The following is a 72,089-nucleotide window of genomic DNA, read 5'->3' on the forward strand; positions in this document are numbered from 1 at the left end:
AGGAAAAAATTATTTGTGGACTTTATGTAGGATCACATTCTTTTACGGTGAAAGAGGGTAGATAAAGTTTGTGCCTGAATAGAATTCAGGTGTAATCAGTACATGCAGTTGTATGTAGAGTGCACTTGACAGTCTCATGGTGTAAAAACTCAAGGCACTCAGAGCTGTTAGATTTTCAATGGCATAATCAAGAAAGTGTTGAGAGACACTGATATTGCTGTTAGCATTAAAGGAATCCCTCAGCATCCCCATTAAATTTAATATACCTGTGTAAAAGAAATAATAATAACACTTCACATGTATATTGCATTACTTCTTTGATCAAAGATCTCCAAGCCTGTTAGGGGCATTCGTGAATGGAGCATCACTGTCCACCTCTGTGAGGTGAGCCTCTTCCTGCTGCAGACGGTACCTTCGCCTGGGAGACCCTTGGGAAAGGGTCCTGCAGGAGCACACATGGCTCTATGCAGATGCTTGTGTGTCCCTGCTGCCTGCAGCTCTGCTGGAAATTGTAGTAGGCTCTACTTATTTGCTCTTATTTCTTGAGACGTTTTATGCAGTAATTTCCTTAGGTCTTAGTGCTACGGATTAGTCCTCTTTTTTACCATTCCATTTTTATTTTTTAAAAATTAACACAATATCTGTCTACACCTTGTAAGTCTGCACTCCTCTAGGTTTTAGCAGTACCTTTATCCTGATTTTTATTCCATATTTTTAACTGTATTACAGTCAGATTTATGCTGTTCGAGCTCTGATTTGCTTCATTGGGACAGTTTGTTGAAGAAGCTATGCAGCCTACAGTCCTGGAATGCTCATTTCAGAAGAAGATTGCTATCCTTATTTTTGCTGGATTTTCAGCAACACAGAGACTTTGTTGACCTGTGACCTGTCCCATCAGATCAACTGATTAGAAGCTGCTCAGAGTTTTTGAAAGTTTCTTCAGTTTTTCTGCAGCAATAGCATTGCTATTCTTGCATAAAACCAGAATCATCCACAGCTATAGGATTTTACTTTATCTGGTGAAAACTGACCACTTCTTTTTCACACGAACTTCAGTTTCTCAACTATTATGCTACTCTAAAAGTCCCTCCTCATTTATTAAGAGTCCAGCTCTCTTCTGCTGTATTCACTTTTGCCTAAAATGTGGAAGGTGTTAAGCTGTTCCCTTTTCTGCTCAGGAGAATGACTGGGCACTTCTTTACAACAGAAGGCTTTGCACGACCAGGGAACTGCAGATCTGCTGGGAGCTAATTAATCTATCATTTTGCTCTCTGCACACTGTGTATGGTCCTTTGCTTGATGCTGAAAAAGTTGTAGAAAATGAATAGTAGGGAGAGGACTTGAGGATTTTCACTTTTCTTCCCAGAGCTGTAGATTTTGTACTTTGCATTGTCTGCTGAGGACTAGTTAGAGTTACGTCCAAACTCTTATTTAGAAGAAAGAAAGACAAACCATGTTTACTATTACATTAAAGAGGAAAGGATTTTTTTCTGAGGTGCTGTGGACAAAGAATGTTACAAAACCCACTTTGACGTGCAACACTCTTCTCAGCATCTTTTCAAGGCTGCCACATTTCCCCTTAGTTCTTTTATGAACATAAACCTGTTCCGCTCCTTTTCTGCCTCTAGCTTTCATTTTTGCTGACCTGATTCTTTATTCTTGCTTGACACCTTCTGTCTTTCAGACTGCCACTCAAATGCACGTTCCTGCTCTTTTTGCCTCACACAAACAAGTTTTTACTATTAATTAACTTTGTCTCTAAGCTCTGCTATTCGCAATTCAGTAAATAGAGATGCATCTAACAAAGACAACAGTTAGGGGAAGGAAGCTGGAAGGTCCCTCTCCAGGTTTTGCTCCCAGGTCAAATATCTTCCCTTATTTAATTATGCTCTGTAAAATTCTTTGAAATCATTGGATTAAAGAAGCTGTGCAAGTATATGGTGCAGTTAATTATATTGCATTTGTAATCAGGCCATAAAAGAGAAACCCTTGAACCACAGCTATATTGTTCCAGGCACTGCAGTCTGTGGACGTTTTCCTTTGAATTTTGTTCCATGCCAACCAGTGGTAATAGGTTCTCACTGTATCCAAAACTCCTGCAGTCTTTTTCAGCCTGCCCTGGCCAGCAGCCCATCAGCCATTCCACAAACAAACATATATTTCTCTCTCTATTTATTTCTTCCTTCTTTTCATTCCACTGTGCAAGCAATTAGCTATTGAATCCTTAATAAGCCCATCTAGTCCAGCCCACATGACTATTTTGCTCCTAATCAATTTATTCAGCTCACATAGAGGGATTTATCATATTTACAATATCACAGCTATTTGTGTAGGAGTTCTAAAAGGTAAGGAGTAATTTTAGGGAAAGAAAATCTAGTTGTAGATTTTTGCTGCTTTTGTTGAGCCCCAGTATGTGGGGGTTCATTTCATCACTTGGGAGGGGAAATTTTGGATTTCAGTGGGCAGAATTGAGATCCATCAAGGGAGGACAGAACAGAAATTAAAGAAAAAGCAAATAATTTGGAAAAAATGTGGCCAGGCTTTTGCAAACTGTCTTTTTCCAGAAGTATTTTCTTCTGGTTTGCCACTCTTTGCTAAACCTTGTAGATGAACTTCACCCTGCTCTGTTATCACTTCAAAGTTAGTTTATTGTCACAAGGGAGAAAAACATGAAAGACTCCGTGACTCAGGTCAGACAGGTGCCTGTGCAGACTGGGTATTTGTGGAAGGTGACTTTTAAACATCTCCACTGCTATAGCCTGATGTCCCCACTGGGTAAGCACACAGTTGGGTCTCAACATTTCCTGGGCCCCATGTCCCTTGCTGTATGTGCTTGGCGAATGCTTTTGAGTCCAGGCAACCATCCAGCTCTACTTTATATTTAACTGCAAATCAAACTAATAACTTCCTTGGCCTGCAGTGAAAAAGAATAAAGATGCTTTCCCAAGTGGTTAATTTTTGCTATTATTAGGATTTATTGATGTAACAGTAGTATTAAGAGGCCCAGCTAGGACTCCTGGATTGAATCCCTCCTCCAGTTCCCCCAAAACCCTCACCCTTGTCCCTGATATTTCTGTTTCATAAATGATATGGCTCAGTTGGGCACATTGTACATGGTATTATGCCAATACATGACTGTTGCATTGTCACCCTGCCTTAAAAATAATACATAGGCTATGCAGAAATGGCACAGGGGTCACAGGAGAAAATAATGCATATGATTCTGTTCTATAAGACATTATGAACTATCTTTTTTGTATGAAAGGGTTAATTTGAGATTGGCTCATGAGAAAGGTATGAGCTTCTAAGACTTGTACATTAAGAAGCCTGATTTCTGCCATAGCTGCCACATGCAAGCTGCAGCACATGCTTTATTTAATCTCTGAGAGAAAAACTCTCCTCTTAGAGATTCAAGAGCAAAATGCTTTCCTCACAGACACTTTCCCTCTAATTCAAGTCTTCTTCCTCCAGAGATACAAGCATATTTCAAGTTTCCATAAAGACAGTCTGCACTAGTGACAGCGTTAATGCACACATACCTGAAAGTTTTCAGTTCTTATACCAATTTCAGTGCTTTTTATTCTTCATCAAAATACTGGGCTCTCCAGAGTGGTAGAATGGATCAGTTCCAGCAAAACAACACAGATGAAAGCTGTTATCCAGTATTTGCAAGGGTTGAAATAAAATATGAATACAGCCATAATACACTAAACCCAATCTTGCAAATGCAAAAATGACTGAATTTGTGTCTTTCAGAGTGAATACTGAAAAACTGCATGGCCTGTCATTACAAAGTTCTTCATTGTCACATTATGTATTTATCTCACAGTAGTTGCATTGGACAATGCTTATTGTTAGTTCCTCTCTTAGGAATAAAGCTCATTCAATCAAGTTTAGTTCCTTCTGGTACTGTGAGTGAAATCCTATTGGTCTTGCCATATTTGATGATTCGTTTTCATCTGGAGATGCAGACTAATGCCCACACTGCCCAGACTGAGCTTCTGAGTAGTGGCCGAGGTTGCGCTTCTTCTTCTGCTGGGAGAAATAGGCAGAAGTTCCAGAGGACTGGCCATCTATCTCCTCTTGTGTTTCCTAACTATTTCAGTATGCAACATTACAGCTTCTCAGTGCTGTCACTCATAAGACACATTCTTCTGTAATTTAGTAGTTCACAATCACAGCAGATTTCTGAGCTTTATTTTTAAAGAAGTCAGGTTCAAAGCGAGATCCATGTTGTGTGAAGAGATACCCGTAAATGGCATCTGTTTCTCTGTGTCTGTATGTATCCCCTGTATCAATTTGGAAAAAATATTCTGTATGATAAAGTTTTCTTTCAACCTTTTTTACACACTCATCCTCATACAGCTTGAGGCCACAGCTCTACTTAATACAGAGAGCTTTGGAAACATAGGACAAAATCTGAGAATAAAAGAGGTGAGCATGAAGCCAAGGAAGAGAGACTTGCAAACAAAAAAAAAAAACCAAGAAAACAGAAGAGAGAGAGAAGCATAGTGTTAAAGTGATGGAGAAAGAAAGGAGCGTTGGGAAGGACACAGCTTCCAATAAGCCAAGTTTTCTTGGCTGAGGAGGCGCTGTTCTTCACCTTAAACTGTGCTCAGCTTGTATTTAATGACCTAATTCTTCTTGTTTAGCAGTTACAGTGCTCTTGCCCAGCCCTGAGCCGCGTGCTGACTGCAGTTTGCCACTCGCTCTCCAGGCTCCTTTGCTGCAGCCCTAGGCTTTCCATTTTGTTGATGTGCCAATGAGCCCCTTGACCTTCCCAGCCTCATCACAGATGCTCAGACAAGGGCTGTTCCGTGCAAAAGAGAACTGGGAGATGTAAGGAGGTGAGAGGTATATATGCTGGGGACTCTCCAAAAAGGTCTGGGTAAATTGAGCCCTGCAGGGTGCAGGTACCTACCACCGTGAGGCTGAGTCACCAACGGAGGCTTCTGAAATCCATAGTTTTAGCTTGAAGAGCCAAGTATATTGAAAAGAAATTATAAGTCTTAATGAATGGCTGCTTTGAGTATGGATTATACATTGCTAGCAATATGCCACTGTTTATAGCACATCATTAGCCTGTAAGAGCTGTAGTGATTGAACTTTTGTGTTTGTTTCAAAAGTGCCACAGTACAACATTTTAGTTTTTCTGCTGCAGTAACCACTGGTTGTTACAAATCCCTTCATGAATGCATTATGGAAAACTGGGGCAGAGTTCTTCACTAGCTAGCCAAAGTGCATGCCTGCTGGGGCTTTGTACTAGGAAACAGTGAATAATGTTTCTAAAGTCAAAGTACAGTAGAAACCCATTTTACACACATAAGCATGTTGCACAAGACTAATATTCATTGAAGTTCCTTGCGGGTATGTGAAATTTATATCGGTTTGTAATGTAGAATTTATTTTCCAGTTGCTTCTTTAAGTGAGTTCATTCTTGTATCATTTCACTTGCTAGTATCCTCAAAATAACTTAAACATTGGTAAGTCTATTATTTTATTGAGTATTCATGTAAAAAGGCCTGTTGTACTTCCCTCTGTGGTCTGGTGCATAGAAAATGTAGTCTCTAAGGAGATACAGCACGTGTTTAGTCCTGCTCTGCTTTACTTAGTGATGTTATTGCAGGCAGAAAATCATCTTGTCTGACATACTGTGACACCCTCCATGGCAATTAGTTGCACCATCTTCCACAACATTGTGACCTCTCTAAAGGGATTATGATCTATGCATGTGAAGCAAAAATAGTGAAACTTGATAGGTTTGGGCTGCATTCCTGTAAGTGGGACCAAATCTATCCACTGACTCCAGAAACTTCTGCAGAGAGACAGTGGATATGCTTGTGCCTCTACCTTTTGCTTCATTAAGGAGACAGCAGGTATTAATGATAGCAATTACATATTCCCAGTTAATTTAACATATGACAATAAGACGCCATAAGTAATTCTCAGAGAAGTCTGGTGATTTTACTCAGTACTTATGAATGTAAGGTACAGTTTAGAAAACTGATCATATAATGAGCAGCAGAATGTTCTGTTATTGAAGCAGTAGCTCAGTGAAAACCCTTAGAAAATTAGTTGACAAAGTTGTATGTTTGGTCATTTAAGAACAAGGATAAAACAGCAATATTTTAACACTATTTTCTATAAAACGTGTAGGTAGCTGAATAATAGAAAAGTGAGGAATTTGGCGCTTTCTGACTTCTTTGCATTTTTGGACCAGCCTAAAATTGAGTTGAATGAGGATTCCTTGCTAGCAACTTTCTCAGGGGATGTTGTTGCTCTCCCTTTTCACCACTCCATGTGCCTTTTCTCCTGCTGTCTATCTAAAAAGAAAAAGACAATGGCAAAACAATTTTTTTTTTAAGAGGGAAAGGAATAAATAAATAAAGGTAAGGCATTGTCTTTCAGAAAAGTAAAGGCAGCAAAGCAAAGGGAATGAAAAACCAGGAAAAAGAGTAAGAAAAAAGGATACATATTTAATGAAGAAAAGGGGAGCAAATCCAAGAAGACTGAAACCAAGTAACCCTATAATCTAGCTATTAGTATTTAAATAAATAACCTAATTCTTTTATCATCTCAGTGTATGAATCTTACAAACAGCTACCCATTTACATTACATATACTTATCCTCTTCCTTTTATAGGAAACTATGTATTTAAGCCCTGATGACTGATGCAAGTCTCATATTTTAAGCCAATGTTCTTGGCCACTAAATTAAAAAAAAAATAAAGCAACTATGGAGGGCTACACGTGAGGGAGGAGCTAAGTATCACTCCATTATCTTTTAAATCATTACACAGAATTTAGCTATTTCCTCTTTTTTGTTTATAAACCACCCCTCCATACCCACAATAAGAAGCAAAATGAGTAACACAAAATTTAAAAATTTTGCTACCCACCTAGGATAGACAGTTAGGATCAGTAATGTGTAATATTAATGGAAATTGTTTTCTAGGTAACGGTGTGAGTTGGAGAAACACTATTTAAGGCAATGCACCCCAAAAGAAATGTAGTCTAAAAAGCAGCGTAAGTTTTCTAGCCACTGGAGCAGCATTCCTGTGCCAGATTCTAGACCATGACCCCGACAGCTGCAGTTAGGGCAGGAAGCCGTTCCAGCTTTGAGATGGAGCTGGTATTTGAGAGTATGGTTGCCCAAGACAGTAGGCTGGACTTGATGATCAGGAGACGCCTCTGAGCTCTAATCCATTTAAGCACCTTAAACATTTGTCTGTTTTGCATCAAGCTGAAATCATCTCACTGTGCACCTAGCTGAGGTCGCCATGACAGCAACTACAGTGCAGCAAAGAACTATATGCTTTATTTGTTTAGACAAAAGCAACTGGGTATAAAAAAAATTGTATTGCCATCGGTAATTAGGTCTGGAGCTGCAAACTGCATTTCAACAACAAGAAAAAATAATATATACCAAGTCAGTAAGTGATTTAGCATAACCAAACAAACTTCCTGATTGTAAAGAGGGCAGTTATAAATGAGAGAATGAAATGCGTATACACTATTCTCTAGTAATCTTTTACATTTCTGTAGATAGTTCGTAAGATATGTTTAGTTATACTTATTGGTTTGGGGTTGGTTGGTTGTTTTCATAAAAAGATATTTTGAGTTAGTTGCTTTTGGAAGGTGCCATTTTTTACATTTTCTTGACAAGCTCTGGATTAGTTGAAATATCTTTTTCAAGCCAAACTGCTGAGTTGCAAAATTCTCATTACTTTTTCAATACGGGTATCATGGATATATGAATATCATATTTTACACTTTAAAATGTGGATCTTTACTTTTTTCATTACAATAATTGCTTTACAATTACTATGATTGCAGGAAATGAGGAGGAATTGGAAAACCACATTTTTCACTGTGAAAGAGGGGAGATAGAGAAATACAGACATTGCCTTGAGCACAGACAAGAACAACTCGCTTTTGACTGAAAACTCTGGATTCTAAAAGATGCTTTAACACACTGTTTGGCCTGAGACATTTCAAACTTCTGAGCTGAAAAGCCAGATGTGTTCATTTAGGGGCACACAGTGCAGTTCTCTGCTGTGTAAAATCTGTGTTCTACAGGTGCAATAAGATGCATTAGTAGCAAAGCAGGGGTAGATGCCTATAACTTTTGCAGTTTCCCAGAATTACCCCATCTTTGCCACTGACCAGAAGTGGGCATTTGGGACTCTTCTTCTATCATGCCTGTTAAAGGCAGATCTGAGTCAGGATTGCAAAGAAAACTGGTTGCTGATTAACCTATTTGACCTGTCACATAAGAGATTTGTGATATAAAATATTACATGAATTTTTAAACAAATAACTGTAATTTCCATTTAATTGATTTTTCACCTTGCACTGCAATTATTCGATGGTAATTTATCTCAAAATAAAAGGACAGCAACTGCATATAAACTGGTAAGATGCTGTAAAAAGCTATGTGCACAGGAGAAAGACTACATTTATTACGATAGCTTACATTTGCACAGTAGCCAGATGAAATACTGCTTCCTTTTCCTGCAATGTAATTACCAAATGCAGCTAAATTCACAAGGAATACTTTGAGAAACACATGGAAGTCAGTGCTATGCAAAGCATAAAAATCCTTGTTTGAAAGCAGTTCTCTTGCTCTAGTTTTAGGACTGTTTTATATTATCTGTTACAGGACCCAGAAGCATGCTTGGGATTTTACAGAGCAAAGAGAAATAGCAGGTCCCTGCCCTGAGCAGTACACAGCCCAGGAGGAGGAAGAAAAAAATAATGTACAGGAGGCCAAATTTTGTTCTTTGCCTAAAACAACAACAGTTTAAGAACAAGGTAGTTCAAATTCTGTCCTGGATATTCAATCCATTATTTTGGAATTGAGAAACACTTCCTATTGATCATTTATCATTATTATCATTATCATTGAGATTGTCTCGTTGATCTGAATATGTCTCTCTTATGTTTATGTATATTAATCAGAACTACTACAACAGTTACTTTTATCCAGGATATGACCATCTATATTGCAGTGTTGCACAGGGACTCACATAGGAGAGATTTTTTTTTTACCGTTGAATCCAAACTATTGTAAAATGTAGGGAACGACCATTTTCTTAATTAAGGTGCAGAGCTTGGTTTCTGCATAATAAACAAGAAAATAAAGAGAAGATGGGCAGTGAAAGTCTTGCATTTTTGTCCTCCAAGTGCAGACGAGCAGTCAGTGCTACTTAAGAAAAATATTATTTACCTATTGGATAAATTGTAAATCACCCCTTCAGAGTTTGTACCGTCCTGACTTTATTATTACATGGAATGTCATACTTCAGGACTATCCCTTTTTTTTTTTGATAATTTCTTCTTTGGGATCCTAAAAAGCAAATAGAAGCTTTGTTGCAAAAGGGTGAAACCTAAATTCAACTATATAAAATGTGATTCTGATTTGAAATAACCTTTTAAATTAACTGACAAAGGATTCAGTGCTACCCTTGAAATCAGCTGTCTGTCACAACTTCATAATCTCTTTACAGAGGGATAGAATTCGGAGAATGAGAATTACAGGAGTAGTTGAGAATTGACCTTGATATTCAGGCACTGCCAATGTCCTGGTTTTAGATTTACTATCATGATGACAACTACTGTGACGTGTGTACTAGTGAGTAGAAGGGCTGTATGCGAGGTTCTTTACTCATCTTGCCCTTTCAACTCCCCTCAGGGGACTGGCAACATGGAAGGTGCCCATATCTTATAGTGCCACTGACTGTGGTAGCAGAATACAGCAAGAGTCCTTGCAATTTGCCTCCAACATTTAATCAAGAGGCCAGGGTCAGTTTTACCCACATTGGCCAATAGTACACTGTTTCACTGCAGTTTTTCTGCCTGTTTGTGGATGCGATTCCCTGAATTAATGATCATGACATTCACATTTGAGGTATCTTGGTTTAGTTTAGGAAGTTACTGGCACCATATGAAGCATGAACTGCCGAAGTAAAGGCAGCAAATAAAGGCAGGAGCATTCTAATAGTGTAAGGAGAAACATGAGCTTGTGAGAAATATTATTGCTACCTACATTGTCTACAGCCTGCCTGAAAGAAGTTTCCCATTAGGGGTTCATAAGCATGACAATGGTCAAGCACTTGACATTTACAGCTCCTGCTACATTTATATCCAAAGAGAAAATGATGGGAGGTTCATGTTTGTGGTAAGGGAACTGCTGCCAGGAAATCAAAGTCTACGCTTGAAGCAAACATGGAGAATATAGGTACATTCATTGGAAATTCTGGGTTCTGTAGAATAAGAAACTCTGGCAAAACCAGAATACAGTGTAATACAGGTGTTCAGAGCACAAGTCCTGTGAAAAAGGGAATCAGAGAACAAGGCTGGGTTGTAGCATCTCATAAATTTTGTAACTTTCTGAAGAATCGGCTCATTTATTTCTTCAAGTATTTAAAAAATGCATTCTGCTAACAATGATGTGTAGTGCAGAAATAAAAACTCTTTACAGAATGTGGTTTTTTTTAGCACAGAGAAGTATTTAAGGTGTTGAATATTTCAGGGCAAGTCAGTAAGATCAATGAATGAGTTTATAACAAACATCCATCTAGGAAATTATTAATCAGTGATACATGGAGATGTAATTGCAACTAAGTAGGGCAGCTAACTCAAAAACAGGACATGCAGTGGACAAAATTAAGTCACAAAACAGCAGTCGTGTATGTGGAAGAGAAATGAAGGTTGCCAAGAGATGGCAAATGGATGTGATCACAGCATTTACGCGGATGAGACAGATGAGCAAAGTACAAGGCAGAGAAAAATGGCATTAGCTCTCTTACTCTCAGTCACCTTGTATCAGCAGCTGCTACTGCTAATAAGATGCTATCTGTGTTATCCATAATCAAAAGTTTGTATTTTCAGCTGATTTGCAATATCAGATAGAGCTCCTGTGTAAAAGAGGAATGTGCACTCATTAGTGCTGCTGAGATTAGGTCGTGGCAGAGCTTTGCAAAGAGAATTGCTGCTGGGATTCTAGTGTGGCTGCTACTAATGAATTAATTCCTGTTTTGAAATATTCTCCATGGGATCACTCATAAAACACAGACCTTGTTTGCACAAGGAAAAGAAATAGGTATCAGTTGTCTGCTTTGAATCTCTACATACTTCACAGAACTGCATATACACTGTTCTTTCTGTGCCATTGTTCACTAGATGAATAATCACATTTGGTTGGTATAAACACAGGTATGATTCCTGAGAAATTTACAGAGAAAAGCACAGGAAGAAGTGTCAACTTGGGGAAACATTGAATGAGCTTCAGTGACTCAAGAAGTGTCAGTTTTCTGACTATATCAGCTGATCAAATAAGGTGTATTATCTCCCTGGACAAAACTTGGTCATCTTGCCTATCTATGAGGAATAAAGGAAAGAATGAGAGTTCTTATTCAGACACAATTATGTAGATGTACATATGCATGTGCATATGTGCATACAGTCATAGTATATTCCATCCCCAGAGTCTCAATCAGTCTGGTCCCAGGTGTGCTGGCTAGGAAGCTAATGCAGATTTAGATACTGCCACTAAAAGAGAAATCATCTGGTCACATTAATATGCTCAAGTTAGGAGCACAGGAGGCATTCACAAAACATGACCCCTTTGTTAGTTTCCTTCAAAGAGATAAAAATAAAGCAACTTGTAGTTTATGAATATTAGAGAAATATAACTGCAAAAGAGAGTTTAAAGGAGTCATTCTTTATGAATCAAATTTCTCTTGAGATAACACTGCTGCTGCTGCTTCAGGTTAGCAGTAACGAATGAGTGCAAGTGAACAGGTCAGGAAATATGACTGGAAGTAAGTGTGGAAGTAAATACGCCTGGCTGCCCACCTAGACATGATGTGAGGTGACTGAGTGACTGATTCAATATGGCTGAGCATGAGGAAAAGGGTATACTGATTAAATATGACTGCAAGGAGAAAAGATCATGTGTGTAAATTATTATCTCACTGGCTGTAGAAGTAGAAGATGAGGTGAAATGACAGGAATAAATGAAGGAAAATTGGAACATCTGAAGTGGCGAAAAAGCAGTGACAATGAACAGTCCCAGATGGTCCATTTCTGATAATCAATGGAAAATCCATGTTAACAACTAACAGGTAGGATGGAAGTGCACTAGTGAGTGCATGAATTTAACAACCCCTGCAGCTGACTTATCCTCAAAATCTAACATGTTAAATTGTGACTTGAAGAGTAATTGCAAAGAGTTCTTACTATTAATTTAATTTTGAGAGGACTTTCTTAAATGGAGACTCTTCTGACTTCTCTAGAGTGATTTTATAAACAGTCATGCAGGGCATATGTAAAGGGACAACTCTGCCAGGCATCTTTGCAATATGTCTTGTTAGTATAACAGGAACACTTTTTGAAGGGGAGTGGGGATAGGACACCTCTTTCTGGTAGAGAATGACTTAATTTACAAGGTCATTGATTCATTCATATATATTTAGTTTGAAATTATCTAGCTCATGTAAGTGACCTTATTATTTTTTGCTTGCTCTTGAACAGCTTCCTGTGCATGTGGGTGGAGAGCATTAAATATGGTTATAAAAAAACCACTTATTCATTTTCATCAACCATTTTGTTCTCTGTTGTGAAAAAGAGAATTACAACACAAGACATAGCAGTGGCAGATAAAATCCTCCAGCACAGATGTCTACCTGACGAAAAGTGCAAAGTATGGTTCACAAGATGACTTGTCTACCTGACAGATTTAACGAGACCAGAATAGCTGAAATACCACAATTCTTAGCATGCGGTTAGTCCAAATAAAAGTAGAATCATGCTCCATATGTGAATGTAATTGCCTTCAGACTGATCTGCCATTCCTCCATAGGTATTACAACACTAAAACTGCAATAAAATAAACACGCATATGCTTCTGTGTCTGTCCATCTTTCCACCTCAATATAACAACAGAATTAATAAACAAATAACTGAGATATTCCTGCTCTTTGCATTTTGTAACACTCTTAAAGAAACTTTATCCTCTGCAATTTCTTTAACATGGAAGTTGATGGTAACTTTTATCTTTCAAATTTAAATCCAGTTTATTTTAATCTACTTTTGTCTGGCAGCAACAATTTTTAATATTTTGTAAAATATTAACTGTTTCGGGATGTTAAAAATGCAATACTCCTATCTCAGTCCTGACAGACTGAAAATAAACTTCTTACATGATTGCATTTAGATGACATTAAGATGGTCAGAAATTACAGAGATTCATATGTATTTGGGAAACCATCTAGTTCTCTTCCACTGTCAGCCGAAAGGGCGGATGGAGGAGGCTGCACACATAGTTTGGTTGGTACTTCAGATGGTTTCTTTGCTGAGGAACTGAACTGAAAGAAGAAAATCTTGCCTAACATGGCATGATCTCAAAATAAAAAATAGCAAGAGCGGTAAAGTTATGCACAACAGACCTTCTGCTACTGTCAGAAATTGACAATCGTCATTTGAGATTGGAATACTATCCCTGTCTCTGGGGTATAAACTGTATGATGATGTGATTATGAAATTTGAAAAAGATAAGCAATAATATATTTAAAATTATAATATTGTTTGTGAAATTAAGCAACAGGCAGGTACTCTCTGAGTAGCTTTGCAGATCTGATGTTAGAAATAGCAACAATAACAATGACCCAGGAATAAATTTTAGAATCACTTTATGTAACTTTTTTTCCCTTGGACTAACTTCCATGCAACATACCAGCATAAAATAATAATACGAAAGGACCTACTTCTCTTGCCTTGAGACTGTAGGAAAAATAGAAATGAGTATTTCCAGCATTTTTGCAAGGTCATTGGCCGAGCTTTTCGTGGTTATATTGCATCATAATATGTACCTCTTTCTCTATTCTTCTTTCTTTTCAGGTTGAAAAATTTTTAGTGGATTGTAGTAATTTTCACCTTTGTCAAAACTGCAGCAGGAGAGATTTCTCCCCTCCCTGCCAGGCAGGGGAGTTTCCCACCTCTCTGACGGAAGCGTACAATGGCGCGTTCATTGCAGCCCAAGTGTCTGAGAAACCTTGGGCACAGCCCTGGATTGCTGCGTAATTAAATCCATGTGAAGAAGCAGTTTGAAAGCAGTTGGGCTGCAAGGCTCTGAGTTAAACTTGCACCATTTCCATCCCAAAGATGCAGGTGCGGTAGCCAGAAGCGCCTGCCACAATGAACAATCGAAATGTTATAATTCATAATTATGTCATCGGGTCTAGTTTGAAAACTTACATCAACTCCATTATCGATGAGGACTGCTTTAGGACTGAAAATTATTCAGTTGGATCAGTGAAGGAGACAGAAATACAGGAACAATAAAATATAAGGGGTCTTGTGATTTCATGATTAGGCTTTATATTATGATTGTGGCAAGTTACTGTTGAAAGGCCAGGTTTTCCTTCCACTTAAGTCAATGGGTCTTTTTTGCTGATTTCAGTGTTATAGATTCTCAACTTGTTCTTCACTTAATTGATGATTTTAGATTTTATATAATGTCTGTCAATTGGTGTTTCAGCAAGTTCTTGGTGATCCATCAAAAAGGCCAATAGGCTTTTACCATCTTGTCAGCTATTTTATTTGCTTCCTTTATTTTAGAATATTGAAGTTCACGAATAATATTTTTTCCTCTCCCCTTGTTGACAGTGGGGACTCTTGTAACAAATTTTAAATAATATCTGTGACTGCAGCTATATTAAAGCTTGGTCTGCAGAGAAAGCAATTATGTCACCTTATCTGGGAGTTTTCTCTCTGTCTCTTACTGTCTCTGATGATCTTACAGGGAAAATAATTTATGAAGCATTAAGAGTCAAAACAGATCCTCGGAGGTGCAAAGGAGGACTGGGACCAGCAATTAGACACTATATTATGTGAGTATAACTAATCACAGAGGTAGCTTTCCTTCACTGGCAGCAAGACATGACCAGAATTGTGGAGACTGTGGGTCTGTTTTCTTAAATCCTGACAAGATCAGTTCAGACTACCAGTACTAGCCCTGTGGATAGTCAGTGGCCTCTCCAATAGTTGCTAATTTAACAGCAAGCAGACTTTTATTCTATGACTACAGTGTGTGATGTCTCTTCTTTGGATGCTAGCAACATCTGCAAAGAGGCTGTGAAACCAGCTGTTGGACATCCATATATATGAGGACAGCAAGAGAAAAATCCAGAAAGCATTCCAACATTTCGAATTACGCTTTGTAAAAGTAGTTGAGTGCAAATGATGTTGAAATGCCATTCAGCTCCCTCTCTGCTGTGACTTACCATTGCTTTGACAAAATGAGACTTTTTGAAGGCTTCTTATTATTTGTGGAAGTCCTGTGACCGAGATGACACTTAGTGATGTTTTTATGAAAAAGCACAGTGAGGGCTAATGCTCTGCTCGTTTTGTTGTTAATAGCTATTTCTGGACTGTGAAGCTAGAAGGAGAGATAGAGTGAGGCATGTGTCCAGCCTGAAATCTACCTAAGTCTAGTGATGAGGAGACTTATTAGAGTGCAGAACTGGATAACTCAGTATGACCTATTTTTCTCATAATTTAATGAATTATGTAAAATAAGTTAATGAAACTTTTTGTTCTTTTCCATACTGGGATAAGAAAACAAATGTTAAATTGGGCTGTATCTTTATCCAATCTCTCTATGCATCTATTTATCCCCATATATCTATAGCCGATGCTTAAACAAATCATAGTGGAGATTGCAGAATCCATGCATATGAAATTGCACACTAGACAGACTAGACTTTCAGCTGAGAAAAGCTGCAGCAAAGGACTACACTTCCCAGGTGACCACAGACCTCCTGGGGGCTTTGCTGAAAGGTGCTGTGGGATGAGCTCTTCACAGACTTCCCTCAGTAAAGCCAGTCTGTTTTTCTCTGCTTTGTTTTCACTCTTCATAATAGTGTGTAGGTTAGTGAGGGGTTTCTCAAATTCTTTGAACCTTAAAAGAATGATTTGAGCTGAAACATGCAATTTGAATATTAATAAATACTTGTTAGTGTCATTTCTGAAGTAGGTTATTGGAGCTTTTCTCCAAGCCTTCTGGGTCTTGTGGAGTAGTCACTTAGAAACAGAGAAGATAAACAGTACGTGTAGCTGTCCTTCACTGGTGGAATAATTAGTAATGTTCAGCTTCAAAAAACGGAACTTGCTGCTTCCACCCCTGCCAAGAGCCAGAGGCTGGACAAGGAGTCTGAAGAAACTGCCTCCCAGGGAAAATATGAAAATATTGCTTGTGAGCAGGACACTTCATGAAAGGGGAAGATCTCTCTCAGGAATATCTGCGTTCTGCAGTTCTTGGTGTTTCTCAGGGTGACATTCAAACTTTCGTATGACGCAGGGAAATCCCACTGGTGATGAAAGATTTATTCAATCATTTTTCCAGACGGTACGAGTCTCTTCCTCAGTGAGGAGGAAGAGCCCTGTCATTTGCCTTGGCAGCTGGTGCCAAAGCGCTTTGGTAAATCTGGCAAAGCACAAACCAACCTGTGCAGCGAACAAGGCAGCTCCTGAGTTTTAGCGCTCCAATAATATAATACCCATTTTCTCTTTTTGGAGGTACAGCTATAGCAGGACCTTCCCCAGTGCTGCTGCAGCCCGAGACAGGTGCAGCCGCAGGGCTGCTGCCCCTGGCATCACCTGGCTTGGGAACTGCAACTTTCCACAGGAGAAAAATCCCCAAATTGCTCAGGAGGGTAGACAGCACCTTACATAACAGGCACTGCGGGGACGGGCCAGGTGACTCCCTCTGTGTCACATTATCACTGTGATACAGCCTAATCTGTGTCACATTATCACTGTGATACAGCCTAATGCCAACTGACACTGCTCTGCCAAGGTTAAAATGGTTCATGGGTCTCCATCAGGATTTATCTCAAATGTCTTTCCAAACTGTAACGTTTTTTTTCAAAAACCCCACACCTAACATTTCATCTACTGCCAATGTATATGGTGTTTCCTATCACAGGTGACTTATTTGCTGTGTAAATATATCTTCTGTGTGCTTATCTCAACCGTAATATTTTACCTTAAATAGGAGAGTCATAAAAATTTTTTCTAAATGTAACAATACTCTGAGACTGGGATGCATTTTGCAAAGAAGGTACTATTTATCTCAGCTGTAGATATATAGGATACCCTCTAGTCAGAGGCAGCGATGAGCCACCCCAGGATGGGATCCTGCCCTGATGGTGCTCCACTCTGCTTAGCGACATTTGCCCACTGTTCTGAGGCTGGAAGCAGCTTCCCAATCTATGTTGAGCGAATCTAACTGTAAAACTAGAAGTAAATCACATGTAGCATCTCTCCCTGGGGATGTGTGCTACATACATATAACAATACTTCCAGCTGAGAAAGCCATTCCCAGTGTGCCTCTTTAATGGGAGGAAACTAGTGCTTTATACAAATACTTTAGTAGCGTGCACATCCCCATTCTGCTTAATCTTAGTGAAGTTTGTTTTTCCTGTTTTAAATTCAAAGCTTCGGTTCCCTTGATCCATGAGGTTAAATACTTCAAATCACATCAGTGCCCTAAGATTGTGAAGGGCCAGCTCAATGATGATGACTGCAAGTCGAAACATTAAGAATGCAAATTATCAGCCAAGTGACAACTGTTAAGCCGTATAAAACGTTAAAAAAAAAAGCGCATGTATGTTGCTTCTTCTTAGCAGACAGATAGAATGATGCTACTGTGAAGTTTTTTGGGAGTAACAGAGTTCAAAGTGCAGGGAAAGCATTTGTTCTCTTGTCTGTTCCACTTGCTGTTTTGAAAACAAGCAACAGTATCACCTCAAGAAATCTGCAGCTGAGATCTGTCACCAGGCAATGTCCTCACTAATAAATACAGGATGTTGATGAATAAAGAAAAATATCAAAAGAACCTTTTAGTTCAACAGTCAATTAATTGCATAATATCCTATTAGACCAGTTTAATTAATTCTGTGAGTCATAGGTGGCATAAAACAGCATTTAAAGGCAAAAGCCTCTGGCTGCTGGCTGCTTGCTAATATCATATAAATTCCAAAAGCTGGTAGAGCTTGTCCAAATAGGCCTGTATATCACATTGATTTCATCTTTTCTTTCCATCAGGTTACAATCCTAAACTGTATAGAAATTCATTTGCTTTAAATTTGCAAAAGAGGTTTCTTTACGATGTCAACAGCCAGCATGCAAGGAACAGTACTTTGCACATGCCCTTTTACTTGTTTCTAAATGGATGCACATTCTGGTTTTAAGTCTTCTGCCACAAATATGGAAACAAGTTGATGACCTCAGATTGAAATGTACCAATTAAAATATGTCCATTTCCTCCTACCTCTGCAATTTATCACTGCTGGAGGTCAGAGATTTAAATACTATGCCTAGATTGAAAAAAAAAATAAAACAGCTGCATGATTTTATGACACTGCTGACATCCCACTCTGGCATCATGCAGTTCACAGGGTGAATTAGAGTTTGAGTCCAATAAAAGTAGAATCAAACCTCATCTTCTTGAAATCATGAGGGTGATACTGTGTCTCCACCAGAGTGCTCACCCTGCATTTGGTGAATCACTGAGTGTTAAGGAAGTTTATTTCGCCTAACACTGAGCTGGTCTGCTGTGGTAAATCCCACATTCCTACTGTATCGGTATGTTTTTTTGTAACAGTCTAAAAGCTGATGGAGGAGTTAGTGCCAGCCAGCATGACTGTATCATCTTACTGAAACCAGTGATGTTACTCTCATCATACAATTTCTGACACTTTAGTGGCCTTTATATTACTTACTGATGGACATTGTAACTGCATGCAGTCTTCAAAGAAGAAACCTAAATAAAGGTAAATAGAACTGTAAATATAGATGTAACTGAGTTTGTAGAAAAACTATTGGTTTGAAATGTGCAGATCTAAGTACCCACCTTACAGTAAGGAAATGAGACACAGCACACAGAAAGGTTTTGTTAATGCCCAGAACTTCTAAAATGATTGTTTCTGAACATCATGAGAAGATATTTTGCACATTGGTATAGAAATATAGTGATATGTAACCACTGCTTATATTGCATTACTATATATATATCAACTTATATTCATTCCTTGTGTAAAATCTGCATTCCTAATAAGATGATTCTTTGGTGAATTATTTTCTAATGCACAAATGACCTTCCAACATTGAACATTTTTTATTTGGTTATTATTGCTGCTGCTAATGACTACTCTTCCAGACAAAAATGGCTTGGAGGCCTGGTGCAGCCCATTACTTTTCAAGGAACTTCCTTTGAAATTGGTCTGTGTAGACTCCCAGTAGCCAACAAATACCTTTATCTGCTAGGCCCTTGGTGCTCAGAAGACATTTTTCTGTGGCATTTTGAACACCAGGTTCTGTGAGATAAAACACAATGTAGCTCTTTTGGAGAAGCATCTGGAATTTGTCTGTGTAGAGTGAGCATAGACTTGTAGAAGATAGTGTTTGTAAAATGATTACCTGCCTTCTTGATTTAATAAAGTTTTGTAGAACTCCAGATTCAAGTTAATGTAGCTCTGAAACAACCTGTTGTATTTATAACATAAAGTAACGGCTAATCACAGTCTCTTGTATTTGCTGCTTTTCATTTGCTGCACCTCAAAGTACTTTACAAAGGAGGTAAATATAATTATCCCTAATGTATGAATGGCACAACTGGCAGACAGAGAAGACCAACCACCTTAAAACTTTTTCATGAACCTTTTGTAGACTTTCCAAAACAGAGATGGCAAATACCAGCTAAGAACTAACATCAAAGACAGCTCAATGAGAGGATGACAGATAACTGTAATATGCAACCATCTCGGATTTCTAAAGCAGTTAATAAAGTACCATATGTGACATGGGTTTTCTGTACTGCATTACCCACAGGAGAATTCACCAGAAAGAGAGAGACCTCTGATATTGTGGAAAATATTTCCCTGTTTTTGTCTGGAGCAGGATGCTGAGGTGGGCAGGCTATTCTGCCATGAAAAATACATCTGAATATGTCTGCTGAGTGCTGTAAAAGTGCAGAATAGCTTTGCTTAAAGAGTTTGAAGTGACTGTGACCCTTTTGGAGCTGTAAGTAGTTTGTTCAGGTGATAATCAGCATGTTATTGGAAGTTCCTCTAAGGAGAGATCATCTTTGTGAATTGAAGCTCCACCTAACAGCTCAAGTGTTTATAGGAATGTGTTGTTAAGCAATTCCTGACATTCAGATAATGTGACTTCAACAGTATCGAACACAGCCATAATTTGGAGGAAGTCTGATAGGATTAAGGAAGTGTCTTTGCTACCCCTAGCCCGTGACTTAGCACAAAAACTATGCAATAACTGCATTTCCTGAAACAAAGTAATAGAGAAATTGGAATTACACCACCACTGTTTCCTACTGCAAAAACATTATGATGAGCTAGTCTTACATTTATTATACAGAAATCTTAACATTAAATATGCTTTTAAATTTCACTTGGCTAATACAGAAGTCTTTAACATTGCTGTGCAACAATTTCAATTTATGAGTATGAACAAGTATTTTTATCACATCCTCTGGGTATACATGTGCGATAAGCTGTTTAAACTGCCTGAAACTCTTTTGCTGATGCACCTTCACCCTGATTTGGAGTTTCCTTAGTATTCCAGTCTTAGGCTTTTCTTGATGAGAAATGACAAGTTGTGTCAAATTTGCATAGCAGCCTCTGCATCAGTAAGAACACTGTAAGAAAAAAGGCATCAGTAAGAGCACCATAAAAGTTTGGTTGCAGCAAATAATTAAAAAAAAAAATAAAAATGGAGGCTGTGTTTCATTTCCAGAATGAGTTTGGGCATGGTCACGACACAGCACCACTGTTTGGTGCAAGAAAGCTGCCAGGTTGAGTCAACATTTGAACCTGCATTCCTTCAACGTGGTTATGAATAGAAGTGCAGCCCTAGACTGGAAAAGAAGGCCGTGAAAAACACACATGTGAAAGAGTAATTGTTGTTATTGCTGTGAAGAACATAGGCCTGGAAAAGGCATCCTGAGTCATCGTGTCCAGTCCCCTGCTGTCTTAGGCAACCACAACATATAATCCTTTTCATAAATTTATCAAGTTCCATCTTAAACCCAAATAGGTTTCCTGCCCCCAATGGGAAGGCTGTTCCCAAGCCTCACTGTGCTGAGGGTTGGAAATATTCTTCTAATTTCCAGCTTACATTTGTTCATGGCCATTTCAGAACCATTTGTTCTTGTGCCAACATTGTTCTGTAGCGTAAATAGCTTCTCTCCCTCTCTTCTCTTGTGTTTACCACCCCGATGAACTTATAGAGAGCAGGCTGTCCCTTTGGCCTCTTACTGTCATGTCATCCTGTTTGTACATGAGCTGCAATCCCCCCAAACAATGCACGGGCTTTTGTTTTAGGAAGCATATAGCTGCAAATAAAAGCAGCACTCTGCCTTGCTGGCTGGGATGGGCAAAATCCATCGCTGGGTGTCAGGCGATCAGCAGAGCCCTCTGGAGCAAAAACTCATAGCTAAGAGAGTCTCAGAGAAAACAGAAGCATGAAGACATAATAGACCAGTCATAATAGTTCAACACATTTCCCCAATTATCCCTTACTATTTCTGAGTATGAAAGAACAACTGTTAATTACAAAACAGATATAGAGGTCCACAGTGGCTAGGCAGGGAAAATTTATCATCAGCAACTGGGCTAAACAAATATTTTCAGCAATGTCAGTGTGCCTGTGGGAGGAAGAAAATGCGTCCGCACTTTTAGGTATAATGGGAGTAACTGGCTAGAGAGCCTATCTGAGCCAGACATTTCTCTGGCTAAGGCTCATCTGTGCATTTAACTTAGCTGCTTTGCAGCTGTTGACTTCCAGAAGGCAGCTTCTGAGTTTTTGTTTTTTTTTTTTTTGACAGACCCTGATTTCAATATTGAAAGACTAACCATATTCCTTAACATATGCCAGAGCAACTGAAAAAGGTTCTGGACCCCTTGTGTTTCTAGTTTGTGTGTTTTTTCCCATTCTTCTGTGAGTAGGGTAGGAAGTCTCAGACTATCATAAATGTAATTTTCTCAAGGAGCAAAATTCAAATGGTGGTGTGCCTTTTAAAGGATGCAGTTTTATCCAAATTTATATTATATTATATTATATTATATTATATTATATTATATTATATTATATTATATTATATTATATTATATTATATTATATTATATTATATTATATTATATTATATTATATTATATTATATTATATTAGTGGTAGAATAGTTAGGAATGGTAGAATCTTCTGGAAGGGTTTCATGGCTTGAAGACTGATGACCTTATAATTTAATTCTTGCTAGTATGACTACAGTTGCCATTGTATTAATAGGTGTCTAGCTCTCTTTCAGATTCAGTAAAATATCAGTTTGTTAAGAGGGCTTTCTGCTTTCCAATATACTCATAAAGGTCAGAAAATTCATCCTTGTGTTTTTTCCAAAACTATCTTTGAGCTAGACACAGATACTTACATGCTGTTCAGGGTGGAGGGGTGTGGAAAAGGAAAGAAAGAAAATGAAAGAAGAAGAAGGAGGAAAGGAAAGGAAAGGAAAGGAAAGGAAAGGAAAGGAAAGGAAAGGAAAGGAAAGGAAAGGAAAGGAAAGGAAAGGAAAGGAAAGGAAAGGAAAGGAAAGGAAAGGAAAGGAAAGGAAAGGAAAGGAAAGGAAAGGAAAGGAAAGGAAAGGAAAGGAAAGGAAAGGAAGGAAAGGAAAGGAAAGGAAAGGAAAGGAAAGGAAAGGAAAGGAAAAGAAAGGAAAGGAAAGGAAAGGAAAGGAAAGGAAAGGAAAGGAAAGGAAAGGAAAGGAAAGGAAAGGAAAGGAAAGGAAAGGAAAGGAAAGGAAAGGAAAGGAAAGGAAAAGAAAGGAAAGGAAAGGAAAGGAAAGGAAAGGAAAGGAAAGGAAAGGAAAAGGAAAGGAAAGGAAAGGAAAGGAAAGGAAAGGAAAGGAAAGGAAAGGAAAAGGAAAGGAAAGGAAAGGAAAGCTTAGTTTCCAAAAATCCTAAAGACCCAGACCCAAACGCAAGATAAAAGGAATGGGTCAAACACAATCTGACAAAAAATGCAATGAATTCATTAAAAGGAAGAGAATTACAGCACAAGGCACTTCCTGCCCTACTACCTGAAAGTACCATTTTGTCCTGTTGCAAAAAGCTTGATTTCACACACAAAGGAGAAGGGCTTCTAGCATGTCATTTCCTGGAAATCCCTAGTTTGTAAATCTGCGTAGCAATGCTAGGGCCAAAATGGAGAAGTGGATTCCTTGGGTAACATCTATCCATAATGTTATCTTTCTGTGTGTAACACTGCCACACGTTTGAAGAGATGATGAGCCGCATGGTTGTGCAGCACCCATCTCAGTGATGTCAAGGAGATCCTACACCCATACCAGGCCTCCTCACCCATTGACACCGCACCCAGCACCAGCCCAGGCCCTGCAGACAGAGCTGGAAGAATAGAAGATTTGGTTATCTTCTCCCAAGTTGTAGCCATCACCTGCTCATGTTTTGGAGGCAAATGGATCTGCAGAGTTTCTCTTTCCCAAGATAACATTTGGCATAGACATTGTACCTGCCACAAAGGCTGAAATGAAGGGACCTGCTCTTGGTGTGAGTGCAGCAGGAAAGGGAAGACGGACCTAACTCTACTCTCAGCAAACTCCTGATGTTTCATGGTTTTAGCTGAAAAAGATTTGCTATTGTCCTTGACACGTGATAAGACTAGACTTCAGCTCGTGTGTATCTCAACAGGACAGATTTGGCAGTGAGAGCTAGTATTGGGCTTCTCAATAAAATTAAGCAGTCTGGGTGCAGTGGATGAGACTGCTCCCTTGAATCATCTCCCTGTGACTCTGACTTCCTCTCACAGCAGGCTGGAGGGAGGCCAGTGGTTCATCAAGGTGCCTTGGGCCAGGAAGAACATTAGGAGAAACAGAGGGGATTTATCCACCCTGTTGGAAATTTGTCCCTCGGTGATCAATGCTGATTTGCTTCTTCTCTGGATAGTCTTTCCCAGCTTCATGGATAGATGCTGGTAGTGTGGGGAATAACAAAAGCATTCGCTAGCTGCATCTGGTGCAGGGAAAGCTTTCCAGAGATGATTAGTTTAAGCATCCTAGAGAGACATAATAAAAGGGGAATCATTATTACAGTGTGTGTGGTTTAGGAGATCCATTACTGTAGTGTCTTGGCATTATTACATAATTTAAAATAATAGAAACAATTATCCTTCAGGATAAAGGAGTCTTTGAAGATGCTGAGTTATATGTCACTGCCTATGTATTTGTTAGGCCAGAAGCACCCTGGCACGGCCATTAGAAGCTCAGTAAAATAAAAGTTCAAGAGGTAAATCTTGTGCAGCCATAGGAAAGCTGCAAGATTCAGGTTCCACATTATCCACAGCAGAAGAGACTCCTGCATCTCAGAGATCACCACCAGTGTCACCATGCTGCTATACAGTTCAGACTTAGCCTGTTCTTCCTCAGCTTTGCATTTCTCTGTAGAGCAGGGAAGTTAAGAATAGCAGGGGTGGGTTTTGTCCACAACAGATGTCATTTTCTTGCACAGCCACCCCATTAAGGCTGTATCTGTGGATGCACTGGGACACAAAGAACAAATGGAGATTCTCAAAGTTGTTACTATGTCCCAAAAATCTCAAGCTGGAAAATTTCTTCCACAAACTACTTAAATGGTTTAGAACTCATTTTTTGTGACCCTTGTAGCAGGTCTTAGATGGCAGTAGGAAAGTCTGAAAGGAAACCGGTGGGTTCTGTGAGGTATCCTGCTCTTGAGTTATAATTATTGTGGCACAAGGTAATTGATTGACAGGTATTTGAGTGACTTGGATCCGAGTATGGGGAGTTTTTCCCCTCCCACCTTTTTTTTTTTTTCCTGTATCATTGAGTTGCCGTATGACTAGCATAATACTGTAGGTATTGGAAGCGGCAGGATTTCTGAATACAGAATGCTCTTTCTGAGGCTTCAATACAGATTTAGTCGTCTAACTTCAACCCTCTGACTTTGTAAATGTGAGCTTTCACTTACTTGTCTCAAAAAATACTTGGGAAACCCAGACAATTTAAGTCTGTAATATGCCTACCAGACACTGCATAAAAAGTGTTATTTACATGCAAATTATTAGTGATTATGCATTATTTTGTCTATATTAAGCTGTATCAACACTGAACATATTGTCATAGCTACTGGAGGACGTGAGAAGGCTACACAGGCAAGTTGCCTTTATAAAATCCCATGTGTCTGGTGTAACAGTTAGTGAGGCAAATGTCCTGTTTCAGTAGAGTCACAGCACCACCAGCGTGTGGAAATGACCCTCTCCCACACTCACGCAGCCTTGAAGGACAAGCATTATGGAAAGCATCCCAGTTTCAAAATGCTGGACCACTTGCATCTCTCTTGCACACTGCAAATGCTCCTGAAGTCAATGAGTGGTTTGGTCTAAAATAAATGCTGGGTAGAGAGCTGTGTTTTTCTTAGATAAAAGTTACACAGAGGTCTTGCTCCCTCTGTCTCTTTCTCTGTTTTCCCCAAGTATCAACATCAGCAACTATTTGTATTTGCCACACCATTATTTTAAACAGAAGTGGCCGACTTGCTCACGACCCACACACAATCAAAATCAGCACATAGCATAAAGCTGATGTCACCTCTTGCTGCTACTTGTATAATGGATTTTGCTCTCAGTTTGTGCACCAGTACACTTTTTGCTAGGCTAAGTTGTTCCAAAGGAAAGAAATTATTGAATCAAGGCAGTCTGAAAGATTACCAAAATTCAAAATTAAATGAAAAATAGAAAGATGTCACATGAATGTTCTTATTAAAAATCTGTATCAGCTTGATTTTCAAAATCCATTTTTCTTTTCAACCTGTGGAACATCCCCCTCCAAGAGTTAAATGTTGACAAGTTCCAGGCTTCTTTTCATTTTTTCCCAAAACAATCACTTTGTCACCAAGATACATATGAGAAATTTATGCCTGTCTCTGCTTGGCATCACTGCCACCTCATGGATTAATGAATTCTGTGTCCTCTAATTCCCCCACATTATGCACCTCTGTTTTATATGAGTAGCCAAATGTATCAAGATTCATTTTAATGAATGTGAGTCATTCCCCTTATTCAGAAGGCAGGGCTGTTATGTTGTAAGTAAGCACACCATTAGCTGTGCTAAAAATAAACAGGCAATACCTGCAGGAAACCTATATAGTAAAAGTACACACTGCTAAATAACAAAAAAAAACAAGTGGGGAAAGAAAAGAGAGAAAAGTCAAAGAAAGAAAAGGCATGGCTTGGAATGGTGTTTTTGCTGTAGGCAAAGGAAACAGGGTGGATTGCATAGGGTTATCTACTGTACATTTTCTCCAGTGGACCTGAAGGTTACCATGAAATTTAAATTCCAAACATTCAATGTCAGCGAAGGTTTTGTCAATGCTGTACTATGTTTAAGTTAATTTAATTGTTAGTGCTGAAAGAAAAATGAATGGATGGTTCTTTTTAACACCGGTTTTCTTCTGTGTCTTGGTTGGTGTAGAGCAACTATTTCCTGTGTGGTCTGCTAGAGGTTTCAATGTTTGGAGATTTGAACATTTCAAGGTCAGCCTGACATTGCTTAAACAGAAAGCATGCATGGCTTAGCCATGTGGTATTTCTGTTCCATTATTTCCATGACTCTTAGTGCAATGGGAAAGGCTCTGGTTGAGTCTCAGAAACCAAGCTCATAAATCAGTAAGTCAATCAACAAGTCTGGGGAACAATATGTTCTTCTATTTTAATTTCTTTGTGGGAAATGTGTAAATAGATACTGGCAATGAAGCTGGAATATAATGGGTACTTATAAATTAAGGCATCCAATGATTTATCTTCTCTATGTGTGATGTAAAAAGAGGTTACACTTTCTGATCTGTTAAAAGACTATTTTTAAAATAATAAAACATTTTTAGTTTTCAAGGATGAGAATTACTGTCTCCTGACCCATTAAAAAAAAAAAAAAAAAACAAACCATGGAAAGTTAACACATTGAGAAGAAAATTTAAAGACTCTGAGCAGAAAATTTCTACATGGCCATATGTGATCAACTGGCAGCATTTCAAGCACCATGCAAGAGAGTGGCAGACTGACCTGGGCCTGATCCTGTAGGCTCAACCTGTTCCTGCAGCTCCCCCAGTGTAGGACCTCTGTGTGTCTCCATCCAGGTGTTTCCCCACTGTAAAAGTGGATGACAAACACCAGGTTTACTGGTTTCACAGCAGTCTCCAGAGGCTAATTAGTTAATGTTTGCCCAGAACTGATAAAACTAGTCATAAACCATAAAAGGTGAAATATTGAGCAAAAGAAAGGCAAAAGGTTTAAAATAACTTTGCCCCTGTCCCTTTTCTAGTTGATTGTTACTAGCATTTGAACGACAAAAGTGCTCTCTGTACAACTGATCCCAAACAGCTAATTTAAGCCTCACTTACTGAAACCTTTTTAAACAAAACAAGCAAAACGTATTATATGATGAAAATTCATTATGGAAACAGAATTCATTTATAAAGTTACATCATCCATTCCAGGAAAATAATGCAGAACTTGTGATTCAGGAAGCCAAACACCAACCCTACATCAAAGAGTCAACTAAATACTTACTACAAACAGCTGTCAAATGACAATTCGTAACTCAAAAATGTCCACAAAACTGCTTGCCAACCATTTTAAATAATTTTATTACTTTTTTGCTGTTGTTAAAAGGGACATATTTCTGAATAACTTACAAATGGGAGGAAAAAAATTAACATTTGACAAAACAATTATGTTCAAACAATAGTCTGTCCTGCCCTAAGGACTTGATTTTAAGTTGTATTTTACTAGGTAGACCGTAAGTGGACTTTTCAAAAGCTTCTAAGTATCTAAATGAGGTACCTATGAATTTTTAAAATCTCATTTCTCCCCGTCCAAATCTTGGCATGCTTAAATGTCTTTAAATTCTGACCCCATGTTTTTGCAATGCGAAAGGCATTATCTGAAGGCTCATCTCCACCACATGAGGCAGCTGCTATTATTGTACCACAGCCACATCCCCCAGATGAGGCCAATGAGTGTAACCTGTCACGACAACATAGAGACTTGCCCATATCAGACTGCTCCTACCTTGATCACCAGAAGACCATTAGCTTGAGAATTACCTCCCATCTTCAAACTGTTCTTTCAAACTGGAGGCTAGCAGGAACAAAGATCTGGAGAGAAATGACAAGGTAGGATCTCAGGTTGGAGTAAGGAAGCTTGAAGTGACAAGTATTAATCAGCTGCAATTTCAGGCATGATTTAGTACTTGAGTTTCAGTTTAAAACATGGAACTTGTCCTTATATTTCCATAAAGATATATGGTATTTCTAAAAAGATGATTCTTGATGAAGCTAACTGAAGAGTAGGCCTGGTGTTCAGTCGCTGATGTAAAGGCTCAATATTGGATTTTTAACTGAAGGGACGCCTTTGCAAAAATATGGAAGCCAGATGTGTTGGTGGTCACTCAAAACCTAGTTATGGAAGTGCATAATTCAATCCTACTCTAAACTGCAGCAGGTAAATGTTTGTCTGAAAATGAAGTTATGAAACAACAAGTATACCAGTAGTTTAGAAGCTGCCCACTTGTACCTGTAAAGTAAACAACAGCAAAACTAATTTGAAGTGGGATATGAGAACTGGGCTGCGACTGCTGGTGAAGAAGTGTTCCCCAAAAAACAAAACAGTTCTCAGCTTCCCTTGCGAATGCAGTGATTAATTGAAACTCAGAATGAAGGGACATGAAGAAAAACACTTAACAAAATGTAAACAAAAAATATCATAAACAGCACATTGCAGAAAAATCTGGCTGGCTCTGAACCCTGCTGATAATACAAAAACTGAAACCATTGATTTAAAACAAACATTGTTATGAGTTTCTGTATTTTTCTCAATTTGTAAGTTTTCCAGGTATTTTTCTTGAATATACATACTATGTAAAAAGCTATTAGGCTTGGAATGAACTTTATATACAAGTATATGTATATATTTTCATATAAAGAGCTTTATATATATAAGCTTTATAAAATTTCACAGCACCCACCACATTGTTGGTGTTAATATGATATAAATAGGTAGTTTTGTTGGCCAAAAATGGTCCATTCTCTGTCTTTATTGCAATGCTTTAAAAACTTAGAATGAAAATCCCAGCAAAAAATAGCATACCTGAATTTAAAAATGAACTTTTCACCTATATTTTCAGTAGCCTGGCAAACATTTCTTCCAGTGAATTAATTTGCTGCAATATTCCTGTAACACAAACACAGAGTCAGATATAAACCAGATGATGTAGATTATGTTAAAAACATAGCTGAATTATTGACATCACAGCACTTGGTCAGCTACTCCATCACGTCAGAACAACAAAGGCTGGCCTCAGACCTGCAAAAACATGTATCTGCACAAGGTGTCTCCTTGCACTGAAATTACTTTCCTGCTGCTTTGTCAACAAAGTGGCTCACCCTAGACAAGTCTCGCTTGCCTTTGACAGAGTTGCAAGACTCGTTCTGCACCATGAATATGATCATCGGATAGTGGGATGGATTTACGGGTTCTCAGTCCTGTTCTAATCTCTTCCTACTATATCATCAACACCCTTGGTTGCAAAAATTCCCTAGCACAACAGTGCGAGGCTGGAATTGCTTGCCAAGAAGTGTCCCCTTGCTCTCCAGCAACTTTGGGGGTGGCTTCTGGGTACCCTTCTGGAGGTAAACTGGGGAATGAGTACCATGGGTACGAGTGGCATGGGCGTCTCCACACCACTAATTGGAAGGATGCCCTGAGCATCCCGAGCTGTCACTGTGACTTTGTCAAGGCTTTTGGACAAGACAGCAACATTGTAGATGTCTCAGATTCAACAGAGGGAGAACTGTGCAGTGTACAAATCAAAGCGCAGTTGTATAGCTGCATGCCACCAGTGGAGGACTTGAAAGGTAGAGGGAAAAAAACAGAAATCACAGGATTTCAGTTGCCTTTCCTTGTCCTGTTCTTTCTGGATTAACTTCACTACTGTAACTTCTGAAATTTGTATTTGCCAGTGGGCTCCTTGCTTCTCATTCGCAGCAGGAGCTGTTGCACTGTCTGGAATCTATTAGCATAAAAGTGCTGTTTATATTAATGCCATTACCTTGTTGCAGTTTCTGCTGTGATTGAAGGCTTTCAAAGGTCAGCCCAAGCATATCAATGGGAGGGTGTATCAGGTGCTGCTGAAATGCGCTGAAAAGGCCTTTAACAGCTGCTCTTTAAGCTGGGAAAACAGTGAAAGAAATCCAGTGTGAAGCAGCTTGAAATAGAACATGAGCAGGATGCTGAAGTCCGAATTATCCAACAAAACTTCATCTGCCTAATCAGAGATCAAACCTCAAAGATTTCCACATTAGGAATTACATTTGAAGCCATCATGTTGGATTAAATTACAAGCTTTCACAGATCAAGCCTTTTCTACTTTTTTTTTTCTTTTTTTTTTTTCTAATTTCTTGGACTATGCCAGAGGGTCTTTAGATTCCAAATGAAATTAATTTAAGTGGGTACTCACTAATGAAAACAAACAACTTCTGGTGGCATTTTTCACAGATTTGTTTCCTCACATCCACCTACCCATCTTCCTTCTGCAGATGCTCCCTGCTGAGAAGGACAAGCTGATCACTGGTTGGAAAGCAAACCAAGACCTCTGATGCTGAAAGACATCCGTTTTGGCTATTCTCTGTGATATATGTTGTACCGCAAGCAAAACCAAAAGTTTGTGTTAAGTGCTTCTTAATATAAGAAGTTCACCTGTGTCTTTTATATATAGTATAAAAAGTCCATCCTAATGTCTGCACTGAAGTCAGACAGCAGTCCTTCAAAGAAAACAAGAAAAAAAACAACCAACAAAAACATTGGCATCCTTTCTGAACTCAGGTCATGAAATAATTATAGACTTAAAATGAAACTATTCATCTTCCAGCAGTAAATCAAAACAGATAGGTAGATATTTTCCCAGACAAATGTACAAGAAGACTAATGAAGTCTGACAGGATGAGTAGTAGCTGTAGCTCTCTGTTTGGCAGCCCTGTGTTTGGGTTTACCAGGTCAGAGGCTGAGACAGGACCATTTCTGAAATGGGATAGCCGGAAACACAGACATGTAAAACCTTGAGAGGCCTAAGCTAATAAACTAAAACAGAAACTTAAGAAACTATACAACTTCTTTCAGCAGGCTATGTCATATCTATCTTGAAGTGCGATATAAATTTCTGTTTATTTTTTATCTTATATATGCAGTGCTGTTTATAGGCCCATTCTAATAAATTAATAGAAATTAATTTATTTAATTAATTAAAGTCTTCCAGAAGACAATTTGAAGGCCAATCTTTAGCTGTCAGCTGCTGTGCCTATTTTTCAATGCTTAGACCTTACACAAAGTGAAGCCTCTTTAACCTGTATGAGACTATGTCCCCGAAACAATGGTCACATCTCAGAAAGTGCCAAGCTCCTGGCTGGTCACCTTATACTGTTTTGTCCCCAAGTACAAGTCTGACTTTTACTAATAAAACACGTAGGAAAATAGTTGGGTTCTGTTCAGTAAGGAAGCACAAGTTTTCCCATACGTTTGGGTTTATTTTATATAAAAGTGTGTGTGTATAAAACCATTACTTTAGGATATTCGCTCTGAACTCGTTTTTGGTGTTCTTAACAATGAATTGACCAACTTGATGATAAACAATTTCCTCACTACATTTTATGTCTTAGTAGCAATAATAACAATGATAACAATCATAGTAGCATAATTGTCATATAAATTGTTAATTTGTGAATTAATCTCTTGGTAAACCTTGCTGTTCTGATTGTCCATTAGTTGACAACTAATGTCCTTGAAGTTATAACTGTATATTTGTTCTTAATTATTAACATCTGATCTCACTAGTTATAATTATTTTATTGACAGTATCTGAATCACAAAATCAATTTACTTCTCTCAGGTAAAGAGCTCATTTAATTAAAGTCAGCATTTAATAAGGGGGAAAATTAACACATTATGTAGCATTTATCTGTTTCATAATTACATTAAACAGCATGCCTTCATCTGTACACATCCCTGTGGTTAAAAAAAAAATAGTAAAAAAAATTGCTTTAAAAGGCTTATATTTTTGATTGCTTCACTTCATCATTTGAATAGTTGCATATATTAACAGAAAATAGCATTAGCATGAAGAGCAAGCATAGATGTAGATCACCAAAAGAAGGCATCTCTGCAAATATGAGTGACAAGGGCTCAGCAAAGCATGGTTTTCTAATTGCTTCCTTTACATAGACACCAATGTTCACAACAAAGCATCAGTTGTTGTACTAGAAATGTCTCAGTACAGTTGGATTTCGATGAAGGTGGGCTGAAGTATATTCTGGAAACATTTATCAAATGAAAACATGCCAAGAAGTTGTTTTTAAATTGACTCAAGGACCTATAAGAAATAGTAGTCCAGCCAAACCAAGAAAAAGAAAGGACAGAGTGTGAATGCACCACGCTCTGCAAGACTCTTGTTAAAAACAAAATGCCATTGAAGAATATTGAAACAAGGCTCAATAAAAGATAGGGACTGGGAAAAGAGTATAATAATAGCAATAATTTCCTATGAGATAACAAGAGGACAAAAAGCAGAAGCCTGGGTGTATCTCCTTAGCTGTTGCTGGGAGTTGTTGACAGTAGCTGCTAATGAAAACTTTTAAAAAGAGGCTTGTGTTGATAAATTTGCATTTTATCCATGCTAGGAACAGTAAGATATTGTGCACCTTGTCCTCCATGCTCTGTTTAAGGAGAGAGCAAAGCAGGCATTATACACAGTGTCTCGGAATTCCTGTTGCGTAAGAGATTTAATGCCCCCAAAAGATGACAGGTACCTGATGTTACATTACCTATCATTTCCCTCCTAACCTAGCTGGATATCCTGCTTCAAGGTAAGCATAATCCCATTTTTAACCCTTCTTCTGAGATTACCTGCCATCTCCACACTCCGCCCAGTGTTAGGGAGGAAAAAGAAGGGAGCAAATAATTTTCCCTCTGTGAAAAACACATATGGACAAAATAGGATGATTAGCATTCATATTTTTTGCTGTAAAAGTAAAAGAATCTGGATAATAATAAAACTTGGCTGACTCATCTGATGCTTATCTTTAAAACATTTGCAATGGCATGGTGATTCCATTGGCATCCACAAACTTTGGTAATCACCAGTCTGAGATGGTGATTTTTCAGAACATACCATGCATTTCCAGCTCAGGAAATTTCCAGCATGGCCAGTCTCTCTGATAAGTGATGGGAAATGTGACTACAGAAATGGTAGATAGCCTAAAAATCTGATCTCCCATAATATCATTGACTAGACCACTCTGGGCTGCTCACGATCATGTGACAGAGAGCACTGCCCAGATTTGTTCTGGGTGAGGTAAGAGCACAAAGGCACTGAATATGGCTACATTATTTTCATACCTCCATCTTGTGATCCTAAGCAAGACCCCCAGACTTCCTTATTTGCTGGTAGACTGGACTGTAGCTTGAGATCAAACACAAACTTTGCTAAGCATATGATGTTTTTAAATGCTAATTTTCCAGTTCTAGAAGTACCCATCAGGAAAAATAAATAGTACTAAATAAATAAAGAAAGCATGAGGCAGAGGACTAGTATTTGAATATATAAGTAATACAGAGATAAATACTGCATAATGATAGAATAAAGCTCCATAGTGGCCGCCTCTGAGTAAGAGCAACACAGGTATAGATAAAAAATACCTTTCTCCGTAGGAATTCTGGCAGTATGGTTTGTTACTAACATATTCTGCCATGAATAAGCTATACACATAATTATTTTTAGTAGCACTTGGCTTGATAATAGTGGTATACAAAGATTTTGTGCATAACATTTTATGATAAGATGCCATATAATTTAAAAGTAATGTGATGCCTTCTGCTCTTGTGCAATGAGCCTTGCTTTGAGAACAGTTGGGAAAATTGTTTCAGCAAACAACATTTTACTATAAGTCTCCTACAGCTTATGAAGTCAACATGTGGTTTTGCATGTCACATCATCCTAGCTGCAGGACTGACCAGAACAAAAGGTACCTTATTTAAGTGATAATCTTGTAGGCATTCCAGGCCTCAGTGGACAACAACAACAGAGACTTTGTAGAGAGCTTTAGGCACTGGCCCCAGAGTGGCAATTAACTCAAAGGCTGCAAAGAAAGGGAGGAAGATGAAGGCATGCCAAGGAAATAAGATGTGGATTTTGAATCCTACATCTAAATTGCAAAGTAAGTCTAGATTCCATCATCTCATGAAAAGACTTGATCTGGAGCATTTTTGTTCCCCCTGTTTCCTCTAAATAATATACAATCCTTGCCACCTGAAAACTATTGCACAGTTTCCCCCAAATACAATTACCTCACATGCACGTGATTAAGGGAGACATAAGGTGCTTTGTTGCCTCACACAATAGAACAGTTCCATTTAAAATAAATAGAAAGGTTCCTGGGTGCCTTCAGTCACATCCAGTCTGATCACAGGGGAACTCTTTCTCCTGCTGCTGCTTCTGGTGCCCAACGATACGATGAGGGGCAATCGGCACTAGCTGAAGCATAGGCGGTTCCATCTGAATATGAGGAAAATCTTCCTTACTTTGAGGGTGCCAGAGCACTGGAACAGGCTGCCCAGAGAGGTTGTGGAGTCTCCTTCTCTGGAGACATTCAAAACCTGCCTGGACACAATTCTCTGTGGTCTGCTCTGGTGACCCTGCTTTAGCTGGTGGGTTGGACTAGATGGTCTCCAGAGGTCCCTTCCAACCCCAGCCACTCTGTGATTCTGTGATTCTAGTGGCTCTTGCTTGTTACTGCTACTATGCCTCAAATAAGGGAGAATAACTGAGCATTTTCCACCACTTTGTCAGTTGCAAAATGCAAAGTAACAGCAGAATGTGTGAAATACAGTCTCAGGAGAACACAGGGAAAATGTGACCCTTTAAATTGTATTTATTGTCCTGAGTGATAGTTTCGTATATGCGCATTACAGCAGCAAAGGATGCTTAAATGGTTTCTTGAAGAAGCCTGCCCACAATTCTCTGTCAGCAAAACACGAGGCAGCTTAAATTCAGTCCCCGTTATTTGAACTTAATATTTTAAGATCAGTAAATAAAAAGCAAATGTTGACCTGCTGCACTGGAATGTGCTACACTCCTTAAACACCATTTGCCACATTGGGTGCACCTAAACCATTTAGTATGTGCCCCAGCCCAAACTGCCTAGTTTGCACCCCTTCCCTGGCCAAATTGTCATGACTTCTTCCCGCTGGCTGGTTTCCCTCCTCCTCAATAAACAATGAACTAAGGAAGGGAGAAGTGTCTCTATCCAAAGCTGACCCCCCAAAATAAAGGTGGCACCAGGATACACAACTTGGTCTGTGATCTCAGAAGTACTTCCAGGTGCTGCATACTAAATGTACCCGGATAGTGCTCTGGCAGAAAGCCTAGATCTTGTGGTATGGAAAAACTGTAATAAGCTGTTGATGATGCATATATGAAGATTGCATATAGAAAATTTTCTAAAACTTCTATAACTCAGCTTATTCCAGAGCATTGGACACCCCAAATGTTTTTTTCTTAATTGTTCCCTCAAAACAAATCATTGTTAAATCCATACATATTTTACATGCATCCTCATAGAAGAGGAGTAGAACAAGCCCATACACAGCATTTTCAGGTTGAAAGCATCTGACAAGCATCAACTAATTATGCTATTTAGAATAAAACTGAGTGGGGCTCATCTACATAGCTATAGACAAGCTAGTTACTCTTGTCTCCCTTTCAGTCAAATGGCATCTGGGCAATATAGACACGAGAGTCTAGGGCACTGTTCATCTCACCCTAAAGCAGCCACCTAAAATAGGTCAGATATCTGTAACCCAAAAACTTATTTTTCTCTCTACAGACTGTAAACTGAGTCTACTCTTAACTGTAACCATAGGACAATTTAGATAGACAAACCTGAGTGAGAATAATTCTGTGTCCTGTATCAATTATATTCAGCTCAGTTATATCCAGCTAAGAAAGCAACAGTTTCAAGAATTTAAATGGCCTGGAGAAGGAATAAGAAATTTCAGATGTACAACAGAATATAGCCCAACAAGTATTCCTGAGCAATACGCTTCTCCTGTTAAATTCAGCAAATGGATTGAATATTTGCTGTTCTTACTGTGATTATTAGTTTCTAACAGACCTGTTTGCTCAACTCCTCAGGGGTTTTGTTTCACGTTACAAATGATGATCCTAGTCTCTTCACACCAAAATACTGATAACATTAGCTGTTTTAACTGTCCATCAAATGTGATCTGATGGTCAAAACTGATAGTCCCTATACTCTTCCAAACTAAATCATTGTCGTTGTTGTATTTTGTGCCATTCAAATATCCTGCATATCTGCTTCTTTTACAAGAAATCATGTTCATTTTTTAGGGGGGAAAAAAAAATCTACTTACGAAGAGGAGTCATGAAGAAGCAGCTGACATGTAAGTTAGTCATACTTCCTTGTGGCTTGTCTCCTAAAGACATACATGGCCAATCTGTTCATAAAATCCACAGGCATGCTGTTAACAAGGAGAGACACAAAGCCTATAGTTGTTAAACTTTTGGCCAATCTTCTCTGAGTTTCCAGGTAACAAATACGATAGGCTAAGTATTAATGGTTCAGCAATAAAGAAAAAGAACCAACCAAGAAGAGAAAGCCAGTTTCACATAACAATTTGGCAGCAGATAAGTCAGTGCACCCTGTTGGAGCTAAGGCTGCAGCCAATGCCACAACCAGCAGCAATATCAGCCATATGGGAGTCTGAGACTGGAAAGGATGGTTGCAAGTACAAACCCACCCCCTCATCTCCTGAGGGAAAAGGGCAGCAAAGCATCTCACAGTTTCAAATCTCACCCGATTTTGTGGAATATATATTTTTTTTTCAGTCTTTGTGTATGAGTGTAAAGCATTCACACAGGGAGCCCTCTGTTCCCCAGGAGCATGGGACAAAGAATGACTGTTGAATCAGGGTGAGGGTGATGGTGCCTTGGCAATGGTAGAAGCTCCTACAGCAAAGCTCAGAAGTGCTCCGTGGTCCTTTCATGCAACTTAGGGCAACCACCAGCTGTCTTAAATTACACAAAGAAGGAGGCATATGAACTAGCAGTGAGCTACTTCATTGAGCAAGTGATGAGCTCTCTATACTGAAAGCCTGGAGAGTTTTAAGTCTTACAGTTCTAGGCTATCACGAAATCCCCCCACAAGGAGACAATTAGTGGGCTTAGCTCACTGTTTTGTTGTTTACATTTGGTCATAGATAAATTGATAAACAGTGTAGCACACATCTATCACAATATAATTGTCCTTATGTGACAGTTTATTTCTACGCCTTTTCCTAATAGGATTATAAATGCAGAAAAAAAGTGTGATCTTGAAGGAGAAACAAGTTTGGCAGCAAGAAAAGAAGGAGATGAGTAATACTTCTGTTTCTGCTTTTCAAAAGCTTTTATTTGAAAGCTCTGTTGTGCCCAAAGTGTTGACTCACCCATGATGCTTTTCAGTATCCACATTTACCCTGAAGCACAGCAAACTTATCCACAGGAAAATAAAGGAGTTGCACTGAGGGGAAATGAAGGGTTTATATAGTTTTTATATGGGAGTATAGTTTGAGAATCTTAATAGTAAATTGGCTCATTTTACAAGCAAATAATTAAAAAAGGAAAAGAAAGCGCAAATTTGCTTTCAACTCTCAGCCTGGCAAACTCAAGTTAAAACATGGAAGTCAAACTGGGTTTATTCATTCCTGCTCATGATTGCTGTTACCAAGGAGTCCTAGAGACAGATTATTTTCTCAGTTATCACTGAGCAGCTCCACTGTCTTCAGTGTGCACCTCAAGTGGCCTCTGAGCACCCCAGTTGCCACTTGTGGGTGTGCAGAGGTGTGACTAGCTCTGCTTCAGCCCCTTGGTCCATGTTGCTCATCAGGGTTAGTAAGTTTAAAGATCAGTAAAAACTATTTTTGTCACTAAGGCCAGCAGATATAATTCTGAATGCACATGGGCAGCAAAACTGGTTAGGAATGTATCATTTTACATCATCACTTTTCAAAGCAGAGCTACACCTTCTGAGGTCCCTTTTTTTCTTAAACATATGAATAGGCTTCTGCCTTCTCCTGCTCCTGCTCTGCATAATAAATCTCGATCTTCACTGTAGACTGTGAGTGAAATGGCTGCTTCCACTGGGACAAAGTTATTGGAACAGTTCAGAAAATGGACAGCTATTTCTAGGAACTGTTCTGAAAATTTACTTTCAATAATTTTGGTATACTATGCATCAGTTTTGTTTCCACTGTTATTTGTTCTTAAAAATACTTTGTTGTTCGCTGTAATTAACTCACTGAAGTGAATTAAGTGTTGAGATGTTTTCAAGTGTTTCAAATAAAATAGAAATAAATGTGATTAGAAGTCATTCTCAATGGGACAAATACAGAGTCCTATACTGTGGCTACAGGAGCATGTAAGTGATTTGACAGAATATTTGGAAATATTTTGAAATATGTGATTTTTGAAAAATTAAATCTTATTGAGCATAAAATATCACAATGGAAATGTTACTAAATAATGTAAAGGTCAGAAATGTGATTACTTCTCTGTCTATTTTATTTGTCCTATCAGGATTAAAGAACCCTATGATTTCAGTGATCATTCACACAGCACAAATAATGAATAATCAGAACAATCATACTGTGACTAGTAAATACTCATTGGCTACTTAGTAAAAAATTACTGTATCTGCAGAAAACAAAAATAACTGTGATAACAATTCACCAACTAAAAGAGGAACTGAAATTGCAAACTATGATATGAAAAATGGGTATCAATATGAGAACAAATGTCGAGACAGCATATATGAAAAAAAAGAATGGGAAAATAAATGACCCAGATTCAGGCTACCAGGATCATGTATGTATTAGCTACACCTGAGTCATGTCAGATGGATCTGACAACAGTTCAAATGATCTAGACAGAGTTAATAATCACAAACCTGAATTTGTTATCCATATCTGAAAGATAACATCTAACCCCTTAGACAGCAACATAACCACATTTTATCATTCATTCTGAAAGAAAAATTATAATTAATTCGCAAAAGGCAGATTTAAAGGTGGTGAAATACCCATATATAGGCCTATAGATATATGAAAGGCACTCAGAAAAGAAAATATATTCATGCAGTGCAACTAACCACTAGCAATAAAAGTCTCCCAGGAGCCATGTGTAAATCTCCTCCTTACTGGAAGTCTAAAATAAGAGGAGAGAGGGGGGGGAGCGAGTTACCTCTTTTTTTCACAGCCTTTCCCAGAACACCGGATGGGACTTGAATATGAGGAGGTAGCTGGGCCAGAAGGTGAGAATCCACACAAGGTTCAGCCTCAACTCTGAACTGTGTTGCTCAGCATTGCAGAAGATACCAGGATAGCAGTGCATAGGATAGTTCTTAGCATCAACATTATTTAAGTTATTTCTAGGGAAGTGACCATCTTCCTAGATCTTCCTAGGGAAGTTGATTCTTGAGTGTATATCTACACTACAGATCATAATCTTTCTAATCTGCATGAGATCAAGTGTGCTTTTTGGGAGTAGCTTTCACTGTACTGTAAGCTGGTTTGTATTTAGAGGTGAAACTAATGTTAGAGAAAATACATGTTTTCTTCCAGTTCCATTGCTCATGCCTACATTGGTCCTTCAATGAAGATATTGGTGAACAGCATGCAGGCATTACCCTGTTTTGGTAGACTAATACCCAGGCAAGTGAATCTAGCCAGACAGTTGAAGACAGACTTAATAATAAAATTATTTCTATTTACATCAACCTCTCCCACAAAAAATCAGATGACAAGCCTCAGTTTTGACAAAAAGAGTAAATGTCACTCATGCACAAGAAATAATACTGTGTATTACAGTACCCTCTAGTGACTCCTGCTATAGCTGGATTTCAGCTGGTATTTACTATATCCCAGTATAGATCCCACCATGGCAAAAGCACAACCGCCAGAGTTCTCCATGGTCACTCTTGAATGAATGGAAATCAGCCTCCAGCTTTTTTTCTTAGGTAAAGTAGCACCAAGTGTTGAGTGTTCATTCATTTCTTGTTTGCTCCAGGGTTTGACTTTCTTAAATCCAAATATCCAGCTTTTAAAATCTATATGAGCTAGCAGCTAGACACTCACTATTCTTTGATCTCATGGTGTGAGCTTCCTACACAGCAGGAAGACGATACTTTTTCATGTCAAAATCCAGCCATATCTCAGAAGGAAACAAAAATAAGCTTTTTCTTCTCTGCCCCAGTTTTCATCACAAAACCTTTGGCCCCTGTTGCTTTCATAAGATCTTTCCTCCCTGTCTGACACATGAACTGTGTGAAATCTTTCCCAAGTGTGATTAAGCCCTTCCCAACAACCCATTCCAAAAGCCACTTTGGATTTAGTGTCCCTCAATTCAAACACTCCCTTCCCCTCCCGTGGGGCTTAACTCAGGATCTGGCAAGAATTATTAATATCATCTGAATGCCTTGCCCTTGAGAGGTCATATTCAAAGGTACTGTAGCTCCCTTCTTGACCAATGTCCTACACAGCAGACTGGAAAGAAAAGGAAACTTCAGCTAGCTTTATATAATACCTCATTTCCTTACTTTTAAACACATTCCTTTGTTGTTCCAGTTTCTTGAAAGTCGTCAAAGAAATTTTCTGACTTAGATCACAGGTAACACAAAGAGATTGGTATTAACAAAGTGAAAGAGTATAATATCTGTAGGGTTCCATATGTGTTATATATTTTCAATAGTTGCAAACTCTACCTGTAACAAGATCTAACTGCTTTGCTCTTCAAAGCTACAGACCTAACACTTTGAAACAGTTGCCTTTTAGCTAATCCACCATAAAGCCAGCCGCAGTTTGAGCAAGGAATGTTTTGAGGGGCGAGGGTGAAGAGGAGCTTTTGGGAGGGAGTTTCAGGCTTCCTTCAGAAACTTTGTGGCTCATGGCTGAATAGTTGTTTGCGCAGGCATAGTTAGAAAAATCTGCCAAGCAGGCTGTAGGAGAAGCATAAAAGCTGCTTGAATGGATTTATGGATGGATACCTGAGGGGTCAGCATTACATGATGTGGTACTGAGTTATTTTAATCATTTGCTCTGTCCATTTATGCTTTTGGTCCCATTCCCAGAATGGCTGAGTCACCTTCATGAACTTACAGCAGAAAAGGACAGTGGCTGGGAAGGGAACAGGATGCCAAGATTTGAGCTAGGTCTGATGATGGTGTGTCCCCACCATTCCCAGAACCAGTGGGAATAATTGTGTCTGACCTGTTTTATTTAACACTGCAAGCTGCCCTGCAAACAGGTCTGCAGATCACAAGTCCATCATCTCCAAATTCTCCAGGGCTCCAAAGATCGGCTGCAGAAGCTGTTCTGAATTTGGGCTTAGGGATGAGCAAATGGCAGCATGACAAGCAGGTATCATGCCTCAACCTTGATACTAAGCAAATTGAGTAGGGAAATAATTCACTGTAATTCAGCCTAGCAATTCAAAATACCGCACACTCTTGATTCTCTGGCAAGCTACTTCATGTAGGGTATGATATATTTTTTCAGCAGTTTCAAACTGCCAAAAATGTGGTATTATTTCTCAAACAGGAAACAAATTAATGAAGGATGTAAGAGGTAAATGAAAACATGTCACAGAATGAAAACATAGTTCAAAAGCTCTTAATAAATTAAAAGTTACAAAAAGCAATTTACAGAGTGTTTTATGTATGTCACTACGATGAGGTTTTATTGGTGTGATATCATAATTTGGCCGTCTCTGATCCCTTTCTCTTGGCAGCTCTAGCTCCAAAGACATTATGCACTGATCATGCCAGCTCAGAAAGCTGAATGCCAGAGGTCTGCTTTATTTGGGCAGTAATCAACAGGACTTGTAGGCTTACCTAAGGGCTTCCACTTCAATTCTCCAAGCACCAGATCTTGGGGTCTTTTTTGTTTGACTTCAGTAATCATTTTTGTGCAGAAAAACTGAGTGAAGTCATCAGGATTCACTGTCCAAATTGCATGGCTTTTAGTTGTTTTCCCAATTTCCCATATAATTATCTGTGTTTACAAATGTATTCAGATTTTACTTTGAACTTTCTCCCCTTCTCCTGCCCTTAAAGAGAAACAAATTCCTAAACATGTTTGTACTTGCAAATTCATAGATTTACAAACTTCATGCCACTTTAATCCCTGTTAAACTAATCTGAAGTCATGTCAGGCCAACTATTCACAGTAAAATGGATTAGACAAGCTAGTTGATCAGATATAGAAATGACTCTGGGTGCTTTTCCTGTCTGTCCTCCATGCATTTGGAGTGCTATTTTCATACAAATAATTTAGTTCTCTTTAATTCCTTTGTGATTAAGCTAATTCACAAATAACATTGGTTCTTAGAGAATCATTAGTGTAAAGCAGAGCAGACAATGCTTTTAATTAGGGCTTTTCATACCTCCTCTATCCATTTGGTAACAAAATTACTACTGTATTAATTGATGAGTTATTTTAATTTACACAGCAATAAGTGCTGTTACACAGTGGCCATAAAACATCTTTGTTAAATATTTTTTAAAGTACAACTGATATTTATTTCCTGAAGAAGTGGAAGATGTTTTGTTTAAAGCTTTGTGATATATGTGCTGTAGCTCCTGGCAGTCCTTCTCACCAGAACATTAGAGACCTCCAAGTGAATTTTAAGGAACTTAACACATATTTCAACTTTATTTTTATTTCTGCTACAGACTTTTGTATTACTAAGGGAATACATAGGTTCTTTGGATGTCTGAAAATTATGTATAAGACCTTGTTGTACAAAGGGAGTCTCAGACTGCAAAATAATGGTTATGTATGGAAAACTAAAGTTCTGTCTTCCTAATTTTATTTACACTTCTGTTAGTTTTTCGCACAAAGAAACAAATTAAAATAGAGCAAATAAATGTTAAGAATAATGGATTAACATTATTAGATCATACACAAAATTTCTGTTCAAAGTGACTATATCAACATGAATATATAATAAAGACATTTCTAAACTCTTGCTTTCCAAATTTAATTTTGAAAACAATGGCCTGACTTCTCAGCTATGTTAAGTTCTTATTGAAAGACAGAAAAGGACAGGGGGTCTAGATTGATTAATTATAAATCACCTCACTCGAATGGCCCCCTGTATGTCTTGGTGGACATAACACAGTTTTGGTGAAAATATGAATCAGGATCTACTTCCTCTGCCTTTCCTCCACAGAACAGTTGCTAGCCGCATTGCCATACTCACGTGCCTTTGCAGGAAGGCGGCTGACTGACCTGGTGCCCTTTGTGTCCACCCCCAACCCCTTACCCCTGTCCCCAGAGATGCTCTTTCCCTCCAGCAGGATCAAGGTTTTCACGCTCAGCTCACTCCCACCCTAATGTCACACCACAGCTGGAAAATCAGTGGACGATGCTCTGTCATTCTCCTCATCAGTTAAAAGGTTTGCCACACCATCCTGGCATGCATAAAATTGTCGGATCCTTTCTTGCATTTCTGAGTAAGAGTGGGAAGTGAAAGAATTCAGTTTTCTTCTCAGATTGCTGATATAGCCTTCATTGCCATGTCTTCAGGCTCTGCCTTGGGCCAAGAAGAGAAGGACTGAGTGAAAGTCATATGCAGGGACAGGATTTGGACTCGATGATCCTTGTGGGTCCCTTCCAACTCAGGATATTCTATGATTCTATGAAAGTGAAAACGAGAATGAAATGTCCCAACACAAGTTTAGAGCAAAGTGTCTAATACTAAAAAAAACAAACAAACAAACAAACAAAAAACAAACCAAAACAAAACCAAACCAAACCAAACAAACAACAAAAAAAAAACAAACAATCCCAAAACTTTGAGCTTAAACTTGCAACCTGCATTAAGCAAGTTTACCACACTTGATCATACCTGTTCATATCAGCAGTCTTTTCTGAATGCTTCTGCAGCAACACACAAGTACAAACAAATAAGAAAAAGCAAGGATTAGCGACATAATCTCCAATGGTATCTCCCATCCCATGGTAAAGCATACGGAAAAAAGAAAAGTGCTTAACATTTAGGGGAAAGAATGACATTTGCTGCTGTACAATTCCATTTTCTCATCTTTCTCGATTGCTGAAGCATCAATCATTTAGAAATTCCTGAAGCCAGATATGTATTTCCAGTTGAATATATTTGGTTCCTTTCTCAAAAAGAGGCCAGAAGAAAAAAAAATATAATTTTGCCCCAACTAAAACCAGCTTCACTGAGGCATTTACTTTTGCAAGTTACAATACTTTCACACAGAAAAGTCATTAAGTGAATGTCACCCATTCTGCCCATCGAACAAGTCCAACATCCTCTGGGAAGAAAAAGGGAAAATAACATGCAGTCATGTGGTTAAAGTCTACATCTTTGGGGGAATTTTTCAACTCTGGAATATTTGGATTTTGAAGACTTACTAATCCATTAAGATTTTGCATGTATAACTCTGCTTTGTTTATCCTCTTCCTTTCTTTCCCACACCTTTTGTCGCTCTTAGGTGTTGCTTTACATCTGCCACAGGATTGAAATCTTTCAGGCAGGAAATATAACCATCTGAAAGTCTGGATGACAAACAGCATCACAACAGGTAAAATTATGACAACCTCATTTACCATTTTAAGACATGAAAGGGCATTATTTTATGAGAAAGCAGACATGGGAAGGTACACTTTTAAGGAAAACGTTATTATGGTGTTCAAGTCTTAGCATTCATTAAAAAGAAAAATGTTTCCAAAAAGCTGAGTACTTGCTAACCATTTTACAGATTTTGTGTATTTGCCAAGAGAAAATTAAAAATGTAATCCCTTCCATTCCACTTGGTATTACTGGTGTAACTTGTCCTAAAGACACCAGTAAGGTGTTGGAAACATATTATCAAAAATAAGGAAGAGTCAGATTTAACTGTTCTCAAGTATATAAATTGCAATACTACTCAGCATCTCCAATTCATTGCATTTGGGAAGACTATATTAGACTTATACCAAGTATAGAATGTGCCATGAATATGTCTTGTTATTGTCAAGGTGAGCTCTGCACTGAGCCTTCATGAAAGTTTTAACCCAAACAATGGTATCAACAGAGATAGTGACAAATGGGAAGGAAGTGGGGAAGAATAGTGACATTTGGTGCTGAACCATATGTGCGTGGTTTGAAAGACATGACTGAATTGTTTTTGGTGCTCTATTATTCTGACATTTAGAATGAGGCAAGTTTCCATTTCCATTAATGTACTGCCAACTCAAAGGGGAACTGTCGCAAATTTGAGACTAAAGAAAGCTGTTCCTCAAACTTCTCTTGAGCATAATCAATGCCCTCACTAAGCAACAGAGTAGAGTAGAATTGAAATTATTATTATGTTTTCTGCTTGCTGGATACAAGAACAAGTTTCATACCTTATGATGATATGGCATAAGCTGCTTTGACAAAAGACCGTGAATTTATATGTGTATGGAGAGCAACCAGTGCAAAGGAACTCTGTTGATCAATATATTCTGATGCCTGATCTGGCAAACACAGACACTGCCAAAGTGATCCAGCCTCAGGTGAAGGATGTTCAGGTGAAAGAACCTCAAAGCCTGAAATACTTTCAAATCATAGTTAAAATCAAAAACTGTTTGGAGGAAAAGTACAATGATCACCAGTTTCCTTTTTTCCTTTTTTTTTGAAGTCACTGCTTATCTTTACCAAAATATTAAAAATAAAGAGGGAGAGAGAAGAGAGAGGGGAAAAGCTGAAGGTAGCACAAGGTGACTGAGGACCTGGCAAAGAAGCTCTGGACTCACAGATTCGTCCCTCTTTGAAACAGCTCCAGGATGCTGAAATTTCCAGCAGAAAGCAGCTGTTTAGCTGCTTTACGAACAACTTGAATTCAAAGGACTCTCCTGTCCTTGTGTGATGACAGATGAGCACAGTGCTAGGGACACCACTCACAGATCGAAACTGAAGGGATGATTTTTCTCAAAATCATTTATGCAAGTTTTCTTTACTAATTAACATTTCCCTCTTGTGACCACTTAATCTCTGAAGCTGTGGTGGTAGTGTCTCAATTTTATTCTCTCTAGGAGGCAGTGACTGTTATTCAGTAATGGAAAAAAACAGGCCATGTATCAGCTCATTGCTGTAGTGATTGCATGTAAAGTTATTCTCATTTGTTTGGGGTTTTTTGGTGGGGTTTTGTTGTTGGGGTTTTTCTGGTCTCTCTTTTTCTTTTTTTTTTCTTTTTTAATGTGGCAGCAGTTTAAGAAAGTCTCCAGGTGATGAGTCCCAGTTTTTATGTAATTCTCTTTCTGCAGCAGACACGGGGCTCAATGTTTACCATTTCACCTGGGACTAGCAGTAGAGCAGAAGCCTGCACCCTGTCATCCCTCTGCAGAATGCTGAATCACAACCCTGGGCTGATCCCTCTTCCCAGCTCTACTTGCCGCTCATTCCTGGAACACTCCCTATACCCCACGGAAATTCATTTCCTTGCATGATTCATAAATTCCTTTATAACCATATAGGGCTTTGGTGCCATTATGTGCATTTTTTCCTTTTTAATTTGGGCCAACTTCCTCATTTTTTATCAACTTGAATTTTGCAGTCCCTGTTGTGGTATTTTTCCATTCTGCTAGCATTGAAAAGATAAGGAAATATATATGAGTGAACACATTATGTATGTAGCTTGATTTTATAGAAATGAATTTATTGCTAGAAAAGGTGCCAGAACTGGCAGTCATGCCATCTGAAGCCCTTCATTCCCCGTCAGAGCAAGCAATATAAAGATTAAATGCTCTGTAATAATGAAGTGCAAGCTCCCTCTAAACACCTCTCAATTTGGTCTCAATGTTGGACCTTTGATGAAGAAAGAGATCACACCATGAGTAAGAGTTAAGAATAACTGGTAGGAATGCCAAGGGAGAAAGGCACATTTTGAGTACAAATCACAGAATTTACCTTACAAAGAATACAAGCCCAATCCCTAGAAGTGCTGGAGATTTGTGAACTGAATGTTGAATTCATCTTTCTTCAAACATTGGGTAAAATACACATAATTACTAAAACAATCTCATGTGAGATAGGGGAATAAAAAAACTGTAAAAAGCAGAAAAAAAGAAAATGGACAGTCTACTGGTCTGTCTGCGATGTTTGCTGATGAAAGTGTTACCTCAGATAATGATGCCTTCTGAGGAAACAGGCTGAAACTCCCATGCCATTTGACATTAAATGTCAAGAAACCATCCACTGGACCAGTTTCTCATACTCATCATTCTGCTTTGCATTTCACTTGCTGCCATTTGGTCCTCAGAAATCACCCACTGAACATTTGCCTTTGAAGCGCTCCACCTTCTCCTGTGTGGCATGAGTGACTTCTTGGGTCTCTCTCAATTCTCCACAGACAGCTTATGAAATCTGCAAGTTCCTTTTTTTTTGTGCGTGTGTAAGTGTGTGTGTGTCTGTGTGTGTAGAACTGCTGCAACATTTTATGTTCAAGCCAGCAACCTTGGAGGGAAAGGACTGCAGTTCTAATAGCAAACACAACAATGATGGACAAATGCTCCGAGTATGGCAAATCTGCATTCAACCCATTTCACACACAGAGGAGATACTTCATACCCTGTAGACACTCATTATCTCAGACTTTCTTTAGGTAGGCTTTCTTTTTTCTTTTACTATATTTGATTCACAATGTACTAAACACTGGAGAATTATGCAGGATTACAGTTTATTGCAGCTCACAGCACAGTCTTGGACTCTCTGGAAAGTTTTCTCCGTCACCTAAGATCAGTCACCACTTTTTGTGAAGGTCACTGTATTTTATATTCAGTGTTTCTATTAGACTCCCAGTCAAACAGTTTTGTTGCATCTGGCTGGCAGTTATGATTGCATTATTTGATAAATCACTCATAAATCCTTTCTGTTATGTTTGTGGTCCCTTTCAAGCAAGAGAACATTCATTGCTGAATTCAGGGTTATAAAGATCAGAAATTCCATAAGAAAAAAATAACACAAATGTTATATTGCCATTCTTAGGGATATAGCTGCTAAATATTTCTTTAATGGATTCTAGTGGAAATAGTTTTTTACTTTTTGAAAGAAAGTCCATTCTGCCTACTGTGCCTACTGTCTGGGTTATCATTTGAGATAGTTTGCAGACCATGATAACTTCAATATAGTTTGGATGAATTCATGGCACTGAATATTCATACGGCATATGATACAGACACTGAACCCAATTTAGTAAATGAATACTTGTAATTTCACCAAAGCCCCTCTGAGAGATTATTATGCAGATTTATGAAGGAATATTGCTGAAGCAATTCTTGGCTGTGTTTTCAGTCACTGAGGACTTAAAGTATGTAAACCTAAAATAATTTCAGGCTTATTTACTGTCACTGCTTTAATCTTCTGAACTTTTCTGACATTATTTCTCTCACTGATTTGTATTAAGTATCCCCTCCCTGTCCTTGGCCTTGAGCAAAGAGCCAGCATCACAACACCTACAAGTGTTGCCAAGTTACTCCCAACAATATCCTTGCTGCCATAATGCCAGAAATCTGTTCTAATCCTGCTGTTGCAAAATTGCATTACAGGCAGGGGGATGTATGGACATGGGCATGTGGGTAGTATCACTGACCTGGAAATACAGAGATCAATACACAATCAGATTGTGAGCAGACTCCCGCAGCTCTTCTGTGTGATGAAGATTACCTCACTATTTTGGGACCATCCACCTCGTAAAAGAAAGAATAATCAGGCTAAGAAACAGTGGAGATACTTGACCCAATAGTATATTACAGCCCTTTAAAATTCAGTAGGTGTGCTGTATGTTGTTCTCCAAGTTGCCAATTTTACAAGCAGCATCTTTTTTTCAAGTGTCACAAACACACGTATTTCTGCAGCACCCTCCAAGACCCACTGTATCACCTTCAACTTCATCCCTTTGGGTGTCAGAAAGAAAACGTATAGCTACTTGCTAAATGTCTCTTAAAATAACATCCGGCATTAAAATAACATTCTCCAGCATTGCTACCAAAAATAATAATTAAGGAAATAGATCAGTATCCCTCCCTGTAGCCAGTGTTACCTCTCCTGCCCCAGTCATTAAGGGAATTACTCACCCCTGGACTAGCTCAGTTTGTGAATGGGCATAGAGCCAGATCCTGAATCCTTATTCAAAGAGCATCATTCATTCCCCAGTCACAGGAATCCTAGCTTACATGAGATGACATGTGTAAAGTCTTTAGGATGTGGCCCACAGTCTTCAGGAGGCGACAGCAGTAGTTAGATTTTAGTGTGCTGTAAATACCATGCCTCTTCTCAGTTACATTTCTTGGTATACAATATAGTAACATATGCCACATGGAAGTGAATTGTAAAGGCCAACTTCTGCTCTTGGATTCAGATCTCCTTGACTTGCAGAGCAAGGGAGCCTGGTGACACCTGCAAGCAGTAAGTAACCATGGCAAAGACTCCATGGGGGAGCTGAGGGACAGATCAGCAGAGGGTTTCTGGAGGTTTCTTGTGCTTCATGTAAATTGTCACACTGTGGCTTCTTTTAGCCATGTTTTGTGTGGTGAGCATGCACATGGACATCTTGAAGTCCTTTTATATATCATTATGGAGTAGAATAAGGCAAGTGAAGCCTTCAAATCAAGAGGCTAGAAAATCTGTGTGCCAGAGAGACATAGCAATAAAACAAAAGAGATGGAGACAGATGATGATGGGAAAGACTAATAGAGCTAGTGCAAAGCACTTATATTTATTTCCTTTTTTTAAAAAAAAAAATAGTTTATGAATTTATTTCAAGATGTTTTCTTGTTTCATTCTTCTCCATTTTTCTTTCCATTTCTTATTTTTTCTTTGATTCATTTTCTGTCTTCATTCCCTGATCCTCTGTCTTTTTGTTCCTGTTACACTGTTCTTGATCACCTGTCAAGTTAGATTTGGGAAGAAGGAACTATCTTCGAAAATGTCAAAGAGTAACTGTGAAAAGACACATATTTGCACACTCTACAGGAAATGTGTTCGACTCTACACAGATAGAATCTAAGATACTGAGGTACAGAAAAGTAATTAAAGAAATCCTCCTCCTTTCTGCTCTGCAATCACTGAACTATCACTATGACAAGTAAAGCATGAGATGGTTGAAATTTAAGGATGGACCCAACTGCTCAGCATTGTATGAATGAAAATAATGAAAGCCAAGTCACAATTTTTGGAGAGTGAGTCATGGCTGCAATGGACTTGACTAGACCAATAGATTTCACATTTTCTTACTGTCAGGAAATTCCACTTCACTTGCTGCAACCCTTCAATAGGACCAATAAGCATTGCAAGGGTTGAAAGGTTAGAGAGGAGCTTCCCTCACGTGCTTCTGGGCCCTTATCACCTTCTAAACAGAATCAGTCAAAGTTCTGTGAACTGCAACAAGCAACACTACGGTTAACATCTCATTGCAAGGAGCTGATGATTTGTTCTGTAAAACATCACCCCAATCTTCTCTCGGGTGCCTTTTCCAATACCCATCTTGGATAAAAATACAAGGTTTGCAACATCTGAAGGTAGAACTGACTGCGTCTGACTCACAACCCGCTTGGCTTGAGGATCACATGATTTGTGGGTGCTAATAAGCAGGAATTTGAGGTGATTCTCTCAGTAAGTTCATTGCCTGGACTCCACCTGCTAGCTATGAGGACAGACACCATTTTGGAGCATTTAGAAAGCTGGGCATGGTGGGCAGAGTCTGGGAAGGCAGAGGTTTTTCAAAATCATGTAAAGAATTTCAGTAGAACTCCAATATAATTTCTCTACATTTGTAATGCAGCACTTTCATGAAGTGTGGTCAAACATTTAAAATATAGTAATCCCAAGCAACAATGAGAAGATTGCATTTATTTACAGTAAAGCTCATGCCTTACGGATGCCAGCCTTCTAACTCCTGCTACAACCTGCTTTCCAGATGCTCTTCAAATGGACCATGGATATTTTTGTCAATGTCTTCTCCTCTAGAAATTTACAGAAGGAATTATTAAGCTTATACACTGGCTGAATTTTTGGGGAGATATTCGTTTTACAGGACGTTATTCTTGGCTCACAACACCAAGCTACATTGGAGTTGCAACAGTCCACACAATCGTAAGCCAATGCTCAGCTCCATCCATCATCTTCCAGGAACTCAAATAGCTTCCCTGTGTGTGGTTTCCGACCTGAGCCAGCTCTGAACTAGGGGAGAGGCCTGGTGGATGCTGTCTATAGCCAACCACCCCTGCCAGCCACGTGTCCCAGCTAACGTGGTCAGAATACAAGGCCTAGCCAAAGTTCTGCTGATTCCTAAGCAGACTGGTGAACTCCAGCCCTGGAGCTGGTTCTTGCTTTAGCAAAGACTAAAGGAAAATTGTTGGTAATGTTCTGAAAGTGAAAGCTACATTTTTGTTTGAATATGCACACAATAGGAGGCAATGAAGGAGGAAATTCCAGCTACAGTACATTTACAGTAAGTACGAAATTGGTCTGCCCCCAGTAACTCATCCAGCTCAATAAAGTAAACCCCGCAAGCTGTCATGCACAGGGAGTGTAGAAATTAGAGAAAAAGAAAACACAAGAGCATCCAAAGTCTACTTTCCTTCCACCATTCATTTCTATCCAGTGATCATTTTATGATCTCCTTAATTTCCGGGTTCATTCATCTACCAAAGCAGAACAAACCTTTTGCTCTTCATTGAGGTCAGTCTGAAAGCTCTACTGTATTGTCTGGCATGATGCATGTATACCCAAAGTAGGTATTGTTTCAGATGGTTTCAGTAATGACAAACCATAGAATATTAGCTGTACTTTTAATTTTAATGAGGTGCTTCTGTAATGAAGACAGAAGCTTCAATACACCACAGCAGTTTTGTATCTAATAAGTATCTTCTTTCTAAAAACAAACAAACAAACAAAAACAACAACAACAAAAAACTCTTTGAGAATTGAAAAACAAGTCTGAGGCATCATATATACGCAAAATGTGTTACTATAGATTTCTTGGCAGTGTTTGTGATAAAAATGTAGCTTTCCTTTTGCCCAAAAGACGAAAAAGGAAAAAATTGCATGCAAACATACTTCTAGATAGAAAAGGTGCAGTCACAGTCTTGCCTGGGTCATACAATACCCACTGAGATCTGTCCTAACTGAGGGTTTTACAGACCCTTTTGTTTGTAAAAAATCTTTCTCAGACAAATAATGTGCTTTCTAGCGGAAACTCTCAAGGCTCTAGAACATGCAAGCCTAACGCTCGCTCCTTTCCATGAAAACTTCAGAGTGTGGAAAAAAAATCAGTTAATCAAAAATTTATGAAAAGTGGAAATAGTAATGTGAATACAGCTGCAGGAAATTCATTTTATAATCTGAATAGCTGCTCAAGATTTTCTTAATAATAACCACCTAGTTTTAATGGGGACATTTTCATATTGCTCATTCTATATTCCTGAATAACCATCTGATACTTTGTTTGTTAGAAGTACTTGCGATATCATTTAAATGAAGCAAACCCCTTCATTTTCTTTATTTTTCATCTCAACAAGATTTGCCTTTTTTGACTCTGAAAAGCCTGTACACTTCTGCTAGTCAATCCTCTCAAAATGCTGTGTGAAGATGTTCAGTAAATCCCAAATACACCTTACTATCCCACTAACGCCATCCATCATTGGTTGCTCTCCAATATCAATCTTCTCCTGTCTCTATTTGCACTTGGTACCAGAAGGAGCTTCGAGAAGGTGACCCGCATGACTCCTATCTTAAGCTATCTGCTGTGGTCTCTGAAGTGATTCATGATCATATCAAATCTATTTCCCCGGTGCTGTTTTGTCCTTAAGGCTTCGGCAATTGCAGAGTCTGACTAGAGACTCCAATCAACCATCTGCTGTCTGCCAACTGTGGTGTCTAGTCAGGTTATGCTGAATGCAAAGAGAAATGTGTTTTGTATTTGATGGTTAATACACTCATCTCTTCCCATGGTCCAAGCAGAATATTAAGCAGTTGCAACTCTAAATGGCTGGGATGGCAGCAGAAGAAAACCTTAGTTTTAGAAAGAATATTTAAAGTCAGCTTTAAAGCTTGTCTGAATGGAAGTGCTAGTATTAATATAGTGTACACAGCAGCTTTCTACTAGCAAAGAAGGGATTTAATCAGTGACAGGACTTTTTCCATCAGTTCTTTCTAGAATTTTATGAGCTGTTTATAATTGTAATTTGCCTATTTATATATTATTAGAACGTTGTTCACTTTTTTTCTTTAAACTCTGCTTGTCCCCCAAATGATACAAAATAAATACTAGAAGTCTGAAAAACTTATTATATTCCTTTTGTCAAATATTTTTCAGAGCAGGCTGCGTCAATCTGTGCCTTGCATAGGTGTTTTACTCTGTGTGTTTTGAGATGAACCTTCCTCTCTAGATCTCTTCCCTTCTCCACTCCCAAGGATACCACACCACTGGAAATATGGATGCTTTTGCCAGACCCAGTCTTACTACATTACTGCCACATGAAAAGTCCTATTAATTGTAAGCCCTTAATAATAAGCTTCTTACTTAGCTGGTTTCCTTCTACCATGACAAGTTTTATCAAAGGCTTGCACAATCACAGCAGCCAGGTACCTGAAGTGGCCATTTCAGGAATTATTTTTCAAAGGTGGCAACTCTATCTGCCTTGGTTCTGTGTTCTTCTAGCCAGAAGGCACTAAGGGCACGTCCTTCATGGTATTTTGGCACCTCAGTGTCCCATCCTTGAACACCAGAAGCAGTCACTGTGTCCTTGAGCTGCAATTTTAATAATAGCACTTGCTTCTGAGTTATGTGCATCAGCTGTTCACTGGCTGATTTGATTGGTAATATTGCCCATGGGCTTGAAACTGGCCAGGAAAGTGCTGTGGGATTTTCATCATTTTCACTGATTGCAATACAAACTGTAAACTGGTATTATAGTCATTCTTTTGTTTTTACAAACTAGAAGAGCAGACACAGGGCAGCTGCCTTGCAGGAGAGAGCAGGTTAGCCATGGACACATTTGATTTAAGCTAGAGGGAAAGCCAGCAGTGCTGGGTGGTCTGTGTGGGATGATGTCTGTGGAGATGCATCATCACCCATGCCCCCAGCCAACCCTTTTCCCTGGGGACAATGGAGTGGAAGGGGAACTGCTGGCTCTGGAGGGATTTCACAGAATCACAGAATCATATAATTATTTTGATTGGAAACAACCTTTAAGATCAAGTCCAAGTGTTAACCTAACACTGTCACATCCACTGCTAAACTATGTCCCTAAGAACCTCATCTATGTGTCTTTAAAACACCTCCAGGTATGGTGACGCCACCAAGTCCCTGGGCAGCCTGTTCCAATGTCTGACAACCTTTTCTGGAAATAATTTTTTTTCCTAATACCCAATATGAACCTTCCCTGGAGCAACTTAAGGCCATTTCCTCTTGCCCTACCACTTGCCCAAGCAGGGAGAAGAGACCAACCCCCTCCATGCTACAAGCTCCTTTCAGGTAGTTGTAGACAGTGATAAGGTCTCCCCTCAGCCTTCTTTTCTCCAGGCTAAACAGCCCCACCTCCCTCAGCCGCTCCTCATCAGACATGTGCTCCAGATAACCCAGCCTTAAAATACTGACTCAAATTGCTACAGAGCAGGGCATTGAGCTTGCAGCTCCCAAGCCCCAGGGAAGTACCTTCTGTACTTGCCTGCTCTCCCCTCTGCCTCCCTCTCTGCCCCTGTCTGAGATCTGAAACTTCATCCAACACCTGACAAGCCTTCCCAATCAGAGTGCTCTTGAAACTGTGAGCTTCTGGCCTGAGATTCGCTCTGAAAAATGTGTTTTCCTGCAGAAGCTGGATTACTATACAATTACCTGGCCAGTCCTACTCAGCTTTAAGTCCACAATTAAAGTTTAGGATTCTGCTTATATCTGTTCTTCAGAATATATTATCTAGTTTTACCTTCTACATCAGGGTAAATCAAGAATACTTCTGCCTGTCAGAGGGAATGTAGACCAGTGGAGGCATAAATGGAACAAGAATAAACAATTTATCGTCAAAATACGGAGAGAAAACAAAGAGAAGTTTGCTGTTCCATTTGCTATCATACAAATTCTCCTTTAGGGTAAATGGATATGGACAGAGGCTGAAGTTTTGGTTTGATTCTTATTTTGCTGCTCAGTTTGCCTGTCTTTTTTAAGGAAAAATGCCCACAGTGAAGTCTAGCTAGAAAACAAAAGTGAACTATGATTTTTAGCTAGGACAGAAAATCATAAGAAAACAAGCTCTTCACTTCCGAGGGCAAGCTCCTCAACACCGGCATGTTGAGACCAGCTTATCAGACCTCTTCATTTGATATATTTTAACCAAGGCTATCCATGTGTCACACACTTCCAGAGCACAGATTTGTCCAAAAGTAAACCCACAAACAACTACAACAGTAATAATAAATCCTAGGGAGGCAGTTCAGACTATATTTACTATATACCATCTGCACCAAGCCCTGAGAAACATTATGTTCCACATTCCCTGTCTGTATTAAGGAGAGCTTTTCTGATGTGTAAACCATCATTTATCTTGTCTTTGATTCCCTCCATGTGACCTTTTTCAGAGTATGGCAGTATAACATCCTCACTATGGCAAGCTCTGAGACCATCTGAGGACAGGCCTCATAAAGCCTGCCTTTAACATTAATCGATGACTTTATTATGGAAGTAAATCAAAGCAGTTAAACTCAGGTCTTCTGAGAGTTGAAGGTCAAACAGAGAAAAACAAACTTTATTCTGGGAGGAACATCATAGACAAATTTTTTCTACACCATCCCTTTGTTCTTTGCCTTAGAGACATGACAAAAGCACATACCACATACTGTTTAGGGAAGTAGGAAAGCAAATAGACGTTAATATACACAAAGTGTTTGTCTATGTCTCATCACCTCCTAATCTCTTTATTCAAGCACTTTTGCAAAGTCGTCTTTTCATTTCCTGGAAAGCAGAAGCTGGAGAGAGGGGGTGATGGACAGGAGAATACAGACTCACCTTCACAGCAGCTGGGCTGGAAAGGCAGAGGAACAGAGGAGCAGAGTAAGGCTCTAGCAGATCAGGTCTTTATTCATCATTGCTCCACACCATCATCTTCACTGAAATATTTGGAGAAGTGCAAAAGGACCTCCACACCTGCTTGTACAGAGTCTGTCTGTAGGAGCATGGGTACAGCTGTAGGTGGACAGGAACACACAAATGTTTTCAGAGAGGAAATTCAGCTTAAAAAAATCTTACAAATAAGAAAATCTGCAACTTCAGTCTTCCTTCATTCTGCAAGACTGGATAAACTGACAGCCAGCTCTGCTTTGTCCAATGATATAGCTAGCCCAGAGAGATATCCCTCTCCACTGCAGCCAAGCTGCTTCGTAGTGCCTCAGACATGAGTGGCCTGAGAGCTTTGTTCATGTAAACCTCTGTATCTTGAACTAAACCCATGAGGCTTGAAAAAGCACCACACAGCTGAGTGATGGGGCTGTGTGAGGAGGACAGCTGCGCAGAAAGCTGCGGCTTTGCTGCATGCCCAGCTCAAGGCGACGCTGATGCCCAGGATTCATCCCTGCCCCGCGTCCACCCAGCTGTCGGGAAACACCACCTCTGCTCAGCAAGCACACCTGGAACTTCGAAATTCCGTCTCTTCCCACACTGGCAGTGGGACAGAAGAGCAAGAGCGATTGCACAGTTGAGGATTCCCCCTGAGGGGCACAGCAAAACTATCTGTCAACCAAGGGCACACGAGCAGAGACTTTAACATCACCTTGGACCAGTGTCTAATTTCTGTGCCTCATTTTCCCTTTGTTGAAATGAGGAACATCAAATATATTTTTTTTTCCTCTTTTTCCTGTTTCATTTGTATTATTTGTTTTAAACAAAACAGTTCTCAGCACTGACTTTGCTTTTAGCCGTGCACTCTTCAAGCCCCGTGATCCGTAACTGAAGTGTTTCCTTGAACTGTTTTGCTTTCTAACTTACCTTGGATTTTTTAAGCCTTTACAAAGACAAAGGCACACCCAAATGACATCGGAGGGTGTTGGTCAGTAATGAGCTTTCTAGTCAGGGGAACCTGCCAGTTTAATTTGTTTCTTTGTAAGACACAGACATTTTTTAAACACAGAAATTTGCTGATATAGTAAAATGAGTGCAAGCACCGATGAGCTATGACTTCTGGTGTTTAGCATGCTGAAAAGTCTGCCAGTCACTTTAAAGAACATATGTGAAGATATTTTCCCCATCCTGAAGTGTCTGAAATTTAAATATAGGCATGCGGTGACACAGGAGAGTCAAGCATCGCAGGCAGGGTTAGGAGAGGCAAAGGTTACAAACTCAGATGGTGCCACTGATCAGTTATGGAATGTTCTTATCTTGTCATCTCCATTAAGAACATAATAAATAAGCTTATTTTAACAGGATTAGAGCAATTGTGGACTCACAGACAAGGTAACCACTCAGGAAAAATGTACATGTGAAGGAAGTGATTCCCAGCCCCAGGAAGCAAGACACAGGTGTTTATGGGCAAAATGACAAATAGACTATTGTAAGCAAAGCTGGGAATGGAGTGGGAAAGATGGGTAAACTTATGATAGATCACAGAGACAGAAAAGCAGGCAGAGTTATAGAGAATATACATATCTATTGTATCTATTAATGGAAGGCTGAGGAAGGAAAAAGAGCACTGTCAGCTTGAAATATAATACATTTCATGGAGTTAAGTTTTCCTATTTTTAAGTGATTTAATCTCTCTTTCTTTTATGCAGTGAATCATCTGAAAAGAACAGGGAGAGCTGACTGCACTATTAGTTAGAAGAAAATTGAAATATAAAGTGCTATCAAGTACACAGCACTAAAAACCTAGAATAAGCATACATATTTCCACATCTCTGTCAATTACAGTAGTATTAAAAGTATTACCCATAGATAAGAAAAAATCAGGAAAAATATGTTTTCAGTATCACAGTGACCCTTTTTAGACCTGAAGCGCTGGGAAAGGGAGTTGATTCAAAGATGGCGTGATGCTGCCAGTCAGTGCAGAAAGGCTATTTTTCTGAAGAACTCTCTGAAATTTAGCCAGGTTGATTGAACATCACTGTGTGGGTTATCAAGTTCAAGAACAAGACTACGTGAGCTGTTACAGAGTGATAACTGTTGCTCTAACCACAGACACAAAGAAAAACTGAGGCAACCCTAGAAATTATGAGTTCTTAGTTGTGGTAATTTCTGCACCCCTGGCATGAGAGACGGGGTCCTATCCTAAGCTGAGTATGGTAAATGCTTATCTCTGAAAAGGGTTACTGATTTGGACTGGCATCCAAACCCCAAATGATCTGAACCTCTGGGACATGCCCAATTAAGTTAGAAATATTTATAGCAGGACTTCCTGAGAAATCTTGGTGCTTTCTAATTTGTAGTAGGTAAAGGGAACAGAGGAATGGATATTCAATACTCCCATCCCACTGACAACCACAAAGTCAAGGGTCCAAGTAAAAGACAAAAAATATGGAAGATTTTGTCTGAGTTGTCTGAAATTTCAGCAAAACATTCTGCCATGTTTTGCTTTGAGGATCTGAGTGTAAAACTAGACATCTTATTTCATCCCAACAGACTCATATGCGATGTTAACAGGCAGTCAGTGTTGGAGCACTTCCCTCTGTGTTCACATGTGCATGTAAATAATTCCAATAATTTCCCTGGACACGATTTCCAGCGAACGGTTTGTTTCTAACTGTAATGTTTGTTTCTGTGCATATTTCCTCCCCAATATGCCGTTTCAGCAATATAAGATTTTTAAAATTATTATTATTCTTCCAAATTGACAATAAAGATACATTCCCAGGTTAAAAAAGAAAATGCCCAAATTTTTCCATCAGGATTCCCATCTGAAACAGTCCTCTCTACCTGAAAGGTATAAATATGTATCTGTCAGGTTGATCTGAAACCAACTCAGCATTCAGTGCATGTTTTGTTACTGACGTGGCTGTTCCACAAAGAACTACACAATTATTTTGTCTAACTATTCACAGTCCTGACTTCTCAATGTTCCCCAGGCTGCTAGAAGCCAAAACCTGAACTTACTGGTAAATCTTTTAAAATATCATTTCCCCCATATTTGCACTTAGGTATTTGACTGAACCAGTGGCCACTACTCCTAAGAATATTTATGATCTCTATATAGCAAATGTGTGACAAAACATCCTCTTTTTGTGCTGCTTTTCTATGTTTGCTAAAGTGTTCCAATTTGCTGGATGAAACTTAATGAAGAGAATTCATTCACTTTAGGATGTTAACTTCTTATAAAAGCAGAGAAATTTATAAAAATATTAGCACTCTAGACAGGAAAACTAAGCCTGAACGTTGACTCTCAGATTGGCAGTCCAAAATGCCAACACTTGCAAATGGACCTGCTCATATACCTATGTGGTGTAGTTCCACTGGAATAAAATATGGCCAGGAGGGCTATTTTCATGATATACTGCATTCATAATCAATTTTTAGATAATCTGTTCCTCTACTTAAAAAATAGAACCTTTCAGAAAATGTAAAATGCCATTGTTTAATGAAAAAAATATAATAACTAGCTTGGCAAATGTTGTATGTGAAATTTCAACAGAAACCATAAATTATATTAAATGCCCAATAAAAATGTTCAATCAAAAGCTCATTTTAAGAGACATCATTAATGAACTGTATGAAATGATGCTTAATCAAACCCCGACACCTTGCAGGGTAGAGAGATTCCACAGGACCTCAAGAGCACCATTGTTCTGAACGAAAGATAACAATAGAACACGGTAATTAATAGACTTCACTCCCGTGGCATTCTCCAGGGAATTCCAGTTTCTAAATGGGCTCCATTGTTTTTCAAGAAAGCAGAAATTATGCTGCATGATACCGTTAATACCTTGAACTTGCTTTAACATTAAGACATCATTTGTCAGGCAGGTTTTGTTTGCTCCAGAGTTTTGATCATTTCCCCATTTAAAGTTATTATGTGAAAAGAGAAGAAACTTCTCCTGTAAAAGCTCATTTTGCAAAAGCAGCACAGCACCCTTATCTTCTCTGTCTGTAATCTTGTAATTCACAAATTACATAAAACAAGTTAATGAAAACATCTAGGAAGAGTTCTTCACCATAGCAGTATTCATAAGAGTATATCAACATGCACAGTAGATTTTCTTATTTGGTTCCCTTTCATTTGGCACCCTATAATGAGCATGTCGTATTCACCATATATAAATTTCTAAATTTTCCTAGCCAAAGATAGAAAACACTACTTTTTCTAGAAGAGCAGAAAAGAAGGGGAGAGTACTGCAAGAACATCTTACTGAAATATTCAAGTCACCCTAATTACTGTCAGTATTTACAGTTGTAAACACTTTCGAATTCAGTTCTGTGAACATTTTTTCCCCTTTTAAATCTTCCTTCCTTGGAGCAACTTGGAAACATTCATTTTCTAGCCATGCAATTTTTCCAAACAGTCATAAGCTGCTATTATTATTAATCACGATATTCATGTTGGTACAAAGATGGATTTACTGAAGAGCAGAGGAAGATGTATCCCCCTCCCCTGCGCTTCATTACCGCCTCCCACTCCACGCCGTGTTCCTGCTTGCACAGCCTGCCATGCTTAGGACTAGAAAAAACACAAACATACCATCACCAACAACGTCTGAGAAGTATTAATGCCTTGAAAGTTATGTTTCCTAACAGGAAAGTCAAGTTTTTACACCGGACTTGTGCTTCCCCGAGGCCACCTGCAGCTGTCCAAGTTCCAAGGACGAGCTGGGGCGTGGATCTACAGCACGTCGGTGGTGCTGTGGCTGCTCCTCACGTGCACTCGCACCCCGTGGATGGCTCTTACTTTCCCTTGGGGTCCCAGCACTACCATGGTCACTGACCAGAGGCTGATCAACATGCCATAAAATCAAACTCCTGCTTCTTTATCCCTTGCAATTCATCTGCAACCTTACGTGTTTTTAAGAAGCTGAACAACACCGTAATGTAACGGAAGCAACTCCATTTGATGGGGTGGGAAGTGAGAATCGTGTCTTCTGAAAAAAATACATTTTTTTTCTTTACTTGTGCTGCTAGTAAATGAACATACATACAAAAAGAACTGAGAAGAGCTTAGATAGGCAGCCAAAATAAGATGCAAAAAAACCCCACCTGACGCGGCAAGGGAGAACACCAGACATCTCATATCTCAAAGCTGTCCTTTAACCACAAGGCCACATTTCTGCTCTATCCAGTTATCAGTTTGTCAGCTCTTTATCTCAAATTTTTTACATAGTAAATTTGGTCCTATTGCTTCCTTTATTCCTTAAATGCCTAATATAATTGCTCTTTATATTTTCTAGGCAATGTTCTTCCCAACTAATAATTTAAATGGATTTTCAATTTTTTTTTCCCAGTAATGCATGCTACTATACTTTTTCTTATTTTCAATTTCAGATATGATCCACCATCCTCTTCCATTTTTTAAACTTTACTTATGATTTCCTTTTCATACCTTGCAGCATCTTATAAAATATAAAATAAAAAAAAAAAGTAATGAAACATTCAGAGGTTTTTACTCCTCGTGGGTTTTAGGAGATGCAACATCGTGCTGAAGTTCCAGCCTGCATTTTATTACTTCCAAGAAGGTGCAAAGAATAATAATAAACACCTGCCTGCACTTGTAAGCTGACAAATAGAACATGTTCAAAGGTCCTTTCACCTCAGTTTTGAGTCACAACTGGATGCCTCCAAGGCAAGGATGTGGACATTATGAAGGTTCCTCAGTTGTTAATTTAAATACACAGTGCTCATACAGTCCTGACTGATTATGAAAGTGGACCACCACTGCCACTGCAGCCCCAACTAGCCATGCCCACATTTGCTTTTTTTTTTTTTTTTTTTAAGGAAAAACATACCGTGTTTTAGTGTCTGTGGTTGCCTGGTCCTCTGTGGTGATTTCACAGCATACTTTCCCACCTGTCTCGTTCCACTCCCTTTTTCCTGCCCATCAAGATCTTCATGACAACATTCTTTCTCTTAGTCACATGCATTTCTTCTATATTACATGAGCTGCTTACAGCAACCAGGAAACTAAATGAGATACCATCAGAAAACTCTGGTTCTCAGCAGTTCTCTCCCTCTTCCTCAATTATTGAGGATGGCTGCTTAGGATTAGTTGCTGCTTATAAATATGCCTGTGCAGACAAAGCAAAACCTGGCAGCCAGCACAACGGTACATGACGCCGGGAGTACCACCAGAGCACCACTCTCCACAGAAGAGTGCAAATGAAAGACTCTGGGAATTAACTCTGGGAATACAGCACGTCCCTAGGAAAAGGAGAGCTTCTGGATGTTTGAAGAGTGACGCTCTAAGAGCCTCTTGAAATCGAGAGCAAAAAGGGAAAAAAGTAGTGGCTAGCCTTTAATGAAGCAAAGAAAGATATTTAGATGTGTATATTAGCTGAAGAGAAAAAATAGCTGTTGACTTACTATTAATAGGCTTTTTAGTGACGGCATACTATTAATAGGCTTAATATTCTTGTTGTCCCATGGGTAATACTAGTGTTCAAAAGCAAAAGAGTCTGTAAGAGTGTAACATTTGAATACCCCTACAAAATATTTTGGGAGAGAATTAATGTTCCTAGGTAAGGTTTGTGCTTTTACTGATACGTATGAAATGTTGGTCACAGGGGACGAGTCCCTTGAAAGTTCATGAGTCAGTCATGAACTGCATTCTTTTTGAAATAAATCAAGGTTCAAATGCAATGGATTTAAATATGCAACTGTTAAAACACATAGAATGGCACACAGTTCCACTGAAAAACCAAGCCTAAACAGAATACAATGCTTCACTGAGTTTTTATGCAGGTTAAAAAAAACCAAAACAAACTAATGCCAAAAGCTACCAGACAATGAAGCTGTAAACAAAGAGAAGAAGTAGTGGGAAGTATGTGAAACAACAAAACACAGATGAATGTCTAAAAAAAGACCGGCAAATTGGAAATGTGCAGATCTCAGAAAGCCAATGCAGTGGACTCAGGGTCACAGTACAAAAGGAATGATGCAGTGGATGTACAATGCTGCATGAACAGAAATAATAGGTTCAGCTATAATAGCACAGGGTATTCACAAAGGTTACCAGCACAGAGAAATGACACCAGGATAAACATTAGGTGATATTTAGTACACATATTATTTTAATATCCATAAAGATATTTGAACAGGTAAAACTATTCAAGCTTACCACAGACATTGTCTAAAACCTGGCCTCATTCTGCAGATTAGTCATGAATGTGCAAGATGTGTGTATGCATTAAAGAAGATAAAATATTTACAATTCTAAATTGCAGATACATTGTCCCACTAGTGCTTGCTTTCAAACCATGCCTGAATTTGAAATTGATCGTGTAGATATTAAAACTGGGAACCATCTGACTTCCAGTGCTACCAGCATGCATTAAGCCAGAAGATGTAATGGAAGAATACAGATTCATTTCATAAAGCCCAGCAGTTTCCTGGGGAATACAAGATTAAAGTGAATCCTCCACTATGAGCACCATGAAATATCCCTCTTGCACTAAGACAGACTGGCTAGCAAGACTGTTTGAGACTGAAAAACACACAAAAGCTCCATGCCAAAAATAGAAAATGGCATGCGTGAGAGAGTTGTAACTGCATCTAGGTCCATGATATCTGAAAATGTAATTGGGAATATTATTGAATGACTGTATCACTTTTTATATACATTTATATATGCAGTTTAGGCTATGCTAAATATTTCAGATGAAGGATGTAAATACAGCTCTAGTTTATTGCCCTATGTATTATATGTTCTTAAATCTTATTACTTGTCTGCACTGAGCCTATGAATTTCCTTTGACTGCAGCACACTTTCCAGAGCATGCCACATCTTGGAGACTTTCTTTCCATTCCCACACAATGGCTTTTTTTGAAAGCACCCTCAGTACCCCTACTTTCCCCAAGGGCATACATATACGCAGTCATCATTTTCCTTTATGATAATTTAACCAGGCTGAGCTTTTTAAATCTCTTGTATTATTTACAAGGCCAAGCTGAGCCATACCATACAGCACTTGTCACCGTCACTAAATGAAATGCCTGCAGCAGGATCTTACCCCTATATAAGTGAAAGCAGAAACCACAAGTACAGACTCATTCTATCATAAAAGCATGGATAAACAGTAAACTTATTTATACAGGGGCTTGGGACTAAGTGGGTCCAAGAGGGCAGTCAGTAATTGATACAAACAAATCTCTAGTTCTCAGGAAAACATGACGTGAAACAAAGAGGTATGCCTAGTACCTTTCAGCTGTTCTTCCATCTGCAAAATTATGCCTGCATTTTGACTAAAACCTCATTAAATTTGGCAAGGCCATGTCCGATCTCCAGAGAATGATGTTATGACTACAGAAATACAGCAATGGAGATACAGCAATGGAGAGAAACTCGAATTCAGAGAGAGATATGCCAGCTGCTGGCACCTGAAACAGACTCTGGCAGAGCATAATAATACAGAAAAGACACTTGAGGCAGGTGTTGAATGTAATGTAACTAAGGGTTTCATATAAGCCACCTCATCAGGTAATCCTTTCTTTTTCTTCCCCCCCCACTCCCCTCCTAGATATTTTCTTTGGGTGTTAAAATAAATTCAGTTAACATTGTATTCCCAAACAGAAATGCTTCCTCAAATTTGTGCTAGTTCCAAACAAACCAGTGATATAACAAATTGATCTATATACATGAAAGACTGGTTAGTCCACAAACACTGAAAGATCATGTAGTCATCTGTATTGTATGCAAAATATGAGGGTAGTTCCAAAATGTATTCTTCTTACTTGTATACAAGTGCATGAATATATTACTTGAAAATACCAACACTAAACTGCATCTACTGAGAATTTGCTTTGGACTGGGAATAGAAGAATATAAGTTTAAATTATAAATTTATTTTAATCCACATACTTCAGACTATCTTTCATGAATCTTCAGATTAGATGAGATTTGCCTCACTCCACATTTCTCTGCTTCAGTCCATAGAGAAATGAAAAGATACAGGAAATCTCTGTTACCATTTTGTGTTGCTTGTACTCTGAAACCACCTGAAGGCTTGAATATATGAATATTTGCTCTGAAGTTGACATTAAATGTTCCTGTTGAAAGATAAAATGTACTGCACTGAAATAATAGAGCACTGTCTAAAACCTCTCTTAATTGAAAATTCAAAGGGGTTTTCCCTCTGAAGAACACCCTGAGCTCCTGAAGCAATGATAATTTGGCCCCACCATGGAAGTGGGGAGAACAGGGGTTGTGGGTAGCCAGGGGGATGCAGTATTTTGGGGAATCACTAGGTGGTGTTATGGCTGACACTGATATACCACTACTCTATTCTGCTTAACCAAATGCAGGGTGAAAATCTTCATTCCCCACTGTGAGACCTCTCCTTTCAGAAGCTGTATATATTATTGGTAAAACCTTCCTATCACAGCTTTTCTGAATAGCAAGGCTTTCTTAGCTATCGTTGTTGCCCCGGGCTAGATCTAGGTTTTAAAGCCTAAGTCTAGACTCAGAGGTCTGCGCCAGCAGACAAGAAGGTGCCACCTGCTCCACTTCAAGGCTTCTCATCCTCAGAGATCCCAGATTCCCATGAGACTCTAATCCAAAAGGTCTCCTCATTTCCAGCCATTTGCAAATCTGGACAGATGCTGCTCCAGAAAGCAGAGGGGGACAAAAATGACATTACAACCCATGGGGTCTTCCTTGACTCCTCATCACCAGGACCTAGCACAGAGGTTGTGCATGTGGGAGCTGCACGGTCTGCTCCAGAGAAGACAACATGGGTTATCAGACGCCAGCAGTTTAAACCTGGAGTAATGACAGAGGAGGAGGTGACAGCTTTGGTGAGGGAGGTGATGGGGAGCTGCAGCAATGGAAAACTCCAGCAGAGGCTCTGGATTCAATGTCTTGCTGCTGCCTCAAGGGCACAAGGCCTGGAGCAGCTCCTCGCTGGGCTCCTGCAGGAGCTGCTGGTTCTGCATGGCCACGGAGACGGGGCTATGGCACCATACCTTGTCTTACACAAGCTTCACCTTGTGCACAGTTCCTGCTGCCTCAACCAGATGTGACAGATGTCCACCTGTGCATGCTGTGGGAATTCATTCTTTCCTCATCTGTTTTCATTAATGTTTTGCTTCCTAGGAACACCAATCATCCCGCTTAGTAGAAGGCAGTTGCTTTGTTTGAAAAAGTTTTCCAAAGCCATTGCGCTTGCAGGAGTCAAGGGGACTGATTGCACCAAAGGCTTCATTGTTTGAAGATGGTTGTCGCTTCCTTGTTTCTGCTTGTCAGGACTGTCCTTTTGGACTGGTACAGAAAATGTATTGATTTTTTAAAACACAGTTACGATGTCTTTCAATATACTTTAATAAAAGTATATATATATATATATAATAAATATATATATTATATATATATATTTAGTGATACTAAATCAGAAAACCATGGTTTGCTTTTCATTCCTTTTACAAGACTGAGAACTTGCTGCACTCTTTGCAATAAAGACAGTGATTAGTCTTCCTGCTTCTGCTGCAATAGTTCCAAAGTAATTCTGGGTTGTTTTTAATCCTTGATCAACAGGCAGGGTATGAAATATCCTTTGAGGAAACAAGATTTCTCACAATATATATAAAAATACATTAAATACATTTTTAGAATGTGTTTTTTTCCAATTCTTTACTATTGTTCCAAAATGTGTCTCCTTCGTTGTTACCACAGAAATGCATGTGCTTACCTTGAATATCCTCACTGTGATATTTCATACAAAGACCTTCAGGAGTTTAAAAGGAAAAAAAAAAATCCCTTATTCAAAATAATCTCATCTCAGGAGACCATTTTCCCGTAGCCAGTCTGGGTGCAGCATGAATCTTTTGCAGGTGCATTCTTGCTGACCTTGAATATAGCAAATAGGTGTAAATGACATTGAGGCCCCTCTGCTGCTGTCATTATGGGTTCTTTGTTATACTGCAGGATTCACATTAGCATTACACTGAGAGTACAGTATTGCAGGTGAAAGAAAAAACTGAACCTCATGGATATTACAGTATAACAGCCTTGGCTCAGACTCCTGAGGCATTGAGCCAAGCGATAACAAAATGTATGTTAAATTAAATACAAAAAGCCCTCCTACATTAGCATTAAGGATTTGACTTACACTCCTAAAGAAAAAATGTTCTGACCTAAGTTGGCTTCTGTCTGACTTTGGAATTAAAGCAATACAGGAAATTTAAATTTTCAAAAATTGCACAGTTGCTTTGCTTAGTTTTGCTTTTTTCTTTTTTTTTTTTTTAATTTTGTGTGTGTGTGTTTTTCAAATTCTGCTTTGGTCAGTTTGTAAACAATATGTACTAGATTTTGGGTTGAAACCTTTATTTGTTTGGTCATAATATTTTTTTTTCAGACAGGAAAAATTAAGGGTCCAACCTACGATTGTTGTAATCAAATTCAGTGGACTTTGAAGCAGACCCTGACAACACAGGAATATAAGTGAAACAAAATTTTGCCAAATGATAAAAAGAGGACATGCTGGGATACTATTTCCAAAAAGCCTTTCCACAGAGTTGTTCAAGTTGCACTAATTCCCAGCATTGCATGCATTCATTGTACATTCACTTTTTTTACAGTAAGAAATCAAATTTTCCAATTTTTAGTGTCTTGCTTAACCAACTAATTAATTAGTAAACCTTAAAAAATGAGCTGACATATTAAAAGCCAGAGAGTGCAAATTATTAAGCATAAAAAAGTTCCCCTGAAAAGAAGGGAAGGACTTACGTGAACAAACCACATAGGCACTGGCTTGTTGCAAAACTGAATTGTTCATTTGACCTGCTATTCCTTTTTAACCATAGACACAGGCATACAGCACAAGTAATCTAGATAGCAAGGTTTGACTTGGAATATAAAACAGGAGCAGCTAAGAATTCTCTCCTCTCCTTCAAAAGACAGAATGAAGAAAATACCAAAAGCTGCATAGTAATCGATTCTCCTGGTGGCAGGGAAGGAGCAGGACATTAAGTCATTCTTCATCCGCAGGCTTGAAAAAAAACACCACACAAACAAACAAAAAACAACAAACAAAAAACCCCCAACAAAACACACAAAAAAAAAACAAAGGAACAGAATGTGATCAAATTACAATTCTAAACCTGATTTTTAGAAAGTATTCTTAGCTTCTTTTTTTCTTACTTACAAGATCTTGTGAACCGTTACATATGTCACAGAAACAAGTCAGACAAGATGCTTGCTTATAATTAAACTGATAGAGAAACACTGAAATAATGTCCCAGTTCAATAAAAATGAATAAAAATGAAAACAGAATACATGTACTGACAACAAAAAGGGTGAACATGCTTGAAAGATATGGGGCAGGGGTCACAAAGGACACTGAAAAACTTGCAGCCTAATGATAGCCTGAATGTTCCTGCACACAGTGAAATGGTTACCTATCTACCTCTCTTATGGAAATTTATGTTCGTGAAACTTACAGGAAGCAGCTTAAATTGAAATTATTGTATCAAGCAGGAAACAAAAGTGTTCATGAGGTTTCCTTTGTTTATTTCTTATTAATTAAATTTCAAGTAGAAATAAAAAATAATTTTAAAAGCAGATAGGAGTTAGCACGAAGACAGATGAATTTCAAAACAAAACCAGTTTCTTATTGACATTGATTAACATAATTCATCACAACATTGTATACATCTTCAAGTTACTGAAATACAAAAAAAAAGAAAAATTAAGCTTTCTCTCTCAATATTTTTACTGTTTAATTTGCTTTTGCTGATTGTCACAAACTCTCAAAGGTGAAAGAAAATAGTAGTTATTCCTAAACCAACACTCTGTTTCTCCAATTGATCTTTTCTCTCTCCCTTTTTTTTTTTTAATTGGGACCAACTAGCAGACAATAAAATGAAAGTCAATAAACAGGTCAGCTTCTATCCATCCATGTGGACATTCCTAGTTTTGTCTGAAAAAAAATAGACCTCCAGTCGTAAAACAAATGCTCTGCCAAAAAAATAATGATGACAAGTTATGAAAAAAGATTGAAGAAGTGGTAAGAGAGTTTGAAAAGCGCCCTTTCTCCTTGCAATTGAAAATTTCAGATTGGTCATGTTGAAATGAAAAGGCAGCAGGTCTTTTTCATGTACTATGCACAATGAGAGACAGAGCCAAGCGCCTGACCTTGAATCCACCCTGATGCTACCTTGGGCTCATTGTCCTTGGTCACACTTCCATACAGGGGAGAGTTCATGGGCAATCGTGGTGTTTTGTCTCTTTTTATCAATTTCAGCCTTTTAATCTCCAGGTGTGTCAGAGAATCACTCTGGCATAAGCACCCCAGCAGCCTGTGATCCAAATACACCTTGTAGGCAAAGTTGCATCAACATTTCACAATAATCAACAAAATCTTCTATCTCCAGGAAAGTGATGGTGTGCTTAGGTGAGCTCATGTTCCTAGACTAGCCTGGCTCAAGGTCCTCTGACTTGTTCTAGGGCATGTTTTAGATGTTTTTCTGCATTTACTGTCTTTGTAGCACAGCGACTTCTGTTCTCATTCATGCTGATTGGTGTGCGGGACAAGTCCATCCACTGCGCCTGAGTCACTGCATCAGTCGGAGGTTTTCTGCCTCTTTTCTCCTCCTAGCAAGGAGGCTGGAAACGCACTTGGTATCCTTGAAGCTGGGATCCAAGATGTGAACAGAATGTCGTGCTAGTCGTACTCTTATACCCCAATGCACAAGTCTCTTCGTAGCATCTGCTGCATATGAAGATCACTTTTCACCCACTTGGTTGCAGTGAAACAGGATTGATGTCTCACTGATGTCATTTTTCTAGAGCTAGATGAGATGCACTGCTTGGCTGAAGAAAGTGTCTTGGTTGCCAGCTGATTGACAGGTAGCAGTGACCTACAGAGTCCTGAATAGGCCTTTCCTGTGCTCATGTCCTCTCTTCTACCTCTACGAGTCCATGGGATTGAATTAGTTTAGGCAGACAGTTAACGAAAGCTTCTGGTCTTGACCAGACCTTTTTTTCTAGGTTTCCAGAGTTCTTTTATACAGTGATTGTTTAATCTTTTATCCAAAATAAGTAAGTGACAGACATTTCTGAAACTGAACCAAAGGCATCCTTGGGTTTATAGTGCAGCATACACAGACTCTTGCTCTGAAAAAGTAGAGTAGGATGCAAGCTCACTCCAAAAAGTGCAGGCTTTGGGTAGCTGCAGCCCCTGAGGAGCAGCTGGGTGGTTGGGTTTGAGGTCCCTATCAATCATTGTACATGAGCTGCACATGGGAGCTCCTTGTAAAAATACGTGTCTTTGCACAGGCAGAACGACATCTAAGTGAAGCCTCTCATTCCTCCTCCAGCCTGCTCAGGTGCTTCCCAAACTAATACATCCTTTATTAAAGAACAGACTTCGAATAGCTTCAACTACAAGCTTTGAGCTGGCCCAGGGGGCCATTCAGCTGAGTCATGGTTTTCTCATCATGCTCAGCAGTTGTTTTTGTAGGGTGTCACACGCCAAACACAATCAGTTAAACTGGCCACAAGTCTTATGAGCAACAATCAGGCTCCTTCCACATTTTCTTTAAGCAGTAACAGCAGTGTGAACAATCCTGCCAAGAGGAGATGAGTGAGCTGCAGGACTTCAAATTGCTTCTGGTGAATTGTTAATACTCCAAGAGGCTTCTGCAAGTTAAAAGGTGGAGAGGAGGTGTAGCCTCCAGACTTCTAGTAATTGTTGAAGGAGGATTTATTCCCGATAGGGACAACAGTAGACACAAGATTAGGAGAGAAGTGCTGACTGTGGGGCAAATTGAGCATATTTTGCTTTCCTAGAATGCTCTGAATTTGCCAGAGTTGTGTTCACCATAAAAAAAAAAAAAAAGGGGGGGGGGGTGCCCTACAGACTTTGGCCAGAAATTATGAGAAACCAAATACTAATATAATTCTCTTCAAAGACCACTTCTAATTGCTTGTTTACTCCTCCACTTAACAGTTTCCCAGTAGTCCCCCAGGTGAGCACACTCAGAAGCCCACTCCTGTGAAAGCTGTCTATGAAGGCAGGCTGGCTCAGATCCAACAGCCTTGAGTCCTGCATTCATTTGCAACAGGAAAGAACAAGGTTTAGCCAAACAAGGCTGACTGCAGCAGCTCTGGTAATCCTGCCCTAAGCAATGTTAAAATAACAGCCTGCATGAGAATGCCAGCTCTCACAGGCACAGGCCAGAGTGCTAAGACTTAATGCTTGGTGAACACTAGAGTGAAGAAATTCAAATTTCAAAAGGCTGGAAAATCTCTATTATCATCATAACTGTGCATGGGCGGGTGAGGGGTCCAAGCTGATCACCTCCTACCTCAGCAACTCCAGGTTCAGGTTGTCTGAAGCTCTCATTAAGACAATGGGTCTGATGAACTGCAGGATGGGTCTTATGAATTAAAGAATCAGCACCTTCCAATGGAGATTTCATGGCAACTAGGTACATTAGCAAATTAATTTTGTACACTATTTGTGCCAGATCCTGTATATTGCTATCAGTGCATAAGAAATTCAGCTCAAGACCTGTTGAAGGCAGGTAAGTTACTTTCAAATGTTGATTCATCATTTAAAGTTGATGCAGAAGAATGGAGTACAACCTGTGTAACATGGTCAAAGACAACAGAGTTAAGGAAAAAAATCCAGATTTTCCACTAGTGTAAGTGAACATAGCTTCACTTGAGCCCTCTAAAACAAAGGCAGCTTTAAAAATCCAGATCACAAAGCCACACCCAG

The 72,089-nt window shown here is 38.9% G+C and overlaps 2 long non-coding RNA genes across 2 annotated transcripts; one reads left to right on the plus strand and one right to left on the minus strand.

The window, feature by feature from the left end:
• Nucleotides 1-26,793: 26,793 nt before the first annotated feature.
• LOC110363690 (uncharacterized) lies at nt 26,794-29,385 on the minus strand. Its single transcript, XR_002421960.2, has 3 exons — nt 29,248-29,385; nt 28,171-28,256; nt 26,794-27,247 (listed from the first exon to the last, which is right to left on the minus strand). It is a non-coding gene; the product is annotated as an uncharacterized LOC110363690 (long non-coding RNA).
• Nucleotides 29,386-35,802: 6,417 nt separating this feature from the next.
• Nucleotides 35,803-54,107, plus strand: LOC135579382 (uncharacterized). The gene is made up of 3 exons (XR_010472369.1): nt 35,803-36,609; nt 44,724-44,813; nt 46,519-54,107. It is a non-coding gene; the product is annotated as an uncharacterized LOC135579382 (long non-coding RNA).
• Nucleotides 54,108-72,089: the final 17,982 nt, after the last annotated feature.

This window comes from Columba livia, chromosome 4, assembly GCF_036013475.1.
Source record: "Columba livia isolate bColLiv1 breed racing homer chromosome 4, bColLiv1.pat.W.v2, whole genome shotgun sequence".
NCBI lineage: Eukaryota > Metazoa > Chordata > Aves > Columbiformes > Columbidae > Columba > Columba livia.